Source organism: Bidens hawaiensis, unplaced genomic scaffold (assembly GCF_021521415.1).
Source record: "Bidens hawaiensis isolate Kalapana, Puna unplaced genomic scaffold, B.hawaiensis_p1.1 tig00007413_1, whole genome shotgun sequence".
Classification (NCBI taxonomy): domain Eukaryota; kingdom Viridiplantae; phylum Streptophyta; class Magnoliopsida; order Asterales; family Asteraceae; genus Bidens; species Bidens hawaiensis.
The window spans coordinates 130198-181212 of NW_027491517.1; the positions used below are offsets into that span (position 1 = coordinate 130198).

The window sequence follows — 51015 nt, forward strand, 5'->3', positions numbered from 1 at the left end:
TCATAAATATAAGAGGAGGTAACGGGCAACTTGATCTGAACCAGTGGTCGATTAACCGGTGTTCATTTAGCGATTCAGAAAAAATCTAACAAAGAAGGGGTGGTTGTTGTAGATGACGATGGTGGTTGATGCATGAGAGGGGAGGTTGATGCTGGTGGGTGGTAATTGGAAATTAACCGGTGGGCGGTGATGGAGAGGATAGACCGGCAACGGAGAATATATAGAGAAGAGAAATTAAATTAAGGTTTGATGATGAAAGAGTTTCACAAATAAATGAGAATTTATAACTCGTTTAAGGGTTATTCTAGTTTGCTGAGACTTATGACCCGTGAAAATTATTGTTTGATTATAAAAGAAGTTTGCAAATAAATGAGATGTTATAACCCGTTTAAGAGCTATCCAGGTTTGGTGAGGCACGTGACCTACTTATTTTTTTTAACTTTAATGAGATGCTATAACCCATTTAAGAGCAATCCGGGTTTAATAAGACCAATGACTCGTGAAAATTATTGTTTAGTGATGAAAGGATTTCACAAATAAATGAGATGTTATAGCAGGGTTATCCATGTATGATGATACACCGTGACCCGCTTATTTTTTTGCTTAAATGGATCAAACGCATAGAATCTCACCATTTATGAATTTTTTTATTGGACCTGACACTAAAATGAGCAAATAGCCTAGATACATAACTTTTAAACCATAAGGCTGAAATCCAATAGTTGTGTTAAACTAGATAGATCATCCATCTAATACTACTCAATGACAAGCTCATGTTTCAATTTACATTAAGATATGTTAAACTAGATGGATCATCCGTGTAAGATATGTTTTGCTAGCAAGCAACAATCATGTGACGTAGTGAAGGGGCTAAAAACGCTCATTTTTCATGCCATGTCAACAATACATAGATACCTAGGCTTTCTCCAGTTTTATGCCTAATAGTTGAAGGCTCTTTGTAATAACACCCACCTCTAATTAATTAAAACGTTGACCCACACGATTAAAAAATCCACGTTGTGGGATTTAAAATGTATAGGACAGGCAAGGAATTATATATTTTCAGTTTTCTAGATCCAAGTTGGGTTGTATATGCAATACTTGTTACAATTATGAGTTAACCAACGGTTGATGATATACACTATTCCTTTAATTAGTCACCTCGCTTGCAATTCTTTGGAGCTGATCTCTCTTTTCGTTAAACCATCAAAATCAAAATGATGCATGTCATAGAAAAGTTTGAACATCTCAAAATACCACTAGAAGCAATAAAATTAGCAACCGAATTGCTGACAAGAATTGCATCGGGGGAGGAGGATTCGGGAAAGTATATAAGGGAGAACTAGTTCTTTCTGATATATGTACGATTGTTGCTTTGAAGCGATTAGATAATAAATTTGGGCAAGGAAACCCCGAATTTTGGAAGGAGATCATTACTCTCTCTACTTACAAACATGACAATATTGTTTCTTTATTAGGTTTTTGTGATGAGAGTGGTGAGAAGATCCTTATATATGAGTATGCGTCTAAGGGAAGTCTTGACTCGTATCTCAACAATAACGATCTAAAATGGACTCAACGCCTGAAGATATGCATTGGGGCAGCTCATGGACTAGCATACCTTCATAATCCTGGTGTAACCCACCAAAGAGTATTGCATCGAGATATTAAAGAGTTCCAAATTTGGGTTTGTCTAAACTTGGCCCCGCTAACCAACAATCCTGCATTGATTTTGATCCAACAGCCACGCAGTCAGAATACTTGGGCCAAACGCATGAGACAAAAGGTGTGGACGTCTAATCACCCCTAAGTTGTTAATTATTTTATATGAGAATCTAATGCTTTGCGTATATGCTTAATTTGAATGTGTATGTGGTGATTGTTTGTACCCGTTTCCTATTATCATTTTCATCTTTAGTGTCACCATCACTACATAACTTCGATTTTTATTGTATTACCAAAAGGACTATAAACGGTATCAAGGTAGCACATTTGAGAAAGCAGTTGAGGAAGTTGAAGAACCAGTTGATATGTTTGAAATTACCAGTCATGAAGTTTGGAAGATGAATTGAGGACGATAGTCGTTGCTTCATCATGTAGCTCGGCCATGTTCTCTTTGAGAAAGTGTATTCAAGAAACTCTTGTTCTAGTGGCGTTTGCATGTTCATCACAGTATCACACATGGGATTTGTTGTATTTATGTTTATAATGTGTATAAGAGACTTTTCTTTCGATTCTCTACGTACTTTGGTTTATCATGTTCTTTAATCCGACGATATATGTGAGTTGAATAACAAATGACATTTATTTGAACTTCATAATGTCATTGTAATATACAACAATTACATACACACAATGCAATAACACAGTCAACTAAAGAAATATTATTGTGATATTCACATAATCAAACCAAGTTACATACACAAGGCATCACTATATAATCAGGTGGCATTCAACTTTTTTACACAAAAACAATCCACTATATAAATGGTTGATCTAATTACGATAAATGGTTGATCTAATTACGAGGGTTATAGAGTAACAAAGTTTAAACTTTAGAAAATAATAGAAACACAAAGTCACAAAGACACAAACCATCTAACTTCAAAATAAAAATCAAAGTAGTTTTCATGACATAATAATCAAACCAAGCAAACAACACACTTTCACCTATTTATTTTCTTCCTTCTCCGCCTCTGCAGCCCTCTTAAGCCTTGCACCCAAATGACGCTTGTTCATCCTCTCCAAACGCAATTTAGCATAGGCATTAAACGACTTCATATCTTCGGTAACCTTCACAAATTCAACAGCAGCCTTCTCCCTAACAATAGGCATCTTTGAATATGTTATCTGCAGTTTTATGTTAATGTTAATAAACAAACTAGTTAAATTATTAAACACCCAACCGAGACGAGTTCTCAACTTGCACGGATCATTGTTATATGCTCAATGTTTCAAATTATAATGGTTAAACCGGAATTTATAGTAGACTATTTTTAGACAGTTAACAAATTAGATTTCTCACTAAAATCAAAATGATTACAATAAAGTGACAGACAAACGGGCAACAAGCTGACCGCCACCCCTTTTTGTATAGCAAAACCAATCATACTAAAAACAAAGCTTTTTATGGCTGTTAATATAGTCTTGTTTGGTTTTATTATAAAGAAAATATAAAGCTTACGAAACTAAATACGAAACAAAACATAAAAAAAGTAAAAAAAATAAAAAACTTACGAAAAGTTAGTTCTTGGAAGTTGGAATATAGAAGTCGTAGGATGATGTGGAAGTCGATGTACCTCCTTGGCTCCTTTTATTTCCTGCCAACCATTTAACACCTAGTGGGCTGTTGAACTCTTGGGCCCACTATGATCTCCATCTCAAAATAATTTCATTTATTTCCTTTTTTGTAGCACAATATTAAACCAAGAATTATACAAATCATTCATGTAAGCCCACGTAATTTAACCGGACATGGTGGCTAACTAACCGAAACCACACCTACAAAACAATATAAAGCAGAGTCCATTCCAACTAAACTTATATATCCAAAATGTTATGATGAGGACGGTTTAAATGAATGGAATGCGATGAAAATAAGTGCTAAAATTAAGCTTTACAAAATAATGAAATATGCATAACAATGAACCTAACAAAGTGACAGAATCTGGTTGGTTAAATATCATGTCAAGTGAAGATCAAAAAGTGAAATGGTCAATGATGAGTTTTAGAGATAACATTATGGGAAATGGTTGGTCAAATGAACAAGTAGGTCATTTTTTTCAGCGACAAAAGGTTACACAAGAAATCCTATGGTACAGTTTGGCTTTTCATGACCACTAATAACTATAAACCACAAATCAAACCGCTCTTTAAAAGTTTAAAATTTTTTCACCCTATAGACAAAATTTTAAAAAAAATGGCATCCAAAGAAAACCTGTGATAAGTTAGAACTGTTTCATGTGTTTAAACAAGGCCATAAAAACCTTTTTTTCTAAAAAATTATATCATACAAAATAGCTAAAACGTGAAATTAAGAGGGGAATATCTTATAGTTTTAATATGGCTTTAATAAATAGAAGACTAGGAGACAAAGTGGCAAGTCTCCGGATTTTATTTGATTTCTTTTTCTGAAGCGCATTTGTTATTTTATTATGCTATAAAGTATACGGCTTTAGATTGTTAAAATGACACAAATGTGAAACGCTACAACTTTCTAGGTTTCAAATTTAAACATAAATAACTTTTATATACTATTGAAGAGGTAGGTCCTAGCAGAGCCCAGTTGGACCCGCAAGACTCACCTTGAAGAGGGACGTCTGCGCAAAGACCAACTGGATCCGCAGGACCCACCATGCTCAGAGAGATGAAGACCTTACGCATAGTACGCCAGCTGTTCCCGCAGGAAAAGCCTCCCAATGGTAAAGTACCCCGCCTGTTCCCGCAGCTGCGGATTCAAGCCATCAGGGAAGGCTACCCGCACTAATAGTAAGGCTACACGCACAAGGCATAACTCTTAATACTTCAGCAATGTCACCTGAAGAAGGAATGAGCAAGGCGGGAATACTCCCGCCCAAATGAGCCAGTCCGTATGCTTCTGGAAGATCTTTTGTACTATACCTGCCAAGGTATGGACAAAATAGACAAGATCTGACCAAAGCAGCCCATGAAACAATCACAGGGTGACAGCTCACCGACAATAGTACGAGGAGGAGCATGCTCCAGTACAAAATGTCACTATCAGCCGCTGCCTACCCACCAACCCTCATCGTGGCACGTACATAGCCTGTAGTTGGTGGAAAAGGAATAGTACACAGCCGGCCATGTCACTATCAGCCGCTGCCTACCCACCAACCACCAGCATGGCACGTACGTAGCCCACAGTTGGTGGAAAAGGAATATTATACAGCTGGCCGTACCTGCTTGGAAACCTACCTTCGGCTATAAATACTCCAACACCTTGGAACGGTATGATCATCTTATATCATCTCATATCATCTGATATTATATTATCTTCTCTAGCTATTTCTCTTAATATACACTTATATTCAGAGCAATCTAGTCTGATTCTCACGCCGGAGGGTGGTCACAAGGAGGAACCCCCCCTTCTCAGTGACAAGCTCACGGTGTCTGTTTTGCAGGTCATCAGAAGAATAACCATCTTTGCCGGACCTAACCCTCGTGGGAAACATCTACTTAACCCTAAGATTATCCGTAATTTGCCGGGGTCACTTAGTGTTTCTTCAACTATATTATTATTATTATTTAACAGTTATAATTATCAGTCAACCCACTTATTCATTCAATCAATCGAACCCAAGAAACCCAAAACCCGTAAGCACAACCCGAATAACACCCCTAGGTAATTATACAGCACTCTTGTTGTGAACACCAATTGGTTAAATTTTAACTCAAATGCAGTATAGAATGAAAAACCTTGGTGCTAATCACACCATTCTCTCATAACAAAAACAAAGTTTAAACTTTGGGATAATAATAAAAAACACAAAACATCTAAACTCCAAATAACATTCAAAACAGTTTTATAACATAAGTTAACCAAACAAACCAACCAATATCCTTTCACCTATTTCTTCTCTTCCTTCTCCGCCTCTGCAGCCCTCTTAAGCCTTGCACCCAAATGACGCTGGTTTGTCCTCTCCAAGCGCAACTTAGCATAAGCATTAAAGGACTTCATCTCTTCAGTAACCTTCACAAGTTCAACAGTCGCCTTCTCCCTAGCAATAGGCAATACCGGACCTTGAACCTGAGTAGCAGTTGCAAGCTCTTCTGGTGTTGAGTCACCCGCCTGATTCAAGAAAAAGAAAAACCACACAATTATAAAAAGCAAGTAATGTATAATGCTGACGAAGCATTTAAAATAGTTTACCTTTGTCTTTCTTGCGCGTCTTGGGAAGACAACTAACTTACCCTTGAAGGTCTTTAGCCTCTGAACATTCGCTTGTAAACCTTCCAAAGAGCGGTTCCTGCGCCTGTGGTCCACAGCGATACCGATGGTCGGAGCAAGTTTCTTGGGAATACCCGCAGCCTGTTTTTACAAAAACAAGTTTAAAACTTTCCAGCTAACTTCTAATAAAACCATTTAGATGACTTAAATACAAAACCGAGCACGTCTTACCTTCAACTCTTCAAGAGAAAATCCCCTGCCCTCCCTAAGTTTCATGTTGTATTTCAAGGTTTGACCATGAACCTGGGGACGGAGCTTTCCAGCAGGCCTCGGGAAAACCTTAACCGCCTTCGCTTGCCTAGCTGTAAATATATATATAAAAACATCAACAGTGAGACACCAACTTAACTAAAATGAAACAGAGTAAACAAACTAGCTTTAATGACACGTCAGAGCTTACCATTGCGTCTCCTGGTTTTGCGGGCAGGTTGGTTGAACCAGGTCTTGACATAATTTTGCCAATGCTTCTTGAAGTGGCCGTTGGGGATAACGTTGTTGTGCTTCACCATGACTTACCTACAAAAGGCATCATATTGCTTTATTAAGTATTGAGTGTGAGCAATAGCCAAACAGTTAAACAAAACCGAACCGTAAACCGACAAAACCGAACCGTAAACCGACAAAACCGAAACAAAATCAACCAAAAACCGAGTTAACCAAAATAATCAGTTATGAAACTGAAAACCTACAAAGCCAAACCGAAATTAACTGAAATAACATAATCAGTTATGGGATCTTTTTGTGCGATTAGTTAACCAAAATTAATAAAATCGACTTGAACCATTAATATTTCCATATATTGAATTCTAGCTTTTATACCTCCATTTCATTTACTTCTAAGCGAAATTAACCAAACCAACAAAATAACCAAATAAACCAAACACATTAACCGAAAACCGATTACTTAATAAACCAGTTTTAGTTTGCAAATACTAATATTAACAATCTAAAACACATTCACAAATACTTTATCTTAGGATCTTCATTCACAGCTGACTAATATTATTGTGCATTGGCAGCATTGTAACTAATAATCAAATTCAACTAATTACAAACGTATTCTATGCTAGCTAAACGAATTATAGCAAGAGTTAATTAATTAATAAGAATATGAAAGTGAGCAACCCGAGGATACAGAGAGATTGAAGAAGCAGAGGAATCGGTGGTGGCTTTGGTATTAGAGTGTTTTAAGTTAGGTGAAGTTGATTGTGACCTAGATCTAACGGCTCAGATTTCATGTCATGGTAAATGGGCTGGACTAACTAGGATATAAAGATTGAGCCCAATGGGTCGTAAGTGTGTATGCAAAACTCAAGACTAGGGCCGGGCGAGTGTAGGTCAAGACGTCAAGTCTGTTAACCTCTGGATTTTGGACTTGATACAAGCTAAATACCTTGAAAAGAGCTAAGCCTTATCGAGCCCGACCCCAACCTCAAAACAAAGTTCTTTTTGTTATCTAGCCCGAGCTTGAGCCTTGTATGGAAAATCGTTGAGCCGAAGGAGCCTTGTGTAATTTTATGTTCTTAAATGTTTGGACTTCTATGTATTAGTTTCACATTATAAAACTAGGCACGTGCTGAGCTTAGGCTCATTGAAGGTTTTTTTTCTCAAATTAGCTCGAGCCCTCTCGAGCTTCATTTTTAGCATACAACTTGAGCTCGAGCTTTGAAAAAGACTAACGAGTCTAACTCGAGCTGAGCTTAGGCTCGTCGAGGTTTTTGTCTTTCAAATTAGCTCGAACCGAGTCTATCTCGAGCTTCATTTTCAATATACGAGTCAAGTTTGAGCTTCAAAAAAGCATAACGAGCCGAGCTCGAGTGGCGTAGGGCTCGGGTTGAGCTCGACTTATTTGCACCTTCTATCAATATCATTCTCTTACATTTCCATATTATCATCCCTTCCTCCATTCATTTTTTTATTGCAAATTATTATTGTTTTTTTTTCTTTTTTTGTAGTAAATTCAAAACTGTTTCTTTCAAATTTTGTGTTGCTTAAAATAAGGGAAAACACTATAAAATAGTAACCAAGTTTCAAGTTTGTGTCAATTAAGTCACTCATATTTTTATTTTTGTCTCAATCAGGTCACTCAATTTTCAATTTGTCTCAATTAGGTCACTTAAATTTCAATTTATGTTTTAAAACGAGAGGGAAAAGTTCTATATTATCGTAATATATACTGATAAAAATTAAAAAAATGTTGCTTTTAATAACGTTTTAGTTATTTATGAACATACAATATTAAGGTAAAAAAAATAGTATTAGAACATTTATTGAGAGTTGAGTGACCTAATTGAACTAAAATTAAAAGTTGAGTGACCTAATTAAGACACATTGAAAGTTGAGTTACTTAATTGAGACAAAATAAAAAATGAGTGACTTAATTGGAACAAACTTAAAACAAAACAGGTCACCTCGTTTCAATTTCTTCGTATAGCTAATGGCTCTATGACTTCAACGTTTAAACTTAACAAAAATAAAATGAGATCAAATCACAAAGGAAATGTAAATAAACAAATGTAAAACTATCAAGCAAAACATTCTGCAACAGTCATTCAGTTTAACCACAAGAAACTGTAATTTCATATTTTTGCAAAAATCCAATACTTATTTATGCCGTTGCTGAAAAAACATCAAAGTAACAAACATTCTACACCCGACGCTGCTTCTTGCGCCGACACCCGTTATGTGGCTTACGTGTCGTATCTTCAAGGTACACAATCGGGTTTTTATCAGACCTCGAGTTAGTGTACCCATCTCTAAAACTCAAAATAGCCAACTTCTTTTTCTTAAAAAAAGTGAACCCGTTAACCTTCATCACAACCGACTTTAACCCCATACGTTTAGCCTCTCGTCCCACATGTTCACAAGTTGCTTCAGCGGAATATTAGAAACCTTCGGTCCGCCTTTCATTTCAGCCAAACTACCCGCAGATGACCCCATTTTCTTGTTCCCTTTAGAATCAGTTACTGTCACGAACGTATTATTGCGCATAATTTTAACATGAACTATATCTGCATTTTGCTCTACCCCAGATCGGTAATTTTCATTCTCTCTCATAAAACCCCCAGAAAAATTCATATTCCTACCAGATAAACCAGATTGAGATTGGTCAAAACCTTGCACATATGGTCTACTGTCCTGACCCGTTTCACTTAGGTCTCGAGATTTACCCATGTCAGCAAACTTTCTGGTCAAATTCTGAAAGAACTCTGGCTGAATGGGTAGTTGTCCTCTGTTTATATCGGCCAATCTTTGATGTGGACCTTCAAAAGATCTAGCATAGTTTTCTCTAAAAACAGGCCCGTTATTCGCGCCTCCAAAATATCCAGAATTGTTTTCTCTCTCAACAGGCCCATTAGTCACGCCTCCAAAATATCCAGAGTTATTTTCTCTATCACCACGCCCATTATTATCGCCTCTCTCAAACTCCTTTGGGCCCACAGTATGGATAGAGTTTGCAAAGTTTAATGAGGCAGGAAGATAACTTTTTTGTGCAAAACCTAATTTCATGCCCAAGTTTCCTAAATATTTAGGGACAACATTGTGAAGAACGCGAGTTGGACTTTGGTAGTTCTCTGAAATTCCTGAAAGAGGTACACGTTTTGTAATTTTTAAAAAAAATCCAATTTTGATGTGATATCTAAAAAAGAGAAGTGTTGAAGTTTTCATGGGACACAAGACTTGTTAGAGCATATTGATTTTGACTTATGTTTTTGAAATGATATAACACCAATATTATCTTAATATTAGAAAGTTAACTACTTAACTATATTTCTTTCATACTTAATCGCTTCTCTAATCTTAATCATGTCTTAAAATCTCTATAAAAAGCTTCCCTCTGTGTGTCTTGTTTCATTATAACAATAAATAAAATCATCCTAAAACATGAAGGTAGAATTACTTTAATTTCATTTTAAACAAATCACCTATTACTTTTATATTAACTATGCCATCTCAAACAATATATCCCTCTCTCTTTTACCAGTCAAAGTGAAAAAATGCTTTATTTTCAGTATTTTCCACTTTACATCAATTGTAACATCCAATTATCAAATACAAACTTTACATTAACCTTATACAACATACAAATAAGAAAATTAAAAACCACGACCATCCAATGAACTTGTTATCTGATGGCCAAACATGCTATCACACGGTTTTTTATTTACATATGCTTTAAGGTCAATGCAAAGCCTATATTCGCTCACTAAATGTTGCAATTGATATAAGTAAAAAAACTAAAACAGAACACATTTCTTTCAACAAGTAGAAAGTGGGACGGTTATATTGTTTGAGAAGCATAGTTAATATAACAGTAACTGATTGAGTTGTTACAAATAAAAGAAATCAACTTTCAAGCTTTATCATGATTTTAATTATACTTATATATATACTACAGATCTAAAATACCTCAATCATAATACACTTATTATAACATGAACCCTAAACAAAAGCCCCAAATTCTAAATACCTAAACACATACATCATCATTATATATGAATTGAAAACATTAATATAACAGCTTGCCTGAAAACAAGTCACGCTTTTGTCCGATTTGACCGGAGATCCGGCTCTTGCCGGGAACCCGAGAAATGATTTGCTTGAAGACCATTGGATTGAATTTGGCTCTGAATTAGGGTTTCTACGATGAAGTGAAGTAATAAAAAAGAACCCGGTTTTAATAGATTCAGTCCTTTATTCTTCTTGTGAAGTTTTAACACTTTTATAATATAAAATTGATGACGGGAGACCATGGAGCATGTGACTTTCACTAGTTGGATCTTTATACTGAACGGGTTTTATCTTACCGTATTGTTGTTCTTTCAAGTGAGCGTTCACAGGCGTTGGCCTTAGGTTTGGGATTTTCTCGGATTGAAATATGAATGTATCCCGATGTTGTGAATTTAGCCAGTAGCAAATGTAGATGATTCGTTAGCAAGTTAAAGAAAAGTTATAATATGTGATTTTTGAAAGGCTAAACCAAAAAAACTAATAAAAGATAAATCACTAGTTGGATCTTTATACTGAACGGGTTTTATCTTACCGCATTGTTGTTCTTTCAAGTGAGCGTTCACAGGCGTTGGCCTTAGGTTTGGGATTTTCTCGAATTGAAATATGAATGTATCCCGATGTTGTGAATTTAACCAGTAGCAAATGTAGATGATTCGTTAGCAAGTTAAAGAAAAGTTATAATATGTGATTTTTGAAAGGCTAAACCAAAAAAACTAATAAAAGATAAATTACAGAGTGGATGGGAGCAACAAGCTTGTGTGGAATGCGACCATCAGTGTTCCCAATTCAAAAGATCAAAACCAACAACGTTGATGTCGTTGTTGCTAACTGCTAGAAATTCTGATTCCATACTCCAAAACCAACGCAAGTTAGTCGGTACCGTGTTGGTTGTGATTCAAAGGTAAAAGGGATGAACAATACAAATTTTAATTATTTGAAGTTCGATGGTTTGATTTTTTTTTATTATTATTATTTTCGCTCCCCCCTCCACTCCTCTCCAAAAAAAATCAGTATAAGTTTCTTTTGTAAATGAATCGAAATTTAGTGGAAGTGTTATGCAAAACGTTTCTTTATATATGTTTATTTTATAAAAAATGAACAAGAAAACATGTCATTTACGTTCGCTAGTTAAAATTTGCTAGTTTTTTTATATCCAAATAAAATTTTAGGTATAGCACAATTTAATCCATTTAGCTAGTTAGAAATAAAAACAAACACAAAATATTTCATCTATATATAAATGATTTATTACCCCTAAATTTTCAAAACTCAGCTTACAAAGTCAAAAATGGTTCATCTTGAAATCTTTATAGAATAAGTGCATTTGGATATCTTTGAAAGCAACTAATAAACGCATCAATGCAGTAAATTATAAATCCAAACTTGAAGAGGTAGGTCCCAGCAGAGCCCAGTTGGACCCGCAAGACTCACCTTGAACAGGTACGTCTGCGCAGAAACCAACTGGATCCGCAGGACCAACCATGCTCAGAGACGTGACGTCCTTACGCGCAATACGCAAGCTGGTCCCGCAGGAAATGCCTCCCGATGGTGAAGGACTCCGCCTGTCCCCGCAGCCTCGGATACAAGCCATCAGGGAAGGCCACCCGCGCAGCAAGGCTACACGCACAAGGCACTTAGCTCTCAATCACTCAGTGTCACCTGAAGGAATGAGCGAAGCCGGGAACTATCCCGCACAAGGGCGGGAGGGGGAATACTCCCGCCAAAATAAGCCAGTCCGTACGATACAGGAAGATCTTCTGTACTGTACCTGACGAGGTATGGGAAAAAGATCTGACTAAAGATACGACAGCTTACAGACACAGTATGGCGAGCAGCATGCTCCTGTACTGTGTCACTATTAGCCGCTGCCTACTCACCAACTACTGCCATACCACGTGCGTAGCCGGCAGTTGGTGGAAAAGGAATAGTACACAGCAGGCCTGGTCACTATCAGCCGCTGCCTACTCACCAACTACTAGCAGGGCACGTGCGTAGGCCACTGTTGGTGGAACAGGAACACTGTTGCAGCCGGCCACACCTCCTTGGAAACCTACCTTCGGCTATAAATACCACAAATGGTATGACCATCATATCTTATCTGATATCATCATATTATACCTGATATCTGCTCTAGTAATCTCTTAAATATACATTTATATTTAAAGAGCAATCTAGTCTGATTCTCACGCCGGAGGGTGGTCACAAGGAGGAACCCCCCCCCCCCTTCTCAGTGACAAGCTCACGGTGTCTATTTTGCAGGTTATCAGAAGAACCATCTTCTCAGGGTCTAACCCCTCGTGGGAAACATCTATCTAACCCCCAGGTTACCAGTAATCTGCCCGGGGTCCGGTTGGTGTTTCTTCATTGGCGCCATCCGTGCATAAAGCTAGAACTTTATTTTTCTCCAGTTTTTTCAAACTTATAAGATGGTTAGAGAAATTCCGGTAACCACAACCCCAGCTACTGGGGGGAATACCGGCAACACAGTTTTTGCAAACACTACCCCAGCTACCCAAGCCGGGGCAAGTGAAGTAAATTTTACGAACACTACCCCAGTTACCCAAGCTGGGGCAAGTGCAGTAAATAATCGCTCACTGGGAATCACCGATACCCAGTTAGAGAAACGAACAAGACTTCCCCGCCAAACACTCGATGAAATTAAGGCATGGGCGGAGGCACGACAGAGGGAATTCCAAGCTGAGTTGGACGAACGCTTGCGTTCCGTCCAACAGGCTGACGAATTCGAAGATTACTTCGATGACTCGGAGGAATCCGACGCGAACCCTCGCCATAGGGCAAAAGGGAAGCGTAAGGAAACGGACTCCCAACCGAAAAGGCTTTTTGGACAAGCCTTCAAACCAAAAAGCACAGGTGGAAGTCCACGAGACTTCTCCAAAACGTTCAGACCAAACGTTGCAAATGCGGGAACGTCCAAATTTGCAAGGGACATTGCGGAAGCAATCGCCCCAAAGAGTGCCAAACAAATGCCTAACATAGGCACATATGACGGTATATCTGATCCAGACGATCATTTGAACAGGTTCATAGCGGGGGCAACCGTCAGCAATTGGACGGAACCCACGTGGTGTTACATGTTCCAAATGACGCTTGTTGGGGCTGCTAGAGCTTGGTTTGATCGTCTACCGGTCAACCACATCTACGACTGGGCAGACTTCCAGCAGAAGTTTAGCCAACACTTCAGTCAGCAACGGAAGTATACCGAGGAGCAATGGACAATCCTCAAATGCATACGAGAAGAAGATGAATCTCTGCCAAACTTCATCACTCGCTTCAACTCAAAGAAGCTAAGTTTGGGCAATATCAGCGAAGATCTTGTTCGCGCTGCCTTCATCCAGGGCGCGCATGACCCAGAGCTCATCCGCACCCTAACGGGTAAAGATGGCATGCCGTCCACATGAGATGCCATCATGACAGCAGCAAAACGCTATGCGGAAACGGAGAAGCAACTGGGTAGAGATCTCCCACAGAGCACAAACCTCTACACTCAGAAGACGAGAGAAGACAACGTCCTCACCGCCCGACTAAATAAAAAGCGGAAGCTAGGCATTTGGCAGTCAAGGGTAAACCTTGACACCTCATCCGGCTTGCAACATCGATTGGGCGGAAGGGATAATGTACAGCCGCACCGGAACTCCAGATGGACGCCACTCACCAAAAGCGTCACTGAGATATTCGCTACTGAAGAGCTCCCGTGGCCAAAGCCTCCAATAGTCCGACATCGTCATGATGCTGATCGGAGCAAATACTGTGACTTTCACAAGACAAAAGGCCACAACACTGAAGAATGCATAGACGTAAAAGACATGGTCGAAGCATTTGTCAGAGATGGGACGCTCGCGCACCTCGTGGCGCAATAAAGGCTGAGCTGGCGGGTGCGTGTAGAACCTCAGCTGGGGAAAACACGAATAAAAATTCCAGCTTCAATGTCGAGACTACATGCTGCGTAAAGAACGAGATCCCGAACCAGGTGCGTATCGGCTCGATGGCACTCCCATCCCAACATGGAAGGGAGCTCATTTACACAGTTTGCATGTAAATCAATTCCAATTTGTAAAGAAAAGGCCAAGAGCCACTTCTAATGGAAATGATTCTCTTTAGAACATCGAAGCTGATGATTTTACTTTTCTGAACACTAATATGCCGGCTTTCACCGCATAATTACGTGAAGTCGTTGCGTGGGAAGGCGGTCCTACCCGCACAAACCCAATAACAGGACAAAACCTTCACGCAGGTCAGTTGAAGGGGAAGAGTTCAATTATCCCATTAAATGAAAGTGCCGGTCTATCCGCATGAATCAGGAAAGGAAACTGAACACTAACCTATCGACAACCGCGCGTCGAACGGTTCAAAACAAATTTCTTAAAAGGATGAGGAAAACCCACACGCAGGTCAGATAAGGGTAAAGTTTTGACATCCTACTAAGTGCAAGTGACGGTTCCACCCGCACAATCACGAAAGAGAAAGCAAAACTTCACACCTATTATCTACCACGTTCAAAGGTTAACTTATCCTCAAAGGATGAGGAAAACCTACACGCAGGTCAGATAAGGGTAAAGTTTTGCCATCCTACTAAGTGCAAGTGACGGTTCCACCCGCACAATCACGAAAGAGGAAGCAAAACTTCACACCTATTATCAACCACGTTCAAAGGTTAACTTATCCTCAAAAGATGAGGAAAACCTACACGCAGGTCAGATGAAGGTTAAAGTTTAGCCATCCTACTAAGTGCAAGTGACGGTTCTACCCGCACAATCACGAAAGAGGAAGCAAAACTTTAACCCATTATCAACCACGTTCAACAGGTTAACTTATTCTAAACACTTGGAAAATTGCTAATTTAAACTAAGTATGCAAGTCATAAGTTTATAAAGCAAGGAACCCAGAGAAGGAAATAACAATCTTATACGCAAAAAGATTTGTATTTCACAAGATATATTACAAGAATGGCCGGGTAACTACCCGCCTACAAAACAAAATCTAGTATATCCTAGCAGCGGGAAGGGATCTTCAGAATCAAGCTTCAGGACCACTTCCACTTGGACCCGCCCCATCAGTGGAGCGTGGCGGTTCAAGGAAAGCCTTGAGGATAGCAAGTCCATCATCAGCAGCAGCGACTTCCTTCACCTTCTCCACCACCGGATGCGGGAAGGCGGCATATTGGTTCACCGCTTGGTCATATGCAGCTTCGGTGTCCACATTGAACAAAGGGAAGTTGGAAGGCGGAAAGCCTCTCTCAACGAACCCTAGACCAAGCAGGAAGCCGGCCTTTTCCCCATCCTCATGAGAAGCGTTGAGGGCTGCGCTCATGGCATCATCGTAAGTAGTCTCTGAGAAGACCCGATGCACAACCTACAAAAAAAATACAAGTGTCAAACACCTTTTCTATGTGCAAAGGAAAGCGTGAAGACGTAAAGCTAAACATACCTGAGACAACGCTTCTCGAAGAATCCATTCCTTGGCAACCAGAGCTTCTTTAAGGGCGGCTTGAGCTTGGGTGCAGGCGCGTTCGGCTTCGCTTTTGTTAAGTTTGGCAAGTAGCACTTCCTTTGCGGCAGCCTCTTCGACGCCCTTAAGCTTCCGTTCGGTATGGTCAAGCACGCCCCTCTGGTCCAAGATCTCCTGGAGCTTCTTGGCATCTTCCATCGCCAAGGCATCATGAGCACGTTGGAGAGCCTCTAATCTGGCCTTGAGCTCCTCGTTCTCCACGCGTAAAGGCTCAGCAACGGCTTCAGCCTTGGTGGCCCTCTCGGTTGCGTTCCTCGCAGTCTCCTTAGCCAGCCGAAGCTGTTTCGTTAACAGCTTGGGCAGCCTTGGAGCGGGCCTCGAGTCGCGCTTGAACCTCAACCTCGAGGGCCTTGAAGGCCTTCTCCTTCTCCGCAGCAGCTGCGGCCAACTGTTGGTTCTCCTCCCGAAGAGCCCGCGCTTGAGATACATCCTTGGCGCGAGCGGCTTTCAACTTGTCGTTTTCACGACAAAGCAGCTCGACGCGCGGCTGCATCCGGGCCTGGAGAACCCGAAGCTCATTGGTTAGCCTACCCTCCTGGTAGCTAGCCATGGCTTCCCCCAACGCACCATGGGGAGCAGCGTGGCGAGCCCATTCCACGCACTCCACAGGGGTACGAAGGGTTGTTCTTCGGCGTATGTTCCATCGCGGAACATACACTTCATTGGAATCCGACACTGCAAAAAACAAAAAAGCAGTTAGGAAAAAAATGATAAATAAAAGTGAAAAAGGGCCAAAGGAACCCTACGCACCTGTAGGGTCTATAACAGGCCGATAGCCGCCGAACCCATCACCTGAACCCAAAGAAAACCCATCCAAAAGGTCAGGCAGATGGGAAGGTGGCAAAGATTGGCGAGTACTCCCATGCGTACCTGATGGGCCGGCCGTCGGTGCCGGTGGCGGGGGCATGGTGGCAGCCGCCGCAGTCGCTGCCGCAGAATCCGCAGCAATCGTAACCGCCGGCTCGGTGAAGGATGCTGTAAAAATCGCACTCACGGCCGGCGGTGACGTCAACTCGGCTGGAACAGTCGGCTCAGAGTGAGCAACTGAACCAGCGGGAGCAGGCGCAGGCGCCTGGGTCGACGCCTCAGGTAGGCTGACCAAGCCTACCGTCATCGGCGGAGAGGTACTACTCGGCACTCCACCCTGGAATGCGTCAACATCCACGCCTGCACAAGAAGATAAGTGTCAATAAATTTATAGTGAAATCTACAAAGATAAGGATGTTTGTACTTACGGGTTTTCTTGAGCTTGAACGTACGGACGGGCGGGGACGAATCCGATGGAGCCGGTCTCTTGACGCCGGCCACCGTCGTCGCCATTGGTACTCCGGAGGTAGCAGTCGTAGCCTCCGGAACAGTGGTCTTCTCACCACCGGGGTTCCCCGCTACCTCTTCATTATCTGACTCACTGTCAGATAGGACCACTGGATCGGCTGTGGAGGCCACCTTCTCCTTCCCTTTCCCGCCGGCAGCCCTCTTCTTCCGCACCAACGGAGGACCATCTGCGGATTCCTCAGAAGAAGACAGGATGTCAGGAATTCCAGCAGCGGGTACAGCATTGAGAGGGGGAGGATAGAATAACGCCTTACCTGGCCGCCGGTAGCTCAGGATCTCGTGGCCCAGCGGATAGACCTCCACAAACCGATCCGCTGTTTGTTCCAGGATGGGCAACTCGTTCTCGTCTAGAGCACGAGTACCCACCCGCACGGGACCGTCAGCTTCCCGCGGGTACAGGAGCGACTCCAAATCGTTCCCCTCTGAAAGAAAAGAAACAATTAGAAGCCAAACTCAAATCAGCAAAAAAGACAAGACATACCATAAGGAATAGAATTCAAACCGTATTCGAGAAGGATGGGAAACCGAGACGCCTCCTTCCATACCCGGCTCATCCCCAGCATTACCATCCCGGACTCCGGGAACCGGTAAACCGGAGATTGGACAAGAGATATCTTCGCGAACCATTCCGCCTCCTGGTAGCTGGAAGCGTGAAGGCTCGGAAGCGCTTGCCCCTTCTTAAACTTCATGGCAATGGGGATGGCGCGGGCAGAAATGTAGAAGAACTCCCGCTTCCACGATCGGAGACTGCGCTCGGTCGCGCAAATCTTCAAACCCTTAATCCGGGTTGTCAGGGTGTACCACCCCTGGATGCACCTCCAAGTATAGAAGGTCATCAGGCGGTCCACATAGGGCTCAATGCCCAGAATTCGGCACACCCACTCGAAGTGCCGAACCTTGGCAATCGCCATCGGATGCACCTCGGTCAGGTGCACACCGTGCCTCTCCAGGACACGGTACACAAACTTTGTCAATGGGAACCTAAGGTTCCCATAAACAAAGAATGCAGCATATACCCCGATCTTGCCACTGGGGGCATCGTACACAGTCTGCTGAGGTTCAGGAAACTCAGGCTCAAGAGACTCAAGCATGAATTTCCTGACGACATACTGGTACAGATCGATAGGTAGAGCACACTGGCACTCGCCAGCAGTACTCCTATCGTCAGCTACAGCTTCAGCATCATGAGAAGACATATTGTAGAGGAAGAAAAAATGATTTCGGAGGAATGCTCAACTGAATAAGGGAGTATTCACCAGAAATCGCCTTAGAGATGAAGAGAATAAATGAATGTGTGAATTACAAAGGACCCTCTCCCTCTTTATATAGTGATCGCAATTAATGCGATGAATTTAATGCGAAGGAGAGAGAAATTGAAGGTGCAATAAAACCGTGACATGTGGCACCGGGCAAGCTGGCAACAGCTGTTGACAGGACGAATGCCATTAATTTCGCGGCCACGCGCCCGAAAAATCGCGCCCACGCGCCGTAAAAAGCGTCTGGAATGACCATGTACTGTCACGTCACCATAACTTCCTGCACGTCCTGACACAGTCAGAAGAAACTGTCGCACGACGTTTCAGAGGTTTGGACTGTTCCTATCTTTCCACCAACCTTTCGAATTTCAAAATTCAAAATTTAAAAATATTAAAAAGTAAACGGGAAAATACCCCTTACCTTGGCAAACAAGTAACCGTAAGACGGATGCGGGTAAAGTGTAAAGGCAAAACCCTTCACGCACCTAGCACCCGCAGGGAATTGAAGCCAAGTAAACCTAGGCAAACAAGTAACCGTAAGACGGATGCGGGTACAGTGTAAAGGCAAAACCCTTCACTCACCTAGCACCCGCAGGGAATTAAAGCCAAGTAAACCTTGGCGAACAAGTAACCGTAAGACGGCTGCGGGTACAGTGTTAAGGCAAAACCCTTCACATACCTAGCACCCGCAGGGAATTGAAGCCAAGTATTCCTCGGCAACCAACTAACTATAAGACGGGTGCGGGTACAGTGTAAAGGCAAAACCCTTCACATACCTAGCACCCGCAGGGAATTGACGCCAGGAATACCTTGGAAGTAACCGTAAGACGAGCGCAGGTACAGTGTTAAGGCAAAACCCTTCACATACCTAGCGCTCCGCTGGGAATTGAAACCAAGAAGGATCTTCTGGGCAATGCTTGCGGAAACGGAAATAACATCCCCGCATAGCGGGAACGTCGAGAACTACGTTGTTTGAAGCTCCAGGATGGAATTGGTGGTCTTAACATAATTGATCACTATGTTCAAAACTACCAAAACCTCATGGAGAATCAAAACAAGTGGGACTCAACGCTCCTGACTTGCGAGGAGGTTACAGACCTACCCGCATCATACCTAAAGACCAAGCAGGAAACTCGGGAATTTCTGCAAGTGACAAGGACTTCCGCGGGAGAAATCCCCATGGAAAACCTTAAAAACCCCCTTTTCAAAAACCCTTTGCTTAAGTCCAAAAGTTCACCTCACTTTATTAAACACGCATGAGAAGAACATTGGACTGGGGGGACTTGAAGAGGTAGGTCCCAGCAGAGCCCAGTTGGACCCGCAAGACTCACCTTGAACAGGGACGTCTGCGCAGAAACCAACTGGATCCGCAGGACCAACCATGCTCAGAGACGTGACGTCCTTACGCGCAATACGCAAGCTGGTCCCGCAGGAAATGCCTCCCGATGGTGAAGGACTCCGCCTGTCCCCGCAGCCTCGGATACAAGCCATCAGGGAAGGCCACCCGCGCAGCAAGGCTACACGCACAAGGCACTTAGCTCTCAATCACTCAGTGTCACCTGAAGGAATGAGCGAAGCCGGGAACTATCCCGCACAAGGGCGGGAGGGGGAATACTCCCGCCAAAATAAGCCAGTCCGTACGATACAGGAAGATCTTCTGTACTGTACCTGACGAGGTATGGGAAAAAGATCTGACTAAAGATACGACAGCTTACAGACACAGTATGGCGAGCAGCATGCTCCTGTACTGTGTCACTATTAGCCGCTGCCTACTCACCAACTACTGCCATACCACGTGCGTAGCCGGCAGTTGGTGGAAAAGGAATAGTACACAGCAGGTCTGGTCACTATCAGCCGCTGCCTACTCACCAACTACTAGCAGGGCACGTGCGTAGGCCACTGTTGGTGGAACAGGAACACTGTTGCAGCCGGCCACACCTCCTTGGAAACCTACCTTCGGCTATAAATACCACAAATGGTATGACCATCATATCTTATCTGATATCATCATATTATACCTGATATCTGCTCTAGTAATCTCTTAAATATACATTTATATTTAAAGAGCAATCTAGTTTGATTCTCACGCCGGAGGGTGGTCACAAGGAGGAACCCCCCCCCCTTCTCAGTGACAAGCTCACGGTGTCTATTTTGCAGGTTATCAGAAGAACCATCTTCTCAGGGTCTAACCCCTCGTGGGAAACATCTATCTAACCCCCAGGTTACCAGTAATCTGCCCGGGGTCCGGTTGGTGTTTCTTCAAAACTCTTGGCCTAAAGTTGCAAGCTTTAAAGAGTTATATCTATTGCTCAATTCTTGTACAACCTAAATTCCTAAACATAAGTAATCATGAAGCACAAGATATCATAATTTACTTCCAAGTTCTAACAACAGAAGAAAAAAAAGATCATTTCTAAAAGTTATTGAACAAATTTGGAAAGCTGATCAAGCGCGACGACAAGATTGCTGAGACAGGCGATAAGCTTATCGCCATTAAGTCTAGTTAAATCTGCATTAGACTCACCATTAGCCGAATCCTGTTTCACAATAGCTTCAATTAGCTCTGCATTTTCTCTAAGTTTCTCAGCCATTATCTGTTCTTGATTTTCTTCACTGACTTCAGGTCTCGAGATTGCACTTAGAATGTCGTTTTTTGGTTCTGAACTGCACTCCCCCACTTTGATTTCTTCAGTTTTAGCCTGTCTTTTTGTACTTTGAGTATCTTCTATGCTGCGTTTCTGAGGTATCACCTTTGATCTTTGCTTCTTCGAACCTGATGTTACTTTAAGAAAAAAAAAAGTGTAAACATTTACAAAACGATCTACATAAATCAAGTAACAACCAAAACAATGCATTAACCGGCTTCTCTAAACGATCTACATAAATCACAATATAGACTATCTTCAGAAATCTATATGTTAACATTTAAGAGATTTAAAAAACCTTCATAAGAAATACTACTGTGTATTTCCAGAGAGAAATGGATCCGAAAACTAACAAGATGATAGTCAAAACTCAAAAATCGCATATTTATAGTGTTTACTTCAGTACAGCTTAACCAGAATGATTTCTCTAGCTAATGTTCTAAAAAGGAAGAATAACCATTAATGTTAAAACTTAAAGAGACCCTTTTCTTTCCTTTTCTGATAGCCATCTGGGAAAACTCAAGGCCCCACATATACGCTGCTAACCAGGAGGACCAGGTGTGTTGAACAAGTGAATGCTACTATAAAATCAGATAAAAAATCTAAAAACATTTAAGATCATAAATTATCTTGTTAAGCCAAGTAATGCCAGATTTTCCTCAATACATATGAATTCTATCTAGTTCAACTCTTCATCATCTTTCAAACTTATGCTTTCAGAAAGTAGATTAAGAAGTTATGCTAAACATGGGAATTCCGGTAAGGAACCGAAAAATAGAAAGAAAGAAATACACAATTACATAACATTCGAAGGCATTTATAAAATCGTGATCTTAAAAAAGTAAATACACATACAAACTTGATCGTAAAAACTTAAAAGCGTGATTGCAATCTTCGATGGAAGCGTTTCTTACATGTAAGAGTATAAGGTAACATTTTATCACTTTGATAGATTTAGAACTTCACTTTAGATCCATCAAACTGCAGCAAAATCGTTTCTAAATTTTTTAAGCCAGTGAGCTCAAATTCCATCTATAAACATTAATTTCATGGTCCCAATTTGCTTTTGTTATACATAAAACCTCAAGATTGTTTAGCACAAACAACCACAAGAAAAATCTAAAAAGCTACAAACCAAATTGTCATCTCGTGAGCAAAAAAAACGAACCGTTAACTGAAAAAACTATACGAATAATCATAACCGACAAAGCCGATCGGTTATGGTTAAGTGAATCTAATTAACCGACCATTCGGTTATGGTTATGGTTATGGTTACGGTTAATGCGCCTTCGTTAACCGAAACCAAACCTTGTACGTTTGTGTTTTTCCAAATTTTACATCTCCATTCTAGATTCGAACATGCTTGTGTTTTCTCAAATTTTACATCTCCATTTCTAGATTTGAATATTTAAAATCATACTGCAAGTGTCTATAACCAAGCTTGGAACACCGTAACCAAGCTTGAAATCGGCATACTTCAACTTCAAAACTTCATAATTGAGCTTGGTGTTTACCATAAACGAACCATTTTCAACCATAACAAAAGATATAAATTTTTTATCAAAATAAAATACATTGCACGAGCTTAACCACAAATAACCAAGCTTATCCGAAACCAAACCTGTAACCGACCATTCGGTTATAATTAATCCCTCGTAACCGAACTACACACCCCTATCCCATACAAGTCTTTTCTAACTACAATTAACAACAACTTACACAAACAAACATTAACAAGCCTAAACCACGTAAACAAACACATTCACAGATATTAAAAAAACTTCCCGCAAACCAGTTCCCGTTACCGCCCTAACAATTAATAACCACTTAACAAAACAAGTATTATGCAAATTAACATACCAGATTCAAACAAGTATTATACAAATTAACAAGTATTTCTAAAATTTTTTGACCCAATAAAGAAATCCCTCAAATTATCGGGAAACGTTGCTAACCGAACGAAACTTCCTGTTCATCTGTTCGTGTTCTTCCATTAAGGAAAATAGGAAATGAACTTGTTCGTGAACCGTTCACGAACACAAACGAACGATCACACATGAACGAACGATCACACATGAACACAGTTGAACGAACATGACCTCTGTTCGTAAACAATTATGCTTAATACAATAAGGTTATAAAAGTCATTAAAAAGTATTAAAAACCTTTAACAAACAAGCATAAACAAACTTCCCGGCAAACAGTTTGCCGGACGTTTGGTTCGTTTACAGCCCTAAATTAAACAACACAAATTACCATACCAGATTGAAACATGGAAGCAAGAACCGGTTCCGGGTCAACCCCAACAGCAGGGTCCGACTCAGTATCCGGATCCGAATCATACCCGCCTTCATAATCCCTAACATATCGTTCAATGACAGTAAACACTTCCGAATTAAAAGTGGCCTTCTTGGAAGCAGACTGTTTAATCTTCTTGTAATCAGAGAGCAATGAGTCCCACTTGCGGCGGCACTGGTTGAGGTTGCGGTTGACGCCCAAGGCGTTGCAATTCTCCACGATGATTTTCCATTTCTGGAAGGACGCCAGTGAGCCGCCGCAGTCGGATTCCACGGCGGATACCTCGTTGACGAGGATTAGGGATTCTTCGACGGTCCAGTCGGGTGCTACCTTGGACCGAGTGCGGAGGGTGCTCGCGATGTTGCTGGTGTCATCCATGGTGGGTGTGATGGGGGTGGTTCCGTGATGATGCTGTTTATATAGTGAGTTGAGGTTATTAAAGTTATTTAATGGGCTGAAAGTAAATAAATTTCAAGTGGGGATGTAGCTCAAATGGTAGAGCGCTCGCTTTGCATGCGAGAGGCACGGGGTTCGATCCCCCGCATCTCCATCTGTTTTTTTTACCTTTTTATAATGTTTGACTTAATTGTAGTGTCTACATCTTTTTGCAGGATTCAACTCTGTTGTGGGTTTTTTTTCCCAGAAACCACCCAAGTGGTCAACACATTTTTTTTAATTGAAATCAGCCGTTAGTTAACATCAGTTAGTTCTATTAGGCAAATTCCTCTTTTCACTCATAAACCTAATATATTATTATTATTATTATTATTATTATTATCATCAATAACAAAACCAGGGGTAAAACCGTCTTTTCCACTTTTTTTTCTTTTCAAATTAACCTAATATATAATCAAACACATCACACAAGACCCCGACTAAAACGACTTGTTTAAAAAACGGGTTGGGTTCAGGTTGAAAAACTTAGGTGTTTGAACAAAAACTTTATTAACTATATTTTTATTTCCTTTTTTTCACGTTTTTCATTTTTCTGAAAATACACTTGTAATTTACAAATCATGCATCAGCTTAGTATTCATTTATTCATGTACTAGTTTGAGGCTCGTGTATTACACGGGTAATTGATGAAAAGTTTGTACTTTAACCATTAAATGAAATATAGTAAACAAAACGATCATATATTTTATACAGTTACAACTTACATTAAAATAACAAAAGTTGCATAACTAAGATTGCAAAACTATGTTATAAATAAGTAAAACAGTCCTTGTACACTACACGTGTAATTGTATTGGTTGTTATACATTGTTTATCACAAATCAAAATCTTTAGTTCGTGTCTGCTTGTAACTCTTGATAAGGTAACATATATGTATGCTTATAACTTTTGATATAGCCACGTATAATTGTCCATGTGATAAATAAGATTCTTCAAGTACATACAACCATAGATGAATGAGAATATATCAATGAAACTAACAAATAAAAATATCCATACACATAAAATATCATACTTTTGAATCAATTAATATATATAATGTCATTTGAGATCATGTGGTCATTTTTATCCCAAAAACATGATTATCCAAAAAACCAGATTGCCTGAACTTGGATGATATAGTCATCCTTATAATTTTTTGAACTTGAAATTGATTGATCATGATAAATTTGATGTCATTAATATTCTGTGTATGACAAATTATTAATTGATATTATATTTTACAATTAACAATTGTATAATCAAGCAACATATAAAACCGGAAATTAAAATATAACAAAATGATTTTTTTTTCATTTCATATTAATGGAAAACGACAAAGACATACTAACCTTAAAGCCATGTTCAAATAAAAGTGATTATTCTAAGTTAACATAATAATAGAAGATTTAAGGTTACGTAAAGTGAATGTAGTGATTGTTAATTATAATAGTCGAAATGATTGAATATGGAATGCTTAAATTTTGAATAATAATCCCCTGTTATTAGTTAATATTATGGGAGTTGTCGGACTATTAAATTAATCGATATATATATTTTAAAAACTTATAGAAAAAAAAAAGCAAAGATTTCGGATTTGTTGGAAGCATGGTAAATGACTTTTAACCGGATGAACTATTATTTTAAAAAAATTAATGTGAAAATATATGTTCTGAAGCATTTTGGTCTAAATTGTAAAAGAAAATATTGAAAACTAAATATTAATTTTCTTATTGCCAAAACCATTTATACTACACAAAAAATCATATAAATAAATGACATATACTTCATATAGTTAATCGGTATACATATAGATTATAATTACAATGTTCAACTTCAATAATTTAATGCTAAGCACCAAGATATATATAATAGATATTCTCTATGTTTGCAATATTTATACAAAACGCTTGGAGAAAATTATGGAAATACGCATTTTTCTGAGTTCAAATGCATATGAGAAGATTTTAAATCCAATTTTGAAACCAATCTTATATAAAAATTTATGCACTGTTGCTTGAATCCCAGTTTAAAAAACAATTTGTAGTTTACCATACAAATCCAAATTCTTCGACAATGATGCACCTTTATTTGTTTTAATTTGCAATTACCTATGACTTTAAAACTATATTCTAACAAACATACAACGTCAATTTTAATATTCCTTATTTTTTTATTTCACCATTAATGTTAATGATTGAATCTATTAGGATTTACATATAATAAAAACAAACTTGAATTCATATATTAACATGACTTAAAAGATAAAGAACATATATTGAAATAAGTAAAAAATATGAGAAGAGCTATGAAAGTGATAAGTGGCAAAAATAGGTAGTCTTTTATTAGAAGAGATAGATTTGACTATTTAATGTGTGGAGTTTAGACAATAAGTTAGTTTATGGATTCAAAGCTTATTCAACTACAAACATAGAAAGATACTCCTATCCAAATCATATTTATGATATTTAATAACATGATTTGTTGTTGTTGTGTTTGTTCGTAAGATCAATTATGTTAGTGGTGCTTTGCAACTTATCCGAAGGTCAGGGCACTACTAGCATGGAGCGTAGTTGCATAGCTTTTATGACAAATGGTAGAGAAGGGAGGGTTATTCGTCTAGCTTGTTGCTCGATTTGATAACATTTATAAGTTGTGTTCGTCTTATTAATTTAGTGATTGATTTGAAAAATATAATGCAAGATTAGTAGACTATCATGTTACATTACATTTTTTTATGATAGAGAGAGAAACGTTAGTACAAAAGACCGAAAGATAGTATGTAATGCTAAGCAGTTATGTTTTATAGTTCTCATACCTTCAACGTCGAATGGTATTAAATCAACAAAAGAAACAATGTTGAGAGTGTTGTGAAACAAGCCTAATAGCTAAAACATAGAAGAAGGAGATGTAGGGAGAAAGAAAGAGATTTCATTAATTAGGTGTGTAATACAAGGAGGTACAATGAGATATATATATAGGATAGGAAAACTTGAAGAGAAAGCTAATATATATTAGGTATTGATAACCATAATATTAATACATTTATAACACTCCCCCATGGTTATCAACTTAATACGCTTGGAGATGCTGCCTCATTCAAAACCTTGCTAGGAAAACCCAGTGGGACAAAACCATAGTTAAGGGAAAAAGAGTGCAGCGCGTATTGTCTCCTCCTGATTTATATATCCGTTAAAATGGTAAATATTGATCTTCTGTGAAAGTTTACCCAAAACTTTGGTAGTTAATCATTTACGTCTTCTTCCCTTGACATTCGAATCCTTAAGTTGAAATGTTGTATGATCTTCACGTGAAAACTTCTATTGCTTCATCTGGTAAACACTATGATCCTGTTGTGTTTCTCTGCATCAACAAGACTAACCAAACTTGTTTTGATGGGTTAGTAAAATATAAACACATATCTTTCATACCTGAAATATATGTTTTAACCCGTTGTGATGTCTCCTAGCAGAACACATGCCAATAAATATAAATAAAGAAAATAATAATCATATATAGCTAACAATACGACATAATGCACAAATGCATTTAATTATGGTATTTCCAAATCAACAATATTTCGTATTCAGATAGGAAATTATATAGAGTCATTGTTAGACATCCTTTAACATGCTAAATATGATTAATCTTGTCCATGGTAAAATGTCTCAACATTTTCTAGATGCACTTTGATGGATTTATAAGCATATAATTACACATCTACTCGAATCATAAGTCGGACAATAATCACACTATGGCAAGGTCTTTCAAAAAGAATTTTCTCTTTAAAAGCTCATATGTTTCTCTCAGTGACATGTACATCATCATTGTAAACTGTGATTATAATGAACTTTTAATAGTGAAATTTTGATAAAAGTATGGCTAATTATATCCAACTTATCTCCCTCTTTATCAAAATATCTCTTGATTTATGTCAAGCTCAATCCAAATAATTTATTCCATAAGCATAAATCCATGCATTTACCAATCCATCATGGACTTCTTTTCAACTTGACAAATTATGCATAAGCATTCACTTTTTCAGGATTTTCTGCATAAACTTGCTCATTAACATATCATTTTATATCACATATCAAAAATCCATATTGTATAATTTCTTTGTTTATTGAGATATTGTACGTTCTCTTCTATATGTATGTTTATTGATGCACAAGAAGTTCATCATTAAGATGTATCAATTAACCTTTCAAGTATTCAACTACCTTAGGAAACTCTTCAGGAGTTCCATTTATGTTCAACATATCAATAGTCATAACGTATTCACATATGACTTTATACATAACAATCATTATGTCCTCGAGAACTTACTTTACATGATTTGATAATTCAAATCCTTCGTAGATTTTATTGTAAACTTTCAGTATTAACTGAATAACAATATTTATTAGACGCATATTCTCTCTTTATATTACCAGACTGTTTAGTTATCGGAAATTCATTGCTTCCATCATTGGAGAATGTGTCTACTCATAATTAATCATGGGTCTTTGCAAAATCTTTATGCCATAAATCTTGCCTTATATCACTTGATGAATTTTCATAACTCATATACAAGACCTATTTGTATCTAACACATTTTACAACTTTAGTTGTACGGACTGCTGGTCCAAAAACTTTTCGTTATTTAGAGAATTCAACTCTGCCCTGTTTGCGTCTTTTCACTTTAGCCAATCATTTTTCATAGGCAGATTTAAAATCTTGATCCTCATCATCATCATTTCAAGCGCTAATTATATTTATAAAAGTATAGCGACATCGACTTTATTTCGATTCCATATATCTTTGTAGACATGATACAATATAATTTATTGAGAGCTCTTTGTTTTCAGGTACCTAAGGTTCTTCAAGAACCATCATGTCTAATCTCTTTCAAGAGACCTTTTACTGCACCTCGACTTGACCATCTTCATTACTTGCTCCAATTTTTGAGGAAATTTTACCTTTGGAACCGATTGGTCTACCATGTTACGCGCGTGTATTAGACCCATTATCAATATGCTTTTGTCCTTCTTAGACAACTTTAATTAGAGCATTAGCAGTTGGTATATGTGTCTTATATAGACACTCTCTTTTAGTCAGTGAATCGTCTGGTAATTGATTCATTAATCTTAATTATACATGAATTATCCTTTAACTTTTAGTTTATAGAGGATCAATGATAATTCATTTCAACTAAATTCATTTTCCAACTGCTTTATTTCTCCCCCTAATGTTGGAAATGTTGATTCACTGAAGTGAAAACTAATGAGCTATAAACAAATTAACGGTTCTAAGTATATAATCATAGATATCGACATAAATTCCCAATTTCCTTTGTGACCTCATCTTTGTGTCTTGTGGTGGATTATATTCAGTATATAACACACACTGATTATTAGATGAGAAATACTTGGTTACTGACCAAAAACCAATTACAATGGGGAGGAAGTATCATGACTTGTTGACTTGATGTGAATTAGTATTTAAGACATGTAAAATCATATGTACTCAAATACAAACATGAATTGTTGCTCTTATGATCACTTGCTTTGAAATTAATTCTAAACATTCAATAATTGTCTTAACAAAAGCAACTTATGTGTGAACATAATCTATATGAAGTTCAACAATTATTCCAATAATTATTAATAACTTGGGAATTGAATTCATTATTATAACCAATAATAAATATGTCAATCTGGAAAATGTGCTTGCTATCTTATTAGCTAAGCCATAAATCACGCAAACTTGAAGTTGCGAATTTGATAACCATTTAGACGATGCATCGATTTTCAAAACACTAAATGGTATCATGTTAGGATATGTGTATCCTTTTCTCAATTCCATAACATCTAGGGTTTCTCACCCTCGTTCAGTTGGTAAATAAATAACTCCCCTTAAAAGCAATATTACATGTATAATTATTAGGAAGAATCTTTTGTTCTTCAATAAATTTCACATCATTGACTCGGTGTGGTCTAACCGGTCATGCCCTTAGATAATCATGAACCATAAACTTCATGTTTATGATCATATATGCATTATGCTTCTTTAATGCAAATATTTAAATATGAGAGAACATTGTATTATCATTCCAAGCGATGTGATTTCACTTTTGTATGTCCGCATTTTGTTCTCGTATATGATCAATCCATTTGCCACTTGTAGTGGTTGATCTCATCATTAACATGACCATCACTGTAATTCGGATGGTCGATCTCATTGTTAATATAACCATCATTACATTTTTCAATTATGTCCATGATCGCAACGATCAATACATAGTCACATCACTTCAAGGAATGATATAAAACCAAACCATTTTCATGGTTTATTCATAATTTTCTTGAACAAGAATACAATATCACTTCAAACTTTCATTAGTGTTAATAATATAGTCACTTTAGGAGCATATCTGAAGTTTGACTGTAACACATAGAAAATTTAAAATAATTAAAGCAATTGATATTTAGGACTTTTAGTTATATACGTATTTGGGTTATAAGTAATTTGAAAACAAAATTTATTAATAATAATAATATATATGTATTTGAAATTGGCACTAGATATTTTGTTATAATGATTTGCAACAAACTAACTAAAGAATCGGATGATGACTCCTCGTTGCTAATCTATAATACGCTTTTGGCATTGAATAGTCTCTATCTTTCATTCTGATCTTGAAACTCCTCGTTTCTTCTTCCTCATATATGCCTTGCTTTGCATTTAATAACCGTGAGTTCCAACAGCAGCCAGCGACACACCATCACACCTGTAACAACAAACACTCGCGGACGCTGCTGATGGTCACACAGACATACACCATTACTTCCTGCCGATGCCATTTAAGTCAAAGTCTGTCGTCGTTTATATCTTATGCCGACCTTTTTAGGTAAGGACTTCCGACCCTCTGCTGTTACGCTTTCTGTTAACATGCTTCCGTGAGTTCGATTTATTCCGGCGACTTAACCTATATAATAAATCTGAGATTTTGTGTACGAAGAAAGTGGTAAAACAAATAAATTACGATTCTGTTTGTTGAAATTGCTTTAGTGCATATTCACATAATTTGTTATAATAAGATTGCTATCATCTTATAGTTAGGTGAAGCTTGAGCTTAAAAATATAAATCATAACTGAATTAATATGAATTGTTTTGTAAGTTTGGTGTTTGTAATCTAGCTAGCTATAAATAAATTCAAAATTTAGAATAGTTAATTTATGCAATTATATAAATTGGAATTGATTAATCGAGTAAGGGAAAGCTTTCATTCTATGTCATACGTTTTAAAACTCTTCATGGAATAAGAGGGATTTTGGAAATACTAAATTGGTGAATATAGGTTGTTTTGAGGTCTAACCTGCACACCCACACCTCATGCATCCTTATTTTTATGTATATATAAATTAAATGGTAAGATGAATAAGAAAGATAAAAGAGGAAAACAAATGTTTTGAAAGTAGTTGTCATGCAAACTCTTAATGTGCAAGTTTGATCAATGCTAGCATCAGTAGGTGTTAACAAGAATATATATATATATATATATATATATATACATATATATATATTTATATATATATAATAGTTATGTGTGGTATAAGTTTCATAAATGAACTTCCCGCCGAATTGTTCATGAACAGTTCACCGAACGTTCGTTTCGTTTTCATGCCTACACTTTATATATCTGATCATAGTCTGTATATATACATATACAGGGGCCATACATATATGAGTATTTATTCTGCAATTTGGTTCTGGATACTTTAGAACCAATAACATTATGTGTTGTTTTAACTATTATAACTAGAATGCACAGCGTCTGTGTAATATACTAAAATTTATAACTCTAAAATATTAAAATGATGAATTAATATGTTGAATATTAACGAGTTGATATTAAAGTATACTAACCGAATGTGATAAATAATGAAATGTTAATGCCGACTAACCGAACTTTATAATAATAATAATAAGATGTACATGATGGTTAAAAATAAGGGTTAAAACGTAAATTACTTAAGTTTGTAAAAAAAAAAAGAAAGTTCAAGGGTCAGTTTTGCGAATTCCTAAAACACAATTTGAATCATGAGCACCTACGTCTTCTATCTTCTTTCAGGTGAAAACGTGAACAACAAATCATACGGCTATATCGGGATTTGATTTAGTTTCAAACTCGTTTAATATATATATATATACACACACACGATAACATTCCAACGATTTTCATTGATCCAAAAACCTTAAATCTTAACCTTTTCTCTACCGCCAACACCCACCGCAGCCGCCCCGTGAATTTGCCGGAAACTGTACCACCGCCTCCACTGCCGAGTACGTGTCAGTTGTCATCATCGTCTAGTTGCCGGAGCTAGCCATCACCACTGCTTGTCGGAGAACTACCGCAAGTTTTTCCGAGTTATACCACCTACACCGGAATCACGAGTGTCGCCGCAGCCACCGCTACACGAGCTTTCGCCGACGCCGCTGGTAGCCACGCACCACCGCTCGCCTCCACTTTTCTATATTAAGTCGCTGTCACCGGGAACTCGTTGAGTGTCACCGCCATGAATCCACGTCGTTGTAGCCACCATCGAAGGTAACAGCCTAACACGCGATTGATTTATGTTCTCTGTTTTGTTTCTACCGTTTTGAACGAATTACCCAAAATATAAAGTTAATGTGTTAAAAGATGCATGGAGCAAGGTTTAATAATTTTTGGAAACAGTTTTCACCCTATGATCATTTGTTAATTCAATTGTTTTCAAACTGAATGTTACATGTTAAAACCACACTTTGCGAACCAAACTGATTGTCTTTTTTTTTAAAGGAATAAATAAATAAGGTGTCTTGGACTCTATAACCAACCTTAAAAGTGTTTTGGAAAAGTTGACAAAGCACTGGTGATAATATACTGCTTAATATTATGTAAAAATATGCAAATGGGGTATTTAAATAAACTACTTTATAAAATATCTTTTGAAAACTCAAAGAGATGCAATCCCAGTTAAACTTTATAACATAACTACTGGATTGATTAGCTATAGTGTAAATCGATACATATACAGTAAACAACACCAAATATTTAATTAGTACATGAATACCAAAATATAATCTAAGTTGCAATGGAATATTGTAGGATCGCGTGTCGGTTAAGAAGTACTTATTCACTGTGTTTGTACTCATCGTATAAGGTACGGATTCCGTGTTTCTCTTCTTTTAGCTTTATATTGTTTTCACCGTTCTCGTAGTGTACGGTTTCTGTTTTTGTTACTCTTAGTATTATTTATATTCTGTTACTTGGTAGTACGGTTTCCGTCTTTGTTTCCTCTTAGTATTAATTATATTCCGTTATTTCGTAGTGCGGCTTTTGTTCTCGTTTACTAATAGTATTGAATCTATTCCGTTACTTTGTAGTACGGATTTTCGTTACGCGTCGGTTATATTTTGAGTTCAGTTATTTTATATAATATATTTTAGTTATATGTTTTTAGTTTTAGTACTCTGTTACCCGAGCATTTTCTGACTTGTCGTTGGGGCGTCAACGACATGGCACTTATCGTGACAGTGCGTAATTAAAGTTCACGGCGTCTCTAACTAGTACTTTTGAAGTATTAGGGCCACTTAGAGGCGTATAGATCGATCTTAGCTCCGACTCCTGACTCCTGACTCCTGACATGGCACTTATCGTGACAGTGCGTAATCAAAGTTCACGGCGTCTCTGAAAGTACTCATGTAGTACCTTGGCCACTTAGAGGCGTATAGATCGATCTTAGCTCCGACTTCTGACTCCTGACTCCTGACTCCTGACTTCTGTTTGAGATGGAACAATGTGTGCACGCCACCCACACCGTCTCCTTGGTGCATGGACTAGCTAGCTGAGTACCAGTCTGTTCTGTTTTGGCTCATGGGTGTTTACGTTTCACGTGACTTTGAGTTCTTGATATGTGTAGTCACGTGATTTGTTGTGTGTATATGTTATGATATGTTTTTGATATGATTCCGTATGCGTTTGATTATGTTCTGGCCAAGTGTCGGTTCATACCTCCGAATTTTACTAAGTATATGTTTCGGTAAAAAGTTTGGTTTCGAGTTTGAATTGAAGTTCGTATATTTATTCTCTTACGTCTGTCCTTACCTATACTATTGTTCTTTCCGTTACTGGGCAATTTTTGGCTCAGCCGTGTTTTCTTGTTTTGTTTTTCTTATTTTGTTTTCAGGTAATCCGGGATTCTGGGTATTTTAGTGATGAGAGATAAAAAAATGAAGTTCAAGTTTCTAAAGGTTAATTCATTTTGTTTAATAATATGACGTAGGTTGCATTAATTTTTGTTGTATTTTGGATTGTGGCGTTGATTTGATATCTGTAATAGTAACACGTTAGCCTGTTCCGGGTTGGGGTGTTACATTGACAAATATAAAATTGTCTTATTCGGTTTTTCCTCATAATTAATCTTCCCTTCATATAATATCTAGAGAAGTAATTACATGAATGAGTCATGTGTGTTTTGTTATACTAATATTTAATAACCTTCACTAATGAGGGAAGACTCACACTTCATGTGTTATATTTAATTACATTTACACTTTTCACAATAGTGATAATAAACCACAACTTTGGTCATTCGATTGATCTCTTAAATATTATAGTCTATCTAAAATGATAGCCTACATAATACAAACTATAAAATTAATATGCAATATACAGTGGTATAACATGTCATTATAATAAAACGAATTATAATAAAACTTTATAGAATTTTTTTTTCAATCACTTAATAGAAAATACATATATAGTTTCAGTAGTGAGCTAATGAATTATTGTACTTTTCTTCTTTTGTATGACTTTATAATTACTATTCAAAAGGTTCAAATTGAACATAACACAATTATATTGACGTGAATATTAAATAGTATCACGTGGATTTGCAAAACTGAGAACCTTGAAAAATTTAGGTTGGTGTATATCAAACAATATAACTATTGATATAACATTTGCAAATATATTTAATGTTTGCGCATCAAGTTCTAAATTAACTAAAAATAATTGAAGAATTTACTGAACAATATATACTCACGCGTTTTAATGAAATCATAAATGAAACATTTAATTTGGAACATCACACTGTAATAATGCTTATAATCTTTAACTAGAGAAAGAATAATAATAGACGAATCTGGATTTTTTTTTTCATAATGTTGTTCCATAGTAATAGTGGAAAATCATATATATACCAAAGCATAAAATTATACCAAGAATTAGGTATACACAAAAACTTCCTTTTATTTATTTCCAAAATAATGATAATAACTTTTATAAAACTTTACAAATATTAAAGAGACGTTTAATAATGATATCAACTTTTATTTATTTCCATAATAATGATATCGCTTTAATAAATATGAAATTATGAACTACAATTTCTAGTTTATTGTCACCGTTTACTAATATAAAACTATATATGATAATTGATTTTCTTTCCTTCGATAAACAATCCTACGTCATACTACTTTTTAGGTGTATGTTTTTTGTTTTCAAAAGAACTTCTGTTAGCATTATAATTTATAAGATTCATTAATAGTTCGCTTGTTATCGATGGACAATAAACTATTTTTCTTTTAATGAACAACTGATAACAATAAAATAAATTATAACAAAGTTATGATCATAAAAGGAAACAATTACTCAATAAACAGAAAGTAAGAATCTTGAAAAATTTTAAGTTTTTGTTTTAGCATGTAAATCAAAAAAACAAAATCCATTGATTAAAAAATCTCGTTTATCATCAAGGCCTCAAGGATTTACAACTTTGCATATACACGAATCAGATGATAAAACTTTTTAATGAAACCATATTCAAAGGACCAAATAGAGTAATATGTATAATATGTATAACTTGTTGATTTCCTTAGACATTCTTTAAATTCAAAAATCCCAATATTTTATACTTCAATAAACATTAGAATAATATATATCACGTAAACATGACAACTTAATAATCGAAAGTGATAACAATTTAATAAATCATTATTTATTATTTGTAACAGATATAGAAAATAAAAGAGAGAATGATTCAAAACAATCATAATCTTAATATCCGGTTATTAGTTACGGTATACCCTTTAAGCTATCAATGGGACTGAATAACATAGGGTTATTTCACGCAATCTCTTGAATTCTTTCTTATGGTTGAAAAATTTATTGAAAACAAAACACACAATAGAAAACTTAATCCGTTTTAAAATTCTAGTAAACCAATCTATTTAGTGATTTTCTTTTTAGGAGGAGCATGGACAAAAAGAATTTACCACATCCTAAACAATTGCAAGGCACCATTAAAATTTAGAATATAATTGAACTATCATCCAGCAATTAATACCAATAAAAATATTTAATTCGCTGGCAAACAGAAAGAAATTATAAGTTGCAATCACGTACCTTTAAAATCAATCGAACGGGCTGAAGATAACTAACACCATTAGAGCAGCAACCAACCATTGTAGGATACGTCGAACATACTCTGATGAAACAATGATTGTCAGCTTCGCGCTGATAACGTGTTGTGAAACAAGCCTAATAGCTAAAACATAGAAGAAGGAGATGTAGGGAGAAAAAAAAAGATTTCATTATTTATGTGTATAATACAAGGAGGTACAATGAGATATATATATATAGGATAGGAAAACTTAAAAAGAAAGCTAATATATATTAGGTATTGATAACCATAATATTAATACATTTATAACAGAGAGATATATATTATGGTAATTTTACTTTAGTTGTTGAAATTTTTTGTAGTAAAGTATTACATTTATCATTTAAATTTAGCTATTATGAATTATATTTGTTTTAACATAAAAAATCTAGACGCACGAGTAAAAACTGATACACGATATTAAATTCATGAAGGAACCCAACTTCCTCTTAAAAGTTCAATTATTTTGACTTTTGAGTAAACTTTTAAAACAAAACATTATCATCTCCACATTATTATGAACAAAACAAAATATACAACTGAATAAAGTAATAAATCGGTTATCTAGACATTGGACAAAAACAGTAACACATCAACTTAACTAGTAACCGAGAAAGAGAAATTATCATCCTCCATTGCTCTTGAAGAGTATGCATCACCTTCACTAGCATAAGATGAAAACTCTTCATCATCATCCCTGTCTTTTAACCCTTCAATCTTCTCAACCGTGTCTCGTATATCACATCGCCTCGCGACATCCCATTCGCAACAACTCATCCCAATCTTCAACAGTTTCAACATCTCCCCCTCGCGGTTCTTGGTCCCTTTCATTTCCTTATCAAACACCTCACCGGTCCACTCTTCCCTAACCACCGAGTTAACCCATGTCCCCAAGTCCGGTTTCCCACCCTTACCTTGCTCTAGATAGTTAGCCGGGAACTTCCCGGTTAACATCTCTAGTATTAATATCCCAAGGCACCAAACGTCGGTCTTTTTCGTTGTGTGCCCATGTTGTGTGAACTCGGGTGACTTGTAGGCCACCATGAGGTGTTGTGCGTGGTCCTTGTTGATAACCGGGACTAGAGCGTAGTCGGATAGAAGGGGGTTGAATTCGTCATCAAGAAGCACGTTTGATGACTTTAAGTGACCGTGAGGTAAGGATAGACGGGGAAGCTCTTGGTAAAGATAATCTAGCCCGCGTGCTACGCCCTTGATTATCTTCAACCGTGTTGGCCAATCCAATCCTGGCTCGTCCAGTCTTCGTTTTACTATATGCAAAGCAAGCAAGATAATTTAAAGAGGGTGTGAATTTATTACATTGCATGTATCTAACACGAAAATGAAAAAGATTTGTCAGTTTAGGCTAAACGAGTGTGGTTCTGTTTCAGGCCTTGGACATGTTTAGCTAAATGAGTTGGGTTTGGGTTGATTTGTTTTTCTTTATTATATTTTAAAATGTGTTTTAGTGTCACAACTTAAAGTGGATTGGTATTATAAATTAAACATAATAAGAAGCTGGTATCAACTTTAATAATTTAAAGGTAACCATTTTATACACATTTGTTATTTTCTTATGTTAGTGAGTTCATATTTACAGTCTCAAGATGAAAAAAAAAATAGGGAAAAAGGTTTATGTTCAAACCAAAAGGGGTTGTGTTCAAGCCAACCCATTACCCATCAATATTCATATTGTGTTTGGATTCATATGTTTGACACCATTTTCAAATATATGTCAATTCAACCCACCAATCCATGAGCACGCCCAATTAAAACACTACAATTAGTTGGTGGAGCTAAATTAACATATGGTGTTTAGTTGAATCCATTGATATATTTAAAAAAAAAAATAGTTAATTTCATCTTTCTGAACCAGTTGATATTTTGTGTCATTTAAAGACCCAATGATTGAGTGTTATGTGCCTTATGTCCAAGGCTTGATGCAAAACTACTATCGAGCCAGGGGTCTTACTGGAAGCAATCTCTCTATTTCTACGAGGTAGAGATAAGGCTGTCTACATCTTACCCTTCTCAGACCCTAACATAGTTTTGCTATTGATGGGATTTACTGAGTAGAAACAGCTTCTTAATATGAAACAACTTACCATGAAGATGGCTAGCCAAGCTACCATTAGCAGCAAAATCAGTGACCAGCAGTTTCTCCTCTTTCTTGTAGTAAAAAGCCACAAGAGGTAGTAAATTAGGGTGTGCCAAGTTTCCTAACATTCTCATATGCCCATAAAAGTCTTCTTTTCCCACATTACCCATCTCCTTAAACCTCTTGACCACCATCGGGGCACGACCTGCAAGCATCGCCTTATACGATGACCCAAAACTCCCGCTTCCCAACACATCAGCCGAGGCTCGTAGAAGCTCTTCCAACTCGAACCGTTCCCTATCAGTCCTTACAAAGTGTAGTTTCCCACCATTGTCAGATCTTTTGTAAGTTTGTTCTTGTACTTTGGTGTGCATCTGAATTACCTTATTGTTAGCATTATGCTTGTAAGCATTGTTTATGTTGGTCTTTGTTACTTGACAGTTTTTGTAATCGATTTTTCGCCTCCTTCTGGATCGAATGATGAATAATGTCATGATAATGGCAACTAAGACTGCAAAAATGGACGCACCAGCAATGATGAAAATCATTTTTTTGTTTAGTTTCTTCTTGCAGGAGTTTAGAGGTTTACCACATAAGTTGTTTCCTGCATGGCCCAAATGACAATTTCCCTTGTTAAATTATACATTATAACAACTTATTAAATATAAAAATAAGCACTTTGAACAGGATTGAGCTTATTTAAAAATATTTAGTTATTTCTTAAATACTTAAAAAAATAGGCTCGTTCGTATCTAGTATCTTACACTCCCGAAAATAGGCTTCTTTTCAGCCTAAAGAAGTTTAACAAGGCACCGTTTCAGCATACAGAATCTGGCGCATTTTAAGTCAAACTAACCTGATTAGGCACCAACCGAGCTTAGTTGGTGTGGCCGGGTTGTGGCTTGATTGGAGCTTGAATCGGCTAAGGAGGTGCCAAGTTAGAGGATTATGGCTCAATCCTAGCCTAAGCATAAATGGCATTGTCTTAGCCTAAGCCTTCTATTTGGTCTCCTATGTAGCCTACTTGTGACATGTGTCAGCTTATGAGTGATGCGAACTAATTAGTTTTTGGAAATAAGGTTAGCATAAATGGTTCCAACCGGAACCTAAAAGAGTATGGTCACCTTCCTATTGGTTTTGCCCTACCTTTTATTTCTAGTTTTCTTGTATAGCAATATATAACATAAGATAAACTAGTTCATGTTTTAACAAAAGGTAGTTTCAAATAAATCAGAATAATAATCTTTCTATCTATACATATACCTAATAAAAAAATAGGTTGAATCATGTGTTTTTTTTTCTCTCCATTCACCCCTTCGTATTTATAGTTATAAAGTAAGTTATGTGGATTATTTTACTTCAAATATATTAAATTAGTAGTTAAATTTTTACATAATTTCAATCGTATGATTTGTATCTTATTTCAAAAAATTGATTTATAATTCATAAATGTTTATCAATAACTATTTTATAATTCAACCCGTATAATACGCAAATATAATATAAATAATACAACATGCATGCATGTTTAGAAATGTACCTTCAAATGAGCTTGGGTCCTGATTTCTAAGCCCCTTTGGTATTGACCCATCAAGTTTATTATTTGCAAAGTTCACTATCAAATCCTTCTGCTCAAAATCCGGTATCTCTCCATCAAACTGATTGTCTTGAAGCTGCAAATCCACAAGAATCGGTAACCGAGTAAGCGATATCGGAATCTTACCACCAAAATTATTATTAGCCAGTTCAACTTTCCTTAGTGAACTCATCCCATTAAACGCCTCACCGCCTATCTCCCCTGAAAACTTGTTATTCGATAGGAAAATGGAACGCAACGGCCCGATTTTCTGAATGTTAGGCATCGAACCCTCGAAACTATTATTCATAAAACTCAACGATCGGATACTAGTCACCTCAGCCAATGTATCCATGTCTATATTCCCACTTAAACCCATGTTCTCGAGGCGTAACCCGAACACACTCCCGTCTAGGTTACATATCATTCCGTTCCATTTCGGTGATCCACCCGCACATGGTGCAACGTTAGGGTCCCAATCGCTTAGAGCCGCGATGTTTGTGAGCGATTCTTTGAACTTTATTAGCCTTTGGGGGTCTTGTTGGTCGGATGAAACAAGTGAACATGTTAGTAATATTATGTGAAATATTATTAGGAGTGGAAACCAGTGTGGTGGACGGAAACAAGACATGTTGGGTTGTGAAGATGGTAGGATCAAAAGAGGATGTTTTTAAGGTAGTTTTGGTGGGCGATATAATCAACTTAGATTCTGATGTCGAGGAAACAAATAGGGACGAATGGTAAGAGTTGAATTAATTAGTGAACGTTTTAAGGAGAGACAAAGACCATTTTATAATGTGGTGAAATTACCAATGGTTGGATGATTGTGACAAATTAATTGAAGTTGTCTTCTAATTGTGGCCGGCTAAGATATTTGCCATATGTTTCAACTATTTGATCTATACCTTATACTAACAACGTTTTACAAACTGTTAAAACCGTTTTACATAGACTCAACTGATCCGGTTACGTAGGCGGTTTTTGCTATGTCAGGTGTTTTGAGAACAATATAATCAGATATAATCCAGTTTTTCTTTAATAACTTTTACTTGCTATTTTCTAAAAAAAAATTCAAAATGCACGGTTTTGTTTAACTTACCACCGACATTATGATATGATTAACCTTTTTTAATACAACTTGTTTTTAGTATAATTTTATTGGGATGTCGCATTTTTTAAAAACAAAACTGTGTTTTCAGATATGTTTGAAGATTTATGAAACAAGAGTTATTATTGAAGATAAATCAAAATACAAATTAAATGAAATACGGAGTAAGCAAAATAAAACAAAATTAAACTTGGATCGAGTTTGCTTCCCTAGTTAGCTAACTTGGTAAGTTCGTTGCTCACTCAAACTTGGTTTTAATACAAGTTATCATGGAATGTCGACAATTTTTTAAGCAAAACTTCGTATTCGAGGTATCTTAGAAAAATAACGAAAATTGTGATTATATCCCAACTAATTATAAGCTAAATGAAATGTTAAATATGAAAAGTAAAAACCAAATTTAACTTGGTTCGAGTTCGCTTTCTTGTTCCATTACCAACTCCATCGAACTCCCTAGTTTTACATCTAGCTAGTTTAATTCGTAAATCAACCTAGAGGTGCTTGCTTGTTTTCGAAACCACCTAGCAATACAAAAGAATGCATTAGTTAATTGGTTCGTGTTCATACTCCATCATTTCACTATATACATATTATTGGTGTTCAAAATATATTGGTGTTCTTGTTTGAATTTGTCAATTAATGTTTGTGTTGGTTGGCCTCATCGCCCAATTTTAGTTTCTAGTGTATTTGTAACTTAAAAAACAAGAAAGTTAGTTTTGGCAGGTAATCAATGTCTTGTTGACCTAGTGCATGTTGTGTCATTTGTGTGTGTTTTTGTTTGATACAATGTTTAAATTGTTGCTAGTTAATTATTAATCAGCGATATTCTATGGAATATTTGTCTTTCCAACTATCTATTTACTATATGCCGGAGTTTACATTTGTCACACATTTAGAATCTTAACTTTATTATATCAAATCAAGAATGCTTACCTGAATAGAAACTGAAACAAGATCAAAGAATACACACAAGAAATAACTTGAATAAAACATACAGAATTCAAATCATCATCATCATAATCATCATCGTGACAATCTATACAAGACTTCAATTAGAAAACTATAGAGTAAACAACAAAATCTAACTATAACTGTGAAAACCTAAATCGAGGGAGATTCTTCTCTAAAAAGAACGATAAAGGAAAACTAGATTAATATGCGACGAAAACGTTCTCTTAAAACTCAACGTTAATTCATAATAAAATCAGACATATGACTTTAAGCTCCAAGCCCATCAACATATCCAAGCTTCCAAGTCCATCAAGAGCCCTCATTAACAATAGGGTTAGAACTAAATCGCACACAATATTTTTTTTATAATAAGATTTGAATTAGACATATATCAACATGATCACTTGCATGGTATATTGTTGCTATCATATGATACAAATTTCATTATAATCATTTTAAAACAAGCATAAATCAGATTATATGGAGTTATGGCCATTTATGATCTATGGATGCATTCGACTCCCTAGTCCCTACCCATGACTTTGAAGATCCACTCCCAACTTTTTTCACTTTATTTGATTACATTTTCAACTATGGATTATTCACTCATTTATTTAGATGTTAAAGTTTTTTTTCGTCATTTTAGTATTTAAATTAAATCTAACTGAAATATGGCATTGAATTTTCATGTTTGTACTTCCATTATGCATTAGAACACTAAAATGACTAACTTAGAGGAGAGTACTAAGAGAGTGGTAGTACGTTAGAAGTGTGCTACTTGATCGACTAACAAAGAAATGGAAAAGGTTTTCACTTCTAAAGAAAACTCCTCAACAAATGATGTAACCTTGACATTCTAAATATTTACGTTTTCGTTATCTCCAAAGCACCCAACACACTATTAGAAACTTTCAGTGATAAAAGTTATCACTAAATGTATTAACATTTAACAATGTAATACAATTTTTAATCTTTGGCGATAATCATTCATGATAGATGAGATCTTTGATTCATCGGTAATCGAGGATCAACGGCACATCAATTAGGGACGAGTGGTGGTTTTAGTTAATGTTAGAGGTAAGTGCCGTTTTAGTACTTGTAGTTTGGCCAACTGCGCAACTTTAATACCTAATCTTTATTTGGTGCAAATGGCTACCTTAGTTTCCCAAAACTTGCATTTTTAGTACTTTTTTTTAACACCGTCTATTTTTTCCGTTAAGTCAGGGATAATTCGGTAACTTTGTTATTTTCTTTGTTTTTTTTTCTTTTAAAAGCTTATATCTTGTATACCCTAAATCCCTAAATCATAACATCAAAATCCAAATCCTAAATCCTCAAATATCGTAAAAATTCAAACCTTATGATGATATGGAGAAAGGGTTTGGTGATTTAGGATTTGGATTTTGATGTCATGATTTGGGGATTTAGGGTTTACAAGATATAAGCTTTTAAAAGAAAAAAAAACAAAGAAAATAACAAAGTTATCAAATTATCTCTGACTTAACGGAAAAAGTAGAAAAGGTTAGAAAAAAGTACTAAAAATGCAAGTTTTGGGAAACTGAGCAAAATAAAGATTAGGTACTAAAGTTACGTAGTTGGTCAAACCACATGTACTAATATGACACTTAACTCTTAATGTTATTTGCATCGGAATATATGTAATCAGTTTGTTAGAATTCTAATTCATAAAATTTCGAATAAAAATTTAAGTGGGTTTTACCAAAGAATTTAAATTTGCAATGGACTGTCCCTTGGTGACCGGTCACAGATAGTGAAGATTAGACTCCTGGTGTTTCTCAATCGTTGTCAATTGAAAATAAATGTGAAAGACACTAGTGTTGCCAATCCATCAAAATTGTTCCATGTCGCCTCGTGTTCCACTCTAATTTTCACTTTGTTCTTATTAATCTCTTATGGATGATACTATGATAGTGTTTCTTGATATCACCTTATGTTTGTTCGGAATATATCAAGGTTTCAAATGCAAATGCGTCAAGTAATACTTCATTAGTTCAAACGTGTTTGAAATTAATTTGTTGATGTTGATTGTCTCAAAATTATAATCGACCATATGTATTTCCAAGAAGGTCGCAAATGAAGGTCGATTACGACATGTTGTCATTGATCCTTTGTTTGTGGCACTTCAGACTTCTACATATTAGTGATGCATGTTGTTTGTGGGCGAACTCGATTGTTGGTAATGAAGATGTTACTGAAAAAATTATATTCCATATGTTCCATTAAAAGTGTCTATATTTCTTTTTTTTATATTTATCATTACAAATGTTCACTTTCAAAATTTATTATCTAATTTCCAAGTTTGTCCTTAAACACACAACTAGCATTAATAAACAATATTGATGGACCCAATTTCCACGGGCATTATTGTCATTTGATAAGCAAAAAAAATAATCATTCAGTCTACCTTAAACTTTGTGCTTTTCAAACCATGACACTTAAAGAGGGACGAAGGGAGTACAAATTTTCACATGTTGGTGAAATGCCGATGGAACACAACTATGTTATGATGTAGTGGTGTTTGCTGGTGACACGCCCATGATCCGAAGTAATCATTGTCTGTGGTATGTTGATGAATCCCTTGCATCATGTTTCCGGCGGACTATCAATAACAACATTCACCATTACCTACATATTATCGACGAATACACTTGTCACCGAAAGCCCTACACTTTTTAGTGACGCTCAGCTCCGAAATTTATTTACGTTCTAAAATATATAACATTTCGATCACTTTAGTTGCACTAAAAAGAAAATAATAGATTATTGTTAATATTTCTTCACAAATAAGTATTCGAGACAAAGTTATCTTCATGGCCATCTTTAACATTTCTTCTCAAGCTCCAACCATCTAATAGGTTTAATTCATTGGTCAACTTTATAAACAAAGAGAAATATCCCACGATGTCACATGTTCAATCCAATTATCCACTAGCTAGAAGTAATAAGTGGTATTTTTCGTTCACAACATATCCTATCCTACTTTACTAATAAAAGAAAATCTAAGAGGACACATGTCATTGTAATATCACGTTATTGACTTCTTTTCCCGCTCAAAACCCAATGCTGTCCAACTAGAAAGACTTTGGGCCGGATCGAACAAACTGTTTTGTTTTAAAATAATACCTGCCGACATTCACCGATCACATCCTATATTTTTAATCTCAAACCCTAATTGCTTACAAATCCTCCTTGATCAATATTTTTTTGTGAAATATTTCTTGATCTCAATCCTTCCTCATCTCAATTGTTCTTCAATCACGGTAACTAATATAGTGCATGACTATATTAATCAGGGATATCCTTGACTATTGATTGATGTTGATATTGAATGCATGAATAGTCCACATCAGGTAATCATATCTAAGTAATCATATCTAATAAAATGTGGGCTGGAAACTTACAATATATATTCATATCTTTAAATGTGTGCATTTAGTTCATCTCTAGCTTCATTCACCCTTTTAAGTTTGTTTTTGTTGTATTATGAAGGTGTCTGGAACTTCTTGAATCTGAATTTGAAGAACGGGTGATAGCGTGAGTTGGGAAATAACTTGATTCAAATTGAACTTATAAAATTGTTTGTTAATTCAACACGTCTATTTTTTAGAAAACTTTGTTTTCCTTTTGAAAGTGATGATGAAATCCTAGACATGGCTAGATTGAAGGTAATTGTTTTAAGTCTATAAAAAATCTCATACATCTGAAGCAATTTTTAGAAATTTTATTTATATATGTGTTGGTTTAACTAAGATGGAAACACTACGATACTTGCTGGTTTTGATGGTGAATGCTTGAGGTTCTTTATTAAATTATGTATATATCATCATGCTTTTTGTTGTGAAGCGGCTATCTATATCACTTTCGTTCGGGGGGGGGGGGACTTTGATTAAGGGGAGGTGTGATTGAAACAAAAATCAAAGTAGATATGTATTAATGGAATTATTATATCTACAGTTGGAATCAGAGGGTCTAAAGGATGGGAAGAAAGAAAGAACGTTATGAAAAGCAATATAACTTGTGAATATCAAGATAGCAGGATGGATTAGAATGGAATTTTTAAGGGCAAAATGTCAGGGATGTGCAAAATAAACCATACAGTTAAGGTTGACTTTTTTTAGATAATTTTGGCTTTTGTCAATTTTAAATTTGAATTTCTAGGGTACTCGAATTTTACATTTGGTCAGAGTCGACTTTTGTGGTCAGGATTGATCAAAGAGACATAGGTGGGTTCAAGGTTATAAATGTCAAACCGTATTTGAAAATGTTTTTGTTATATGATTATGCAATTACAAACTACTAGGCTCAACATAACGACGATAACTTTGAATCTTTGATAATAGGTTGTGCATATGGGCGGCGGGTTTTGGCCTGAAGGTATTAATTGTAATTCAACTGTATCCTAATTTAATGTGATAATAGTTTATTTGCTGAAACCTAAGGTTTTTAGGAACTAATTTTGGCTTCGTGATTAGCATGAATAGTGAATATGCTTAAACTTTAGGTTTTTAGACTCTAATTATGGATTTATGAGTTGATCAAAACTGAGGTTAGCAGTACCACACTCCTTCAAAGGAGTTGTGATTGCTCAATTGCAAATTAAAATGCATGAACTAATAAACTAGAACATACAGTGAACTATGACCAGAATAACAATTATATTATTATTATTATCATTTTCTAGCCAAAAAAAGAAGAAGATGATGATGATATTGACAACAGGTGTGAGAGAAAATCAGCGAGAATGAAATACCTACAGGATCTGGTACCAAGCTGCAACAAGATAAAGGGAAGCTAGAATGCTTGATGAAATAATCAACTATATATGTTCAAAAACAAGTAGAGGTAATTAATAGTTTAAGCAATCTGTTAATGATACTACATATCTTTTTATATTGAGAAAAGTACCAAAATAGCCATTGTTACTTTTTTTTTTTAGTTTTTGTACAACAATTTATTTTTCCAACTATTCACTTCATTTATCTAAGTGATTTTTTTCCCACCTATTCATGACCTCCGTCTCAAGTGAGACTAGACCCACAATCATTTAGTTGTAATGTATATTTCTTTGCCACTAGACCAAGCTTGAAAGAGTATATTTATAGTTGACTAATTTCAAATGTTTTGACATGTTTGATCTGCACTCATTCTTAGCTAAACCTTTTTAATTGATTCGTTTAGCAGCTAAAATTACTCAAATTGACTCATTCATAATTAGCTAAACTAAAATTACTCAAATCGACTCATTCATAATTACTATTTGTTATGTATCTCAATGGATATAATATGCAATGCTGAATACGAAAATCAAATACCGGAGACTCAAAAGCAAAAGATTTAAATAAGTTTTCATGAAGGGGGGGGGGGGGTGTGAAAGTGGTAAGACGGAAAAAGTAAGAACAAAAGGGCAATTGATTTGCTAGAAATATTCATGGAAGTTAGATTAGCTTGGCTTATACGTTGAATCTATTGTTTGTAAAAGATGTAGTAGATTTTGAAATGATGTCTCACCAACATTTGAAAACCGTGTAAAAGTTAATTAAATGCGGTTTATATTTATTTAGTTTTTATCTATATATTTCTATAACTTAGTGATATTTTTTTTGACGGTTAGAATCATTTTATTATTTACCCGTGTAGTACACGGGCTTTAAAACTAATATTATAATAAACAAACAAATGCCCGAAGGTATATAATTATTGATGGAGGTACCACGTATCCGCATTCTTCAAGGGATTGATTAAACCCACTAAAAGATCGAGTCGCGAACACTTGTGCACTTTTACATTAAAAAAATCATCATTTTTGAACAAAAAAAACCAATCTAACATGACTAGCTAATTAACTTCCAATTCCAATGCCACGTACACTTGAAGGATATATGATTTTTCTATTTAGTTTCTTCTTGCATGGCTTTAAAGGTTCACCACATAAGTTGTTTCCTGCATGGCCCAAATGACAATTTTCATTGTTAATAAACAACCATGTAATACTTGAGTTTTTAATTAAATTAATGATAAACTGAATATATATATATATATATAATTAACATACAAATTTTTTTATAAAAAACATTAGGTTTCAATGATTCCTTCAAGTTCTTAAATAATTTAACAGTTCTGTAATGACACTCATCATATATATATATATATATATATATAGCGGAAGGTTAACATACAAATGAAATTAACGTGCTAAACGTGAGAATCAAGTACGTAGAGTAATTATACTTGTATATATAATTACTCTACTTGATTCTCACGTTTAGCACGTTAACATGCATGCATGTTTAGGGTTATACCTGCAAATGAGCTTGGATCCTGGTTTCTAAGCCCTATAGGTATCGATCCATTAAGTTTATTGTTTGCAAAGTTCACTGTCAAATCTTTCTGTTCAAAATCCGATATTTCTCCTTCAAACTGATTGTCATGAAGCTGCAAATCCACAAGAATCGGAAACCGCGTAAGAGATTTAGGAATTTTACCATCGAAATTATTATTCGCTAGTTCAACTTTCCTTAGTGAACTCATCCCATTAAACGCATCACCATCTATTTCCCCAGAAAACTTGTTATACGAGAGGAAAATGGCGCGCAATGACTCGATCCTCTGAAAGTTAGGCATCGAACCCTCCAAACTATTGTTTATGAAACTTAACGATCGGATACTAGTCACCTAGCCAATGTGTCCATGTCTATATTCCCACTTAAACCCATGTTCTCGAGGCGTAACCCGAACACACTCCCGTCTGGACTACATATCATTCCGTTCCATTTCGGTGATCCACCCGCACATGGTGCAACGTTAGGGTCCCAATCGCTTAGAGCCGCGATGTTTGTGAGCGAGTCTTTGAACTTTAATAGCCTTTGGGGGTCTTGTTGGTCGGATGAAACCGGTGAAGTTGTTAGTAATATTATGTGTAATATTATTAGGAGTGGAAACCAATATGGTGGTCGGAAACAAGACATGTTGGGTTGTGAAGATCGATGGTAGCATCAAAATAGGATGTTTTTAAGGTGGTTTTGTTGGGCGATATATACAACTTAGATTCTGATGTCGAGGAAACAAATAGGGACGAATGGTAAGAGTTGAATTAATTAGTGAACGTTTTAAGGGGATATAAGGTTGTATAACTTGGTGAAAATTAATACCAATGGTTAGATGATTGTGACAAATTAATAAAAGTTGTCTTCTTAAGGCCGGCTAAGATACATGACATATGTTTCAATTATTTGATATATATTCTATTTTTTCTATATATACAACTCGTTTTAATATGAGTTAGATCTGGACATCGACATATTTTTAAACGGAACTGTGTTTTTAGATTTTTAAGAAAATTGACAAACATCGGTATCAAGTAAGAAAAATAAAAACAAAATTCTTCTTGGATCGAGTTCGCTTCCCTTGTTATCAAACTTAGTAAGTTCGCTAACCACTCCAGTAAAATCCTTAATTTTTTAATACAACTTAGACTAGAATATCAATAAATGTTTTGTATTCATAATATCTTAGAAAGTTAACCAGCACAAGTTATTTTAAATCAACTTACACTTTAGATGAAATGTTGGGTAAGAAAAATAAAAACAAAATTCAGTTGTTACGTGAGTTCCGCCTTCCTTTTAGTCGTTGTTCAGTGTTTACTCCATAAAGTGGTTCATGTTCAAAGTCTATCGTCTAATATTACAATAAACAAAAACCACTTTTATAACACATGACATATAATTGTCTCATTTTTTGTTAAGTGAGATAATTATGATTCAACTTTAAAAGTCATAACTATCTAATTAAAATAATTATTAAATATTTTAAAATTTTCATATTAATGATTTATCTATAATTTTATAGTAGTAAATAAAGTAAAAAATTATAATTAAAAGAATGTGTGTGTAGAACTTTTGAAACTCATTTTCACACGTGTAAATTTGTGTTGTATGTTTTTAGTTTATTAGTGATTGATATTCATCTTTACTCTAAGCGATACGAAAATGGTTCATCTCATATGATTATTTTTTACTATTAATTCTATATAATAAACTTTTTTATATGGATGGATAACTTTTGCTAAAATGACATAATTTAGTTGTCAATGAAAATAGTAGATTGATGATGATGCATACCCGTACTTTTCTTTCATATCTAATAATTATGTGCATTTTTTTATCACATGTTAACTGGTAATGAAATTCATTGTGCTTATTCATTATCACAAACTTGCATCAACTAGAGTAAAGGGCCAAGCTGATATAGAAAATGAGTTGTTTTGATCCCTAAAATACAATGATGTCATAGTGAATCTTGTTTCCTTGATGATATCCATATATATTCATGAAGCAAAATTCATAACTTTTTCGGTAGAGTTCCCTGATGGTGATGACATTGTTTTTTATAGGCACACCACTAATTTCTTTTCTTTTTTTAAATCTTACAAGTTAATATTATAAAGTATATTGACTATTATAAATAACAGGAAAATGGTTGTTTATGGGTGTTGCAAATTGATTTTATACAAAATCATTGCAAGGAGTAGGATCATGAGTAGGATGTTCGAAATACTAATCTGTTTCTTTTAAGTTGTTTTGTTTATTATTATGATTTGTTTGTGTTCTATCTTCTATACAAGAATCTCAAAATTGTTTGATATATGTGAGGAATGATGGTTTGGTTTTCATTGAGATACTCATTTGTTATGAATAAAATCTTTGCAACAATTTTTTTTACTCTTATTTACGTAATGGGTCATAACAAGTTTCACTTAAAACAGACCCACTTTTAGTGTGACTTGGAACATTTCGGCCAAGTTCAACTTGTATTCGACCAT

At 36.2% G+C, this 51015-nt stretch overlaps 4 protein-coding genes and 1 non-coding gene across 7 annotated transcripts; 1 reads left to right on the forward strand and 4 right to left on the reverse strand.

The window, feature by feature from the left end:
- Positions 1 to 5513: 5513 nt before the first annotated feature.
- LOC143635183 (large ribosomal subunit protein eL13z-like) lies at positions 5514 to 6515 on the reverse strand. The gene is made up of 4 exons (XM_077103067.1): positions 6369 to 6515; positions 6140 to 6270; positions 5891 to 6049; positions 5514 to 5809 (listed from the first exon to the last, which is right to left on the reverse strand). The coding sequence occupies exons 1-4, from the start codon at positions 6475 to 6477 to the stop codon at positions 5588 to 5590; spliced, it is 621 nt and encodes a 206-aa protein (XP_076959182.1). The 5' UTR covers positions 6478 to 6515; the 3' UTR covers positions 5514 to 5587.
- A 1910-nt stretch (positions 6516 to 8425) lies between these two features.
- On the reverse strand, positions 8426 to 10657 carry LOC143635226 (uncharacterized). The gene is made up of 2 exons (XM_077103101.1): positions 10496 to 10657; positions 8426 to 9552 (listed from the first exon to the last, which is right to left on the reverse strand). Exons 1-2 carry the CDS (start codon positions 10578 to 10580, stop codon positions 8795 to 8797), a joined length of 843 nt encoding a protein of 280 aa, XP_076959216.1. The 5' UTR covers positions 10581 to 10657; the 3' UTR covers positions 8426 to 8794.
- A 10213-nt stretch (positions 10658 to 20870) lies between these two features.
- On the reverse strand, positions 20871 to 23933 carry LOC143635184 (uncharacterized). Of its 2 annotated transcripts, none has more exons than XM_077103069.1 (2): positions 23504 to 23933; positions 20871 to 21370 (listed from the first exon to the last, which is right to left on the reverse strand). In XM_077103069.1, exons 1-2 carry the CDS (start codon positions 23916 to 23918, stop codon positions 21018 to 21020), a joined length of 768 nt encoding a protein of 255 aa, XP_076959184.1. In that variant the 5' UTR covers positions 23919 to 23933; the 3' UTR covers positions 20871 to 21017. The 2 variants fall into 2 exon arrangements, with proteins under 2 accessions (XP_076959184.1, XP_076959183.1); XM_077103068.1 differs by having other exon boundaries at positions 20871 to 21379.
- Positions 23934 to 24017: 84 nt separating this feature from the next.
- On the forward strand, positions 24018 to 24090 carry TRNAA-UGC (transfer RNA alanine (anticodon UGC)). The gene has a single exon. It is a non-coding gene; the product is annotated as a tRNA-Ala (tRNA).
- Positions 24091 to 36991: 12901 nt separating this feature from the next.
- LOC143635185 (pollen receptor-like kinase 4) lies at positions 36992 to 48940 on the reverse strand. 2 transcript variants are annotated; one of them, XM_077103071.1, is made up of 3 exons: positions 48497 to 48940; positions 38549 to 39145; positions 36992 to 37714 (listed from the first exon to the last, which is right to left on the reverse strand). In XM_077103071.1, exons 1-3 carry the CDS (start codon positions 48816 to 48818, stop codon positions 37044 to 37046), a joined length of 1590 nt encoding a protein of 529 aa, XP_076959186.1. In that variant the 5' UTR covers positions 48819 to 48940; the 3' UTR covers positions 36992 to 37043. The 2 variants fall into 2 exon arrangements, with proteins under 2 accessions (XP_076959186.1, XP_076959185.1); XM_077103070.1 differs by lacking the exon at positions 48497 to 48940 and adding an exon at positions 40082 to 40823.
- Between the last annotated feature and the right edge of the window lie 2075 nt (positions 48941 to 51015).

Bases quoted from the DNA above. Each gene is read 5' to 3' on its own strand.
- LOC143635183 (XM_077103067.1), bottom strand. From the start codon at position 6,477: ATGGTGAAGCACAACAACGTTATCCCCAACGGCCACTTCAAGAAGCAT. The intron at 6,050-6,139 runs GTAAGACGTGCT...TTGTAAAAACAG, and splicing joins TTTCTCTTGAAGAGTTGAAG to GCTGCGGGTATTCCCAAGAA. The intron at 5,810-5,890 runs GTAAACTATTTT...TTCTTGAATCAG, and splicing joins GACGCGCAAGAAAGACAAAG to GCGGGTGACTCAACACCAGA.
- LOC143635226 (XM_077103101.1), bottom strand. From the start codon at position 10,580: ATGGTCTTCAAGCAAATCATTTCTCGGGTTCCCGGCAAGAGCCGGATC. The intron at 9,553-10,495 runs GCAAGCTGTTAT...TACCTCTTTCAG, and splicing joins AAAGCGTGACTTGTTTTCAG to GAATTTCAGAGAACTACCAA.
- LOC143635184 (XM_077103068.1), bottom strand. From the start codon at position 23,918: ATGGATGACACCAGCAACATCGCGAGCACCCTCCGCACTCGGTCCAAG. The intron at 21,380-23,503 runs GTATGGTAATTT...TTTTTCTTAAAG, and splicing joins TGCTTCCATGTTTCAATCTG to TAACATCAGGTTCGAAGAAG.
- LOC143635185 (XM_077103070.1), bottom strand. From the start codon at position 40,748: ATGTCTTGTTTCCGTCCACCACACTGGTTTCCACTCCTAATAATATTT. The intron at 39,146-40,081 runs GTACATTTCTAA...TGGGCCATGCAG, and splicing joins GGACCCAAGCTCATTTGAAG to GAAACAACTTATGTGGTAAA. The intron at 37,715-38,548 runs GTAAGTTGTTTC...CTTTGCATATAG, and splicing joins CTTGGCTAGCCATCTTCATG to TAAAACGAAGACTGGACGAG.